This window comes from Anopheles cruzii, chromosome 2 (assembly GCF_943734635.1).
Source record: "Anopheles cruzii chromosome 2, idAnoCruzAS_RS32_06, whole genome shotgun sequence".
NCBI lineage: Eukaryota > Metazoa > Arthropoda > Insecta > Diptera > Culicidae > Anopheles > Anopheles cruzii.
The window spans coordinates 15,891,137-15,952,084 of NC_069144.1; the positions used below are offsets into that span (position 1 = coordinate 15,891,137).

General features: G+C 52.5%; 1 protein-coding gene across 1 annotated transcript; it reads left to right on the forward strand.

Moving 5' to 3' along the window:
• Positions 1–48,936: 48,936 nt before the first annotated feature.
• LOC128278531 (protein krueppel) lies at positions 48,937–55,564 on the forward strand. Its single transcript, XM_053017260.1, has 3 exons — positions 48,937–48,976; positions 50,960–52,774; positions 55,560–55,564. The coding sequence occupies exons 1-3, from the start codon at positions 48,937–48,939 to the stop codon at positions 55,562–55,564; spliced, it is 1,860 nt and encodes a 619-aa protein (XP_052873220.1).
• Positions 55,565–60,948: the final 5,384 nt, after the last annotated feature.

The window sequence follows — 60,948 nt, forward strand, 5'->3', positions numbered from 1 at the left end:
CCTAGCACTAGGACATCATCTTGTACGCCACCGGACCGTGTTGCTAGACAACCCCTTTTTGTATGGGCTGCCAAGAACGCGAGGGTTGCCCGTGAAAGAAGATGGCCAGCGGACGATAGCCCGAGCACGAGGGAGGGTGCGTTTCGAAAGAGTTTGTCCAACTTCCATCATCAACAACAACAACAACGGCAGCACAAAAATCTGCGACCAAATGTTGCCCTGTACGGGCGAAGGTACAGTTGCGTACATTCGGAACTCGCCAGTCACTGACTCACACACACGCAAGCGGCCAGATTGGGTGGCTTTCAGATCGGACCAAAACTAACGGCCCTACCACACACACATACACACACACGGGTTATCCTTTTGCGATGCTGCATGCTGTTTTTAATCAGTTTCCGCACAGTCAGCCGTCGGCCGTGGTGAGGCGGCCATTAAAGCCGGTGATTAACACGCTGCTGGCGGCGGCCCGCTGACTCCTGCTTCCCCCCCAACCCCTTTCGCCTCCGAAGAAGCGGCGCAGAAATCAATTTCTTCGTCCAAAATCCATTTCCTTGTCCGTTGATTAGCTCATCTCGCTCGCTAGTGCTCGCTTGGAGAGAGAGAGAGCCACCGCCACCGGGGGTTGGTTCCGCGCGGGGGTGACCGCAATGGCGCTTCAGGTGGGCTCGCGCTCCGTTTGATGATAATAAATGGCGCATTCTTAAACGGCACGGAAGATGCCGCACGAGTACGCACGCATTAATCATTTAATTATGAACTTCAGCCGCGGTGGCCACGTCGGGTCCTTTTGTGTGTCCCCACAAACCCCCCTTTTATCGCTCGCGCCTCCCGCCCGCACTTAAATGCTATTTCTCCAGCACTTAGCGGCACCGGGGGAACCCGGAAGAAGCGTGCGCCGGGGGCAGGGAAAAACTTTTCCCTGCCGTGCAAATTGTGCAGCGATTTTCCACCGGCGGCGGTCTCATTTTATCTCTATCTTTTTTTTTCGCTCTGTCCTCAGGACGCTAATTCTCGCCCGTACCTGCGCGCGCCCGGCATCGGTGGGACAATCTTTGGCGGTAGAAGAAAATCAAATTTTTGATGTTTTAATTAGCGTAACTTTAATTTTCGCTTCGCCTTCGGTCGGACCCGGCGAAAGGACCAATGTCCGTGGGCGCTGTTTGCGAACCGGCCAGTTCTGCGCGGTGCGATATTATCTTGCAGCCGTCCGCCGGGCGTCCTTCGCTTCGCTTCGTCCTTTTTTTGTTGTGCGCGCGCTTGACGCTTATCGCGCTCCTTCCGGTTCGGGGCTAGAAATACGCGCGATAAGAGCATGCAGGGAGATTAGCGCTGTGAAATGCTGTGACCGAACCCGACATGAAAAGGAACACCAATTTCCACACCGGCCAGCCGTGCTGGTGGTGGGTGGGCAGAAGGACGCCTCCCACCGCTGGACTGCCCGACCGACCGGCGAAAAAGCGCTGATGATGACAGCTAAAATATTTTCAATTAATGAGCCAATGATTAATGATGGGCGCGATAATGGAGAAATGAATTTTCATTAGTTGAGTCACCGACGCCGAGGACTTCAGGATCTGCTGGAATGCGACGCTGCTGGCCACCACCTCTGGGTGACGGACGATGAATTCTAATTCGAACCGATTTCGGACCATTTAAAAAAAAGACTGGTCAATGGCCATTTCAGTCAGATTGTATTTAGTTCGGACAATTCCACATTTTCAACGTTTCAGTAAATGATGTTGACACTTCCAGCAACGGGCAGGGCTACTGCGATTGCCCGGTCCGAGTTTGACGGAATCGCGTTTCGGCACAGCACCCTTTGGTTGTCCTTTTCGAGCACACTCGTAATCAGGCTTTACACAACCACACACACCGGGGCACGTGTCGGTCGAACGATCTATAGGACGAAGATGCCCAGGGATACGGATTGCGAATGACGTCGCTTCCATTATCGGCAGGGCCACCACCATCGGCCACCGGAGCAGTCGATGGGAATTCGCCTCAGCCCACAGTCCTCGGGGTTCCTCGGGGTTATGTGTAGGACTTTGATTGATTGGCGGAAGATAAAAGGCATCATTCTTTTCAATTTTTCTTCCATCGGGAACCGGGGCTGCGTAGGTGAGCGTGCGTGTGTGTGCTCGCAAAATGGCGCAACTCTTTTCGCCACCTTTTGCGGCCCGTTCGCCCGTTTGATTTTGCCCGAGCTCGGGCCGGCCCACCGATTACTGCTCCGGCTCGTCCGTTTTCCACTTGATCGGCTTGATTCAGCACACTCGATCAAGGTACTTCTTGCCCGACGTTGACCGGAAACCTCGGAACCGGAAGACGCATTTCACCCTGCTCGGACGGAGGAGCCGGATTCGATTTTGCCCCGACCGGTCAAAGGATTCGGAAGGCTATTGGACGAATTCTCGGCCCCCCACTCCCCGAACTCGCCCGAAGCAGTCGAACTAATCTCATGTGGCCAGCAGCAGCAGCACCAGGCTTAAAGCCTGGAACGATGAATCATTTCGAACGCCAGGGATCCGAGCTCAATCGCCTTTGACAGACAGTTGGCCTTCACCCGCACGCACGCACGCACGCACCCGGTTATCGGTGATGGTGGCAGCATCACCGTTCGGTGGTTATTGCGTTTACTCTTCCATCAGTCAAAACTTTGCACATCCCACATCGCCCCGGGTGCTCTTTTATACGTCCCGAACCCATGTTTACCCATTCGGCAGCGGCAACGGCACCGTTGCGGCATAGGTCAACCAGCAGGCCTTTGGGCACAAAATTACATCCGAATCAAGCTGTAGTTTGCTCCCCTCGAACACAGAAAAGGATATTCGAAACTCATCTCACACACGGGCTAATGCATTGGCGAGGCAAAAGACAAGACAAACGGAGCTGGGCCTTGGCCCAAAAATCGCTCTAAATGGAAAATGAAGCTCGTCCATCATCGACGGACGGACGAGTTCCTGCCACCAGAGGCACCATTACGGCTGGCTGGCTGGCTGGCTGGCTGGCCAAACGGATTACGGTTGGGCCTGAAAGTGATGGTGAAATGCTTGTGCGGGAAGACCGATTATGTCACACGGGCTGCCTCGGGCTACGGGAACGGGTGGACCAGCTTTCTTCCTTTTGTCGCCAACGGTGCGGGACTTCGTCTTGACCGGTTTGCCAAGTGTGCGGCAACAATGGCGCACGGGCAGTTTTCGGGCGAATGTGTTTTGTTAGCTTTCCAACTACGCAATCGATCATTCCCGGCACTTCGGGCAAATGGGTTCCAAGTTCCACGGGCCTGCCTGCCGCTGTCACCGCAACCGAGCCGATGGCCGTGGTGTGTGTGTGGAGTTTAGCGATTCAAATTCGATCCTGGGAAACCTCTGGGGGATTGGCAGGGATCCTTACGCCCAAAAAATGGCACACATCACAACCGGTCGTGGTATTTTCCCAAAAAGGATTACCATGCTTACTCTTTGCAGCGCGAAACCCCGAAAGCTGGTTCCGAATCTGAGTCGATCGAAGGACCTCAACCAACCAATTAAACGTTCAGCCTTCGACGAGACGAAATCATGCACAAACAAATTGGAACCATCATAAGAGAACCATCACTCGAACTTCATCTTGCGCCCGGACCGAACATAGCAGGACCAGCACCGGAGGAAGAAGGAAGTGTGTGGACTCTCTCATTGTGTTCGCCGCCGACGCCGACGCCACCGCCATCGTTTGCCAAAGCTGATAAAATTGGGCTTTCGAAAGAACTGAAAAGAAGCGCCTCGGCCGGGACGAAAAGAGGGCGAATACGCCGAAGCCTTGGCCGCAAGTGTTGAACGGACTCGAACCGGGCCCCTGATGGCCTTTGATGGACATTAATGTGATGGAAAATGGGCTACGGGCTGTGCGCGGAGCCGCAGCATCGGAAAGAATAGAAATTAAATCAATCTTTTATGAAGCCCCGTGATGTGGCGCATGACGATGATTAAGCGGGTGGCCAGTTGGTTTGTAGCCGTCCTTTGGTCTCCTCTTTTTTAGCGCTCGTTCTCCCGCTTCGCCGTGAAGTCCTTTTTCTCGCTCTCTCTCTCTCTCTCTGTCTCGTCAGAATGAGTAATGATTCAGACACCAGGCACAGCCTATTGACGCCGGCGAAATGATCGAAACCGTCGTCGCCGGACGACGTCCTGTGGCGCGAGCAATTAATTTGCTAAAAAACCTATTCTCTTTCTTCCGCATGAAAGATGAAAGCATCTGGGAAGCCGGACTGGACCATGGCGGTTTCGATGTTCCGGTTCCGGGCGGGGGCGGGCCAGGGAAACGCATTTTTGGTTCGCACTACGTGCCAAATGTCGTCGGCTGGTCGGTGAAGCGTGCGGCCAGCGAGCGAGAGCTGACGATGAGTTTTTCCGCCACATTCCGTAGTGGTGTGGGCGCAGGGTGCTACCGATTCCTTTTCAGCCCGAACCCTGCTCGATGGCCGCAGCAGCTCCTTGATGGCGTTAATAAATTAAGCCAGTGGATTTGGGCTCCGAGGAAAGCAGCTTTTCCAGCCGCGGCGCACCCCGTGGTGAAAAACGATAAAATGCAACATTTCGCTTCGCTCGCTTCTCGCTCTCTCTAGCGCTCTCCAGTTCCTTGAAGGTTTTCTGTGGCCGAACTCCTGCCGCCACCTGCCGTTCCGGAGCGCCAAATGCAGCTCCGGTTTGTGTGGTTCGAATCGCGGCAATCGTTTCTTCTAAATCCCAAACCCGAAAGGCTGCAACAAGGAACTGCGTGATCTGCACAGGGACAGCGGGATCTGGTTAAGCCAGAGCCCAACCAGAGGCCTGTGCCTGGTGGTTCTCCTCCCATTTTTTTCCGCTCGCAGGGTTTTGCGATCACGATCGTAAATATGTTTTGCGTTGAAACTTTCCCAAACTTCTTCGGCCAAACGGACGGGGACGGTAATAAAAGTCGGTGTGTAAGCTAAAACAACGGGAAGTGAACCTGTGCAGCTTGCGCACGAACACTCAAACACAGACGCCAAACAAGGACGATGTGCCGCCGCGCTAATGAGCGGCACGCGGCCACACGATACCGCCACCGCCGCCGCCAAGGAGGCCGCCTTTCATCGCCAACACACGCTTCAGCAGTTTTCTCTTTTTTCACTTCACTTTCGGGGCCTGACCATCGCGGGTGGATGGATCCGTAAAAATGTCGGACCGCCGCCAACGAGAAGAAAATGCCGAAATTGAGGTTTTACAATGTTTTGTAAACATGTTCCCGAATTGCTTTATTACGGTTCCTTTCAGCGGGAACGCGGGGGACGGGAACGGGAACGTGATGGACGTGTGCCTCAGCCTCTGATCGCTCCGACGGCTGACACATGTGGATCATTTTTATTGCATTTTATGTTTAAGCTATTTTTTGGCGGTCGGTATTTTATGTATTTTTATGCGCTCGTTTCTTTCGCTTTCTCTGTGGTGCCGATGCCGATTGTGCGGGCTTCGAACGGCCACACCGACACCGGGTTTGTTTCGGGTTTTCGGGACTGTCACACGGAGCGAGAGAGAGAGCACTCTCCGGGAGAGAGTAAATCATCATAATAACGACCCGGTGCTAATTAAAAATAGCTTAGACGAAAGCCATGATGATTCAGTTATTATTCTGGGGCCGATAGTCAAAGGATGATAGCAGAGAAATGGCCACTTACCTTCAGAGACACGCTTAAACCATTTGAACCATTTTAATTTACAACCTGGTTTTGGGCTTTACCTCCCCCCCGATGGGATCAACCCGAAGCTCGAAATCACTTTCGATCGAACCTGGGGGCGGCTATAAAAACGAGAAGCCCCGAGTACGAGGCGGATGAAACCCGGAAGCCACACCCGCTTCCAAACACCCGGTTCGGGTTTGTATCGAATGTGTACCGTTAGCCGCTCCGTACCCTTTCGACGGCACCATCGCACGGAACGGAACGGTGAAACCCTTCGAAATTGATCAAATATGTTGTTTGGTATTTCATTTCAAGACCCCGAGTTTGCCCGCGAGTTCCTTTGCATCGAAGAAACGAAGCCCCGTCGGGAAAGACACGCCACGGGAACCCATAGGAAAGGGATATAGGAGCCCCCGGGAGCCTGCTCCGTTACGCGTGAGCACGTGTTAGAACGGGGTTAGCCTGGTGCCGTGGTGGCATCCGACCCGAAACACCTCAAGAAGACCCCGACCGGGGGGGAGAAAAAAAAACCCAAAAGGATAACGCGTGTCAGTCAATTTAGCTCGCTTCTTGCGCGTTCCAAACTTCGAATGATTACTTTCTTTTTCAAAGGGACTGTTGAAGGAAGAACCCAAAAAAAAAAGGGATCAAAATGGTGCAAGATAACTGTTCCCATTTCCTGCCACGGCGCGAGTTTGATCGAGTGTTGATGAAGCAGTTCGTACTTGAGAACGGGTTCTCGTTCAGTGCCTTCCTTTGCCTAAACGATGCTGGTGATGGTACCGCCTTAACCAGGTGATGTCAGTCTCCGTTATCCCCGGATCGAGAGGTTCTTTCGGAGGTTCTCCCGCTGGGCCGCGGTTTAGCCCTTTCACCCCGGTCGTTTGCCCGCGCGATCGTGTTTCGTGGTGAGCAGCGGACAACAGCAGCGGCTTCGGTGGGTTTTCGTGAAACGTTTGAAAGGATTCCCGCAGGTTTTATTGGTTTTCGTAAGAGCATTTCACCGCGTGCGTGGCCCGCGCACAGCATATGGTTTCGTTTGTTGGCGCTACGGCCTCGGCAGGGTTTTTAAATCATGTGGAGCGGGACTTCTTGTAATAATGTACCCAATTTCACTTTTTCTCCATGGTGGTGAATGTTCTCAGTTCTTTGTTATTGGAGTTCGGCTTTCAAAGGAAGTCCCGCAGGAAGCGCGTTCTTGGCGTGGCCGTGATGCTTTCATGCCTCGTGACGGAGACTCGTTTGATAAATAGGCCGCTCAAGTCGCGCTGCCTCGAGTGGAGTGATTCACTGTTGTTCACTTCATTAATTGAGTGGCCACCAGCATCCTGCAGGCACCGGCACCACCACCATCATCTTCGCGCCCGGTACTTCCGTTCCTCCGACTGTCGCGGCCGCGTGCTGCGCGTGATGAAGTAGCTCCAGCACTTGAAAGGAATACTTGGCACGAAACCGAAACAAATGAGCCCGGGCAAGATCGTGATCAAAAACCGTTACAGAACCGAAACCGACGGCGAAGGGTCCTTCGCCCTGCCCTGGCTGGACCTTCGTTGAGCGGATTATGGGCGCGTTTCTTTTCTTTTCGCTCTCGTAGCGTGGAAGAAATTGTGTAAATTTCCCGTTTCCCGTGTCCCGCGGCTAGGGGCCGGGTAGTTCCGAAGCAGGCCGCGGCGGAAAATATTAAAATGCTGCCCATACATTGAAACGGGATTTTCTACATTGACACCCATGCTTAAACCGTCACGGTGCCACGGCAACTCTATCCCCATCGCCCCTGGCTGGCAGCCCTGGCCGGTTCCGACTCCGTCCGTTTACGTTCCTTTGTGCCGTACAATTAATGCTTATCTCGCGTTTTTTTCTTCTTCAATGTTTGGTCCTCTTAAGATCATTTTCATCATTGCCCGGCTTGGCCGGCTATTCAAAAGACAGCCAGCCAGCAGCCTTTTTCACTCGCTGTGCCTCACCGTGGAAGCCCACGCGTGGCCCTGAGAACCGAAAAAGGTGCAGAAACGTCCCGCTCCGGGCTCCCGGGACCTGCCCGGGAATCATCAAAGGGAAACCGAGGCCGAGCCGGGAAATGAAAATTAAAAATTAAATCATAATAACTGCGCGCGGGGCGAGAGATGGCATGATGGACGGGACAGAACTGAGAGAAAAGAAAATTATCTCGCTGAAAGCGCCAGAGCCAGGGCACAACCATAATGCGAACGGACTGAGCCCACGCCCCACGCGGAACCCCGGGACACAAACGGGGCCTCCCACTTCGGGAGTTCCTGGTGCAAAAGGCGGCTTTCAGCGCTTTTCCGCGGGCACACAACCGGCAGTGTAGTAATTGAGGAAGACACACAAATTCTGCGCCGCATAAGGAACTGTCGGCTTCGGGACCTCTTCAGAGAGTTTTTTAGATTTTAAGCGTTCGGTATCACAGAGAGGCTACGATGAATTTATCCGCCAAACGAGGGAAGAATGGCCGCTAACTTTACGTTTTGAGCATCTTTCACAATTAACAGGAGAACATACCCACGATGGGGCACCATTTGCTTGTCTTCATTCTGTTTAGAGCACCAATCGCCATTATCCCAATGCACCCGTATCTGTCATTCAATCTGCCTTCCTGTGAACCCCGCAGCGCCAGCCAGCGCTCCGTCTAATTTGCCATCGCCAACTTCCGGATTCCAAAAAACCCTTCCAAATTTTCAAAGCGCGCTGAAACGCGCACTCAAACAGGATACGATCGCAATTGGCGGCGATCAGTCGTAGAGCTAGCCGGGACCCGCGTGGCCCCGCAGTAGAGTGGTCTACCTGTTAAACCCATTCCTCATCCCGACATTCGATCCGCCCAAACAGGGGTCCCGAAAGGATTAGACTGGATGACAAACCAGGGAACAACCTGTGCCGTCGTCGTCGTCGTGACCACAAATGGGACGATCGATCGGCTCCGATTGGGCCGAGAAAATCTCCGAAAAATCAATTATCGCTAATCGTGTTTAAGGACCCTTCGTTTCCAGCCGGTCAAACCCTGGGCCCAAAAAAGGGTTCCTTCTTGCTGCGGGAAAAGGGTCTCGCACAGGTAGAGCAACCGATCCCGATAATCGAGCCCAGGTTCGAGCGCGTTCCGTTGCTTTGTGCCCTTTTCCGGCAATCCTTTTCCCGGTGCACTTGTCGTCGTCCTCGGTCGTGTCGACTGAGTCCGACAACAAAAAACCCGGGAAGGGACACAACCCTAACCGTAATGGAACAACACAACAGGAAGAAAGGGTTTAACGACCATGGGAATCAATCAAAACAATCGATGATCGATTTCCCGGGCGACCGAAGGAGTCGGTGCGGGCCCGTCGCTCCCTCCGCTCGTAGGCCATTAACAAAACCGTCAACCGTTAATGGGAAGGATAAACAGAAAAAGGGTTCCCGAGAGAGCGAGACGGCACCGGCAGTGGCAGGTAGACGACGACGGCCTAAAAGGGTTCGCCTTTACGGGACAATCCTTCTTCGGGGTGTGTGCGTGCCTTCCTGAACCCTGCCAATCGTCTGGTTGTGTGTGTGTGCGTCACATAAATCGATTCCATGTTGGCAAAAAACACCGTAACCCTTTTTATCGCTTCTATGTTTTTATGATTTTATGTACGCCACATAATCGAAAGGGGTTACGCGGGCCTCACCCCTTTTCGGGACTGCCTTTCTCCGGGCCACTCTCGTGCTCGCTCTCTCTCCCGTTGGAGAGAAATGGTTTATGTACTCTGTAAGAGCCGCGTCAGGTTGATGTAGAGGCCCCTTTTCGGGATGGCGTGAATGGGGTTTTATGCCACCCATAAAAGAACCCTTTCGGCTGTCGGTGCTGCGTTTGCGCAATGGCAAGCGCAGAGCGGGCGAGAGAGAGAGCAGCAGCAACGGACGGTAGTTGTGTGAGGGGACACCGAAGAAGGGTTATGTTGTTTGGTTCATAATTAAGCATGGCTGTTAAAAATGGCGTTCCCGTTAACGAGGCGTTTGAAGGACCTATTATTAGTGGTCGCAGTGCGTGGAAGTTAAACGATTTACGGTTGCGGTTATAAGTTTCGGGACGCAGGGTTTGACAAGAAAATTGTCACCTTTCGTAATTGGGGAGTGTTTCGGACTTTAAAAATATTTAACTTCCGTACGAATAGTTCCATAAATCCAACGAAAGCCTCGCCCTCGTAGCGACTCCCTAAACGTAAAGCATCCCTTAGTTTTCGCATGTATGTACAGTAACAGCCCGAAGCGGCTATTAAATTTCGGGAACATCCTGGGCCCGCCGGTCACTCGTTACGCTCGTTACGCTCCGCCAAAGATCTCCCACTGAGCAACCGAGCGAATCCGCCGATTCGCCGAATCCTTGCCATCGGGTACACCGAATTGAATCAAATTGATTTTACCATCCGCGCACATAAAATCTCCCGTTGGCCGCCGGTCTCGAAGGGTGCCCGAGCGAAATAGCGAACGAAGCCTTAAACAACAACTTGGTTGCTCGCAAGGACGAAACAACAAACGACGCCGGAATCGAGCCGAAATAGTATCGGCCGGGCGCAAAAAGGGGTTTTCCGGATCCGGATTTAGTCCCGGGGTTCACGTGAACACGCACCCAACGCACACACACACACCTACAGGCTACCGGCGGCCATAATCCGCCATCAACACAAACACGTGCCGTGCTGCGGCGGCCGGTGATCGTTACGCAAACGAAAATGGCGCGTGGAAGGGACGACTCACGAACCGGCGGCCAACTTGTTGGTGCCGGGCCACGGGGCTCACGAGTCACGAGTGTGTGTGTGTGTGTGTGTCGGTCCGACGTTGGCGTCTTTTTAGTGGGCTATAAATTTTTAATCGAATCGAAGAATTCGGTCACCCTTTTTCCGACTGCGCACAATACTAACGGGGGGGCCCGTGATTTTGCCTTTTTCTTGGGACGTTTTCGGTGGCGAGGTCCTTTTTCCGAAACGCTGTGAAAACGCTCTCCAACTGTGTTTGGTCGGCTCGGTCGGTTTAAGGCCCAGTTTTTGGTGGGATATTCTCTCTTCAAGGGGTTACAAACTGAAAAGGACGTCAAAGCGTCGCGACCTTTTGTGAAGTGTTCCACGTGGCGTGGCCTTTTGGTGGGGCATTGAATGGAGCCTTTGGCGCGCTTTGTCCGGCTCTGCTTTGGCCGGTTAAGCGGACATGTTTTTGGGCTCTAAACTTTCCGCCCTTCTAATCTCGCGCCATTCCACTCGTCCCGGGTGTTATCCTTTGTCCGGAAGTTGCGTTCCGTCACGGGCGGGGAAAAAGAGCTAAGCTCCGCGGTGGCCAAAGGAAAGTTGCGTGCGTAGGCTACCACGTGTGAGAATAAAAAATAGGATATAGGGGATCGGCAGCAGCATCCTTCCCCGTGGTGGTGCGTGGTGCTGGTGAAAGCATAAATTTATCATCCAGAATAACTCCTTTCTCGTGCCAGCTCTCCTGTTGCCCCCCGGAGAACGGTTTTCCTGAATATTTTTCTGACTTCCTCCGCCGGACGCCACCACCATTGCCCATTGAAAGAAAACTTTCCTCCCTTTTCGCAAAATTCGCACCGTGGTCTGTTGCGGTCTTGGGCATTTGCTCGGAAACTTTTACTTTCCTCAAGGATATAGTCTTATCCCACACACAGCCACACAAACACACACACACATGGTCCGAGTGAATGAAATACGAGTCGGTAGCCTTTCCCCTGGCACGAAATGCGTCGTCCAACAGCAGCAACAACAGCAACCAAACAACAAACCAACCGGACCAAACGGGACTAAAGGGTGGCGTCCGATCAAAGGGAAAATCAGGGAACGCCACAAAGCAGGCAGCCCAGCCCGGCGAGAAGAAGAAGTTTTTCTTTTCTCCTGGCCCCCCGGCGACACCGAAATCGGAAAAAGGACACCCGGGAAATAGCTCAAAACGGGCTCAACCGAACGGAGCACGCAGAAAGAAGGAAAACCTCGGTCCGATAGGGAGCGCAAGGATAAAGGATAGCGTCCGGGGCCGGTGCTCTGCGTGTGTGCGTGTGTGTGTGTATGTTTCTGGATCGTGTTTCACTTTCGCCCGGCATCGCGTCCCGCCGCGTTCGGCAAATCCATCTTTACGGTCAACTCGGCCCCTAAAACCCTTCGTCCCCGCTCTGGCCGCCAGTGGCCGCACACCGATGGGTTGAAAAATACATAAAACCCTCCCCCCCACCGGCCGGAATTGTTGTTGAATCCGCCACGGCCCCGAAAGGGGGAAAAGCCGGATCGGAACGCAACCAACCGTTCCGATTCCATTTCCAATCTGCCTCTGCCGCCTAACGCCAGATGACATAACGAGGAAAATCAAGCCCACGCAACCCCGCAGACCGCCGCCGGCCATCAAACTTTTTCCCCTTTTTTTGCACCCGATCCGTATGGTGGTGGAAAAATCAACCCCGACGGCCGACGGCCGACGACGACCCTTTTACTTTGAGCCGCACCACTCGGAGGGGTGAAACTCGGATGATGGAACTTCGAACCTTCGAAATATAATAAGGGTTAAATACGAGAAATCATATATACGCCAGTTTATGTTTTCCTTTTGTATCGCGCTCGCCCCGGGGACTGTACGCGTGCGTGGGTGTGTGGGTGGATGATGTCCAATTTTGAGGTTAAGACTACGGGGCCCCCTGTGCCAATCGAGCTCGCCAGCCGCCGCCGCCGCCGCAGCAGCCATCACCACTACCACCGGAAATCGCGAGCGAACATCGCAGCGCCATACGGAAAAATGGCCGCCGGTAGGGCAACAGAGAGAAAAGAAGCAGAATAAAAGCAACAGACGCTGGTGCGGCCAAAAAAGGATAACCGAGATGGCCCCACCGAGAGCGGGGAGCGGGTTAGGGGCCTCCAACAAGATTTACGAGTCACCACCACCACACGGAGCGGGTTGTGGAGATGGAAAATAATGTGGCCCCATTCGTGGTGGTGGTTCGGGGCCAAAGTTTTGCTTTCCGGTGGCCAAAAATTATCGTTTGATGGCGGTTAATCATTGGTGGGGGTTCGAGGAACCGGAGGGGGCCCCGAATTCGAGCGTTACGTAACGATGCGATGCAAAATGTTTTTTTATTGGGTTAATGGGTTTAGTTTCCTTTTTCTTTTTTAAATCGCCTTCGCTTCGTCGTTCGGTGATCGTGAAACGTGTTAATTACTGGACCGATACTCACCACTCGGGCAGATCATTGTGGGCGCGTGCCTTGCCTCGGATCATTTTTAATAACAACAACCGATCCCTCGAATGCCCTTCGAGGCCTTCGATTTGTCATCTTCGCTGTTGAACCCCAAATGAAGGACCCGTGCTCGGAAAACACCGTGGGCGAAAGCCAATTAATAAGCCGCCCGGCGCGGCACACGTATCGCGACCATCGTATGTAAATTAATACGTTTCCCGACATCCCGAAGGAAACAAGGCCTCTCATTAGGGGCCCAGTGCCCCTGTATGGGGGCCCTCTAGTCACCACCGCACCATACCCGGGCTACCGGTGATCGTTCCACCGTCACCGTCGTATGGACGGAATTTAAAAAGAGTCATAAAAATATCATTTACTTTATTACTACCCCCCGCCCGGGCGGGAACGGGTTCGGCTGCGCCACGGGAGCAATCAAACGTTACAAAATGGCTCCAGTCACGCCAGGCACCATCACTCACGCACACGAGACGGCCGCACGCACGCACGCACGCACACGCCGTTACGCCTTGTGCAGCGCGGCAAGAGTTAAGTCGCCGTGTTAACCCGAACGCGCACGATGGCCGGGACGGGGAAAAGGACGCCCCACGAGGGACTGACGATACATCGTTTGATTGAATATCGCGTGCCCGTTGGGCGTTTCTAGATTTTCCAAGGGGTTAGACAGTTACTTTTCAATTATTGAAATGAAAAATTATATAAACCTTTGGCCTAGGGCGTTGCGGTATCCGAGCGGCTTGGAGCAGGCTGTGGAAAACACGAGCACCAATCGGTGCGCTCGCTACCTTGGTAACGGTGACAGTCGTCCCGATCGTCACTTGTCGTTGGCAGCAGCCGCTCGGAGTTCGAAAAATTTGGAGCACCCAAAACGGGAAGCATTCTTTTTAGATTACTGAATTTTTCACGATGCATTTTCCCCTTCCAACGACCGTGAGCGTGTGTGTGTGTGTGTGTGTGTCAGTGGCCAAAAATAAAACCCGTCGGTCTCGTGCCCTCCCCCACCGCAATCGGGACGAATGAAACTTGATAAGCGATAGAAGGCCCGAAACGGAGAGTGAAATAAAAACCGGTGAAGATGCGTAAAAATACACTGTTGGGCCGCCCGTCGGGAGGCCAAGGAGCGGACCTGAAAACCTGGCACCAGGCATCGGTGACAAGTACGTATTTAATAGCTTCTGTTTTTCGGAACGCGTCTCACGTCCGAGGGGTGCCTTTTGATGATGGAATATCACTTAGAGATGCCCAAAATGCACCGCAGGCCCGACGCACTATACACGGCCCATCATTTATCCTTCTCGCTCTCTCGCTCTCTGGAGTCGCTTGGCTTCGCTTTTCCGGTACCTCATTATGATGATCATCAACAAGCGTGGGGCTACCGAGTTTTTTGTGGTCTCGAAACGCATCTCGCTCTACGGCGGGCGGTGCATGTCGTCCGTCTTGGCCCATCGCTTACGCGTGACCATGACAGTAGCACGCGACTGAGGATAAAATAGCACACCACCGAACACACACACACATTAAAAAAGTGTCAAAGTCATCGTTTTTCTTCGCTCGCTGCAAATTAATAGACACCGGGAGTGCTCCGCGCTAGGAAGGACACCCTACTACGCCCGGCCCACGGCCCCTAGCTGTCACGGGGAAGATTTATTTTAAGGCAAACCCCGCTCTCGGCCAACAACAACAACCTCTTAACTGTGCGTATGCGTGTGGACTTGTGTTTTTTCTTTTTCTTTCGGGGGCCATTTTGCTCAGTTTGTTGACTTTTGGCGGCGGCGGCGTCGTCGGCATCGGCGGCATCACTTTTCTTATCAACGCCGGCTCGTCGTCGGCGGTCGCCCGCAAGCAAGGGTTGGCAAACAAGGACCTTGGAGGGTAAATAAACTCGGCGGCGGCGGCGACGGCAAAGACGACGGGCGGCAATCCTTTCGGCCGTTATCGCTGTCCAAACAGTGCACGGGATCTCACCTGAGAACCTCCTGGACCTTGAACACCCCGGCAACATATCGTTTCCGATTCGAAGTATTCGAAGTATCGAAAATGGTTTCAACACGTGTGGCCATAAATGACTTTGCGAGGAACCGTTTTTGCTCAATGACGTTCCCGAGTTGGCTAGCATTGTTAGAATTTCCCAAAAAACGGGAAATGTCACCCATTTTTTAACCTTTCTAATAGAAACTCCTCCGGGAGGCGACGCTGTTGGTCTAAATATTTTTCACAAACAATCCGACACATCGACCCGTGTGTGCCGTTGTTGCAAAAATAAGTCATCAACTTTGGCAGAACACCCGTCACATCACGGTGTTGCCACGTCACCATGCTCCGGTCCGGTGCGCCTCTAGGCAAACCTAGGAATCAATGGAAGGTCATTATGGTCAAACATTTGAATAAGCCCAAACGAGCCCAAAACTTTGGTTCCAAAGTGTCATGCAGCGGTGTACAATGTGTTTTACATTTTACCGGCCAGCATTATGCTCGTCCCGGGGGTTTTTGTCCTTTCCGGCCAGAACCGAAACCCCACAATCTACGGACCTCTAGGGGCCGTCGGAATCAAAATATGTTAATCATCATCGGGTGGTACGCTCGTTGGCCATCGATGGGCCAGCGAGCGGGAAGGCCACCGGCGGAGAGTGTCAGGTATCATTAGAATTTTTTAATTGCATAGATTCCGCTCGCATCAGCCCCGGCAATCCGCCGCCCGGTTTTGCCAGGGGGTTTTCCTTTCCGTTTCGTTTCCTTTTTTTTGCGCTTGCTGGAAGAAATTCTCACCGAAGCTCACCGAGACGGTGGCGGCGGCCCGAAATTCCCAGTCGTTGCCCACTCAGCGAAAGATCAAATAACATTTTAATGAAAACATTCGCCCCGACATAAATTGGAAATTCAATCAATGTGTTTTTCGCACGACCTCCGCACGGCTGGGCGGAGTGTTTGCCCTCGACGACGACGGCGATGGTGGCCGTTCAAACACGCCAACCTCATTAACATTCGCCGTGAAGAGTGATCGTTCATGTTCTCGTCCCGTGTCCTTACACGGCGCTTAACGGACACCGAAAACTAGGATGCGTTGCGAGTGGCCTCCAGCACGGCTCCGCTTATCGAGCGTTTTGGGGTAATTGTCGCAAGAATGTGTGGCGCCTTCCGGGCCCATTTCGCGCAAGAAACTGAACGACAGAACTTTGTCCGGTGGACAAAAGGTAATGTTCCAACTTCTGACAAAACCCGGCTGCCGCTGAACACACTGACACTGGCGGGTCATACATATTTTAATAGCCTTTATGCTCGTTGAATTATTGATCAGACGAATTTTTAATTCACACGGTGCCGCTCCGGGTTCGGTCGTGCTTCGCGGAAATTCCCTCGGCTCGCACGCGGTCCAAATTATGCTCGGGCTGGGGCGCAGGGTTTCGGGCAGGGTGTAATGCCCTCGCGGCGTTGGACCGGAGCAAGCGTTCGAAAGGTCCCGTTCTCCCGGGCAACGCCGGCCGGCGGTAGTGTCGATGATGGTTGGTTGGCTAGCGACCGGGCCATGGCGATGATGGAGGATTTTTGCTACGGTTCGGGTAATTTCCTATTCCGGGAAGATCTGCTTTCATCTGTACGGCCGCAATCCATGCGAAATAATTTGGCCGGGCGGTGCCCAGAGAAAAAAAAACACCAGGAACGGCCCGTAATGTATTATGAGGGCACTCGCCCAGGATCGTGGATCCTGAAATAGCTCTCCATGGTACCATCACGTGGCACGTTTGGAGCGATGGCCATGCCAGAAGCGACACACCGGACCGGTCATCAAGTGAAAACTATATTTATTTTAATATTAATTATCCAAACCCAATAGAGGGGCCATCATCAAAACCTCGGGAATCAGACAAAAGCTTTCGATGGGTGGAAAATCGAAGGGCACCAGGCAGTCATTTGACATGTCACAAACGCAATTTAGATGATGGCAACCAATAAAGTTTGCACAAAAGTCCTTCCCACACATACGGGAATTGGAGCGTTTCGGGCACATCACAAATTTTTTTTAAACTCCAGTCGCAGGAACCCTTCGAAAAATGGGCCGCCTGACCAAAATTGTGAAATATGTCCGGTGAGGTATATAACGTAAACATCATTTAAACACGTCCCATCCCGATTCCGGACCGACCGTCACACACACACACACGGGAGTAAAGATTGATCGAATTTGGTGCAAAACCTTCATCAAACCGGCCGAACGATAGTGTGTGCCACCGCTGACGATGGCATGTCCTAAACAAAGTCCAAAGTCCGAGGGTCAACTTGCCAGATCCGGCGCCCCAGCGGAGCGAGAAAATCGATATCAAAAATGCTTTATAAACAAAAAAAATATAAAGGAACACCCACGGCCACGGCCACCGAGTACGGTTGGGCAACCCTATCTGCGAAAGGGCGAAAGTAAATCCCCCTTTTCCGGGGCCCGACGTTGTTCGATTCCTCCTGGGACCCGCCGGTCCGCAGCATCTTAAGTCCGAACCGAACGACCGACTCGACTCGACCCGGCAGCAGCAGGAGCAGCACAGGGCTAAAAACTTTATCTTCCCTGGCCGCGTTTATATATCAACACACACACACACCCAGCCGGACCGTGTGTGTGGCCAGGAAATGTGGGGGAGTCCGCAATCTTTATGTTCTTCCTCCAGAGTGATGGCGGTTTTTGTCGGCGCTCTCGGGGCCATTGCGCCCCAAGGAGCGCAGAATTGGGGGTTGGGCAGCAGCAGCAACCCGGGGCCGGGCATCTTCCCGAGAACGTTGTGCGTTCGTCCTCGGAAGCGGAAAAAGGGCTGAAATAATAAATCTTACCCTTTTCGTTATATTGCTCCCAACGGTGGTGGGTGTATCGGAAATGGGCGTCCATCGGACACCGGCCCGGGCCACCTAAGCCTAAGCCTTGTGGTAGTGGTGTGCCGGTTTCGTTGTGTGTCGGTCCCGGGCTCGGGTAACGCAACGGGTCTCTCGATGGCACGCATTGCCAAACGAAAATCACATTAATCACATCCTGGAAAATATTATTGATTGCGAACCGTTTACGACGACGGGCTCCGGTTATGGCGCTTTTGTGGCACGGCCAAACTCCCCAACAACGGCCCAACGTGTTCCAGGGGCCGATGATTGGCAAGAACTGATCGGCAGTAAAGCCGGAAAGAATGTGCGAAGCTCAACATCCGAGGAAACCCTTTAAGGAGGTGTGTAAGAAAAGAAATGGAAAAGAAACTTGCTTTAAAAATGATCCGTTGTTTGAAAGAGTTACTAAAACAGCATCAGAAAACTGGTAAAAGAGGAAAAAAGAAAATAATACTAGGAAACTTTACAAAATTAAATGAAAATCAATTCAAACAGAAAACTAAAACATATAAAAGCGAATATGGCTGTAGTTTATGCAACAAAAATGCCAGTTACTAAAATAATTTCAGAAAGCTATTAAAAAATAGTTAAACAATGAAATGATAATAAAAAATTCCACAAAATCAAACAAAGAAATACACTACAATAATAAAAAAGCATTTAAAACTAAAACAAATAGAAGCGACTCGAAGCCAGACCCGAAAAACCAACACACCATCTAACCCGAAATGGCATTTCAAAAGTCCAATCTGCTCGGAGCTCGGACACAACACATAAAACAAACAGCCCCCAATAATCCCTCGGTCCCTTGCTGAGGCAGCGAAACGCCTAACGAAGAGGTACCGGAAATGCGAAGCCTTAAAAAAGGACCTCCCCCAAAAGGGGCCCACCGGTTCGGCCGCGGCTCCGGAACCGGGTGACCGGAGCGCTCACATTCGACTGCACCGGGAAAGTGGTCCCCATCCCGCTGGTCCTGCGCCCGGCGCCCGGTCTCAACCCGCACCGCGTCGCATCACGCCGGTCGGATGGAATAAAGAAATGGCGTATCAAAAGCGAAAGGATAACGGAAACCGAAATTCGCAACTCATTCATCACGTACGTAACCCAGCACCAGGCCGGGGTCCGGTGCGGTGTAAGTGAGCCGGCCCGCTCGGGACTGGGTGCTGGAAATGGGGTTATGTGATGGCCCCTTCCCGTGCTCTATATCTTTCGTATTTGCTTTTTGGTCGGGCACGGGCGCGGTGTTATGTGAGCACAACGGGCGGACGGACGGACGGCTGGCTGGCCGACCGGCCACGACGTAACGTGCCAGAACCCATCAGCTCACATTATGTACACGTTATCCTTTATCCTTTCACCTCGTGCCACAGCGGGGCGGCGGCGGCGGCGGCGATGTCAGTGAAAGTGAAAGTCGAAAGAACGCACTCCGCCCGGTCCTTCCCGGAGTAACGGATCGAACGGGTGAACCCTTTGCTGGTGCTCTGCTTCGTCCCGTGGCGTCCTGGGCCGGCCGTGCGTCCTTGGGCGATGTGTTCTCTGCGGCTCCGGGAAGTGAAAGTGAAATCCTTTCCTTTTACGACGGCCACGACTTTCTCCGCAGTCGGCCGTGTCCTCGGGCCTCACGTTGTCAGTGTCACCATCATTCATTCGAGCGGACAGTCCGCTCGCCGGGGGCCGTGAATCGGTGGGGGGTCGATGGAGACGCACGGTGAAGAAGATAAACGAACCTGTCGAGTGTGTCGGATCCGTTCCGTAACCAGGTCGCCCGCAGGCCGCAGCCCCGGAACCGGCGGGGGCGACCGTCTTCTGCGCACGATTCACATAAAAGCGGGAGAGCTACACACGTAAAAGAAGCGAAGTTAATGCTCTACCGTTGTTGCCGCACACACACACATGAGCGAGAGGAGTCGCGGTCGCTGGCAGCGTGAGAGCGAGAGAGAGAGAAGCAGCAACAACGACGGACGGGACCAAAAATAAACCCATACGCAAGGCGCGCGCGATACGCGAGCGTATCTTGCGTGCGTTTCCGACCATCCAATCACCATCCCCGGCCCGGACGGGCTTACCCCTTCAATTCTAACCCCTTTCGAGGGGCCCAGGGGCACCAACACACAGACACACACACAAACGATGTGACGTTGGCACCGCGCGAGAGAGCGAGAGAACGACCCTCCGGAAAGGGTGTTGCGCAGCAACGCAAGAGCAACCATTTTTTGTGTGATTTTTTGCTTGCTCCTCGTGGGTTGTCGCTTCATCGGGCCATTTTAAAACCGACGACGACGGCGAGATATTCAAATGAGAGACGGAGCGTGCGTGCGTGCGCCGTGGCAGCTCGTTTGAAGGGGTTCAGTATATTTGGATTTTTTTCTTCCCGAGCGATGGGCCAACTCTGATGAAAATGGGGCGGAGTTGAAGCAGTTTAATATCGTACGATCCAATGTGCTGCAATCTGATTGGGAAAAGGGTTAAAATGGAAGCCATTCTAGCCGGCTCACCCAAAGCCCTTCGCGGAGGGGATCAAAATGGGAATAAAAAGGGTTGAAAGAGGTTTATTGAAAGGGGTACTAAATTCGCCATTGCCATTTCGCCATTGGAGATGGCTTCATAAATCGGTTGCCACCGGTATCGCGGGAAATGGCTGACAGAGATCTGTTTCTTGCGGGGTAAATTCAGCAAACGGACCAGCGACATTTTCTGCTTTTTATTGCAGCAACTTTTGCCTTTAGGAACTCATCTGCGCGACAATTGCTGTTATCACTGATCTTCTAAATGTTATCATTTTGGCTAAATAAATGCCTGGAGCAGCAAAAATATAAAACGAAACATTGACTTTTAAATGAATAAATAAACGATGATACCTGTTCCCCTTAAAAAATAATTAATTACTTTCATAATAACTCTGAATAAAGTTCGATTTTATTCATTAAATTTTTGGTAATTTAACTCGTGTCTATAAACGTCACCTTAATCGAATGTGCTGAAACATCGCTACCTAAAGTCCATTTTCATACCTCAATTAACATTTTGATGAATCACATAACCCAGTTCACACCTACTGAGCGCACGTATCGGACCTTTGTAATCCTTTCGGCACCTTCGGGATGGTTCCAGGTAAATTCACACCTTCGCTATCGCCCATGTTTGTATGGGGCATTGTGCAAAAATTATGCCACGGCACGCACACCGACACGCAACACAACGGCCACCGAACGTCATAATCAACTTGCAGCGAAGGATCGAAGCAACCATCGCAGGCAGCCTGGAAAGGTTTGCACCGGAGTTGCGCTTTGACCCAGAAACTCACTCGCCCCGGCTGGCCACTTGCATAATCCCCGATGATTAATGGACTCCCCCGCCCGGGTGTATCCGCTTTTCCGGTCGCCGAATCTCGTAAAACGCTAATTATGATGTAAAACCTGAAGCCCGGCCTTTTATTATTAGTCCAAAATCCAAAAAACGACACGCGCACGCTTCGCTATTTTTAGCACCACGTATGACGGGTGACAGGACAGTAGGTAGCCTACTTTGAGGTGCAAAAATAGTTCGCAATGGCTTTTGTGTGTTGGACGCCGGCTCCGGCCCCGGGTCGGCCTTCCTGGATCATAATCGGATCGGTGTCAAAACGGCGTCTGTGTGTGTGTGTGTGTTAATGTCCTGAAGTCGAAGTCGTGCGGTCGCAAAATGTGGCCGGATTATTCCGCGTTCCGGCCTTGCGTCCGGGTGCTTTTCGCTTCGCGGGGAACACAATTCTTCCATCAGCCCACCGTTCGGTCCACCGTCAGCTGGCGGCCGTTAGTGTTACATGTTGCGCCGATTTTAATTGATTTTCACCACCAAACATTCAAATCTTTCCCAACCCACCGCCGGCTGTAATGGATGCTGGCCAATCAGCTGCCGGACGTAATCATGTTACACGCAGGTTATGGCCAACCCGCAGCAGCAGCAGCAGTCGCCACCGAGCCGTACCGTAAACAAACGAGATCATTATTTACGACGTGTGTAGGTACTTAATTTGATAATGCTCCCTTATGCTTCGGAGCGCGGGCGCCCACTCCGGTCGGCCAGCGATGGTGGCGATCGAAGGCAAAATATATATGCATCGCCACAAGCGCCCGTTCGTTCACAACCCAACCCCCAAACGGGCCACGTTGCTTTATGAGATTAATAAAAATGGCTATGCGGACATGTTCAACAAGCGCGACGACGACGACGACGACAACGACATGTTGTGTTTTAATTTGTGAACACATTTATTCATCACTCCCAGCGTGCGCCGGTCCAGCGCGCCCTAATCGATGGTCAGTTTCAGGATGATGAAGGCGCGATAATCGCGGCCCATTCGAAGTAATTCACCGGAACCTGGGGGTCCGGGGAAGTTCCGCCATTAATCAGACACCCTCTCTCGCCGATGACGTGCTGGTGCCGAAAGTCATATTTCTCGAGCCGGTGGCCCCCACCAGACCAGCGTTCCCCGCCATTGCCATTTCCGGTACGGCAGCCGGCGGCGCAACTCGACAGCTCCGATTGGTTGTGGTTTATTAGCAAAACCACCAGCATCTTCGGTACGGGGCACTTTCGGTCCGGACATGAGGCGATCAACAAATTGATCGAGTGGTTCGTGTCTGATGATTGAATTCAAATTTATGTAACATTCTCACGACTTTTCGACGCGGCATTCAATGGGGGCCTTTAAGTAGAAACAAGTTCACTGCCAACGCCAGTTCGAGCAGCAGCAAATGTCACCGCTGCTTTAAGAATAGCTTCACTTCTCGGCTTTCTTCAAATAAAATCAAGATAACCTGCGCTATCACACCTGCAATTATCCACCCCACAATGGGCTCGCCCTTTCATAAATAACATCCCTTTCACAGCCCATAAAGCATAACCGATTGAGTATGGAACCTGCCCGATCAAAAAGATTGCGATTGAAAAAAGGGCGTCCGGAAGGGGCGTTTGGAGTCAATAAAAATGATTTAGATCGCGGTTAATCGCAAGGATACAAAAACCGAAATGAAACGGACCAACCCCGAGCTCTAATGTCGAGCCCCGAGCACGGGTACCGGCGATCCAAGAAGCCGATCACTGAAGGCGTAACCTGTGGCCAAGGCGTCTTTTCGATTCCCAATCCCAAGCAAAAAATCGATTCCCAATCGGGAGCCCACCTTAAGGCCATATTTATCGCCACGAATAGAAGGGCTTCCTTGGCCCGACAAAGGATGAAGGAAGAAAAAATCGGCAAACGGCAAACAGGTTACCGCTTTGAGAGCAGCTTGATTTTCCCCCTTTTTTGTCGAATCGATGGCGTGAAGCAACAACTCCTTAAGGTGTCGCAAGCCTTTGAGCAAAGGCGATTGGGATTTTTTTAGTCGTCCTCAGGATCCGCTCCATAAGCACGGAGAAGGTCCCGACGGTTGTTCGAAGATAAAAAAGTAAGGGATTGCCAGGATGGTTGCCACCACCACCGTCAGAGAGACCACAATGACGCGGCAAGGATGGACTTAGAGTCATCAGTTTTGTGCGGGCGCACAATCCTTCGGGGGCCTTTTCCGAATGGACGGGAAACGATAAAAAATTGTCAATCCTTCTGTTCGGTCGGATCGGGTGTATGGTCCAAAATAAAAACGCGTCAGTACGATCAGGAATTGCGTTACGTTTCGCCGTAACATCGCAATACAAATACACAATCGCAGCACACAATCGAGAAAAGGTTAGGCGAAGGACAATAATCCTTTTGGCAACAAACGACGATCCTTTCCTGTCCCACAACACGCACCGACCGACCGACGGACAGACAGCCCGACGGATAATGGGTGCTGTCTAGGCACCTTACCGAGGACGACATTGCGACTCGGACCGAAAACTGGTTGGAACTTGATTTATTTACTCTGTTCACACGCATCCTTTCCCGGGCGGCCGGTGCCTACCTGTGGCCTAAGGATCGATCGATCTGTGGCGAGTCGAGGTTACCCCGTTTCGGGTGGTGGCCTTTCGCAACCGTCGGGCTCGGGACAACGGACCGATTGTACAACCAACACACCGGTGCTGGCCGGTTTCTGCCGATTCGTGTTCTTTTGGCTCCGGGCTCGGCTAAAAATTGGTCCGCCAGACCAGACACAGGGAAAAGGGAAACGATTTTTCGAACCATCCGCCAAACAATTTATCTTATTGCCCTTTAACTGGAACAGAAAGGGCAACCCTTGCGGGTTGCGGGCTTTCGTACATTCCATCGCATTCCCGTCGGGGCGATAAATACCTTTTGGCTGGCGAGAAAATTGTACAACTCATTCGCGTTACCTGCCTGTCCGATTGCTCGGAATGTCGCAGATTGTTGGGAAGGTGCTATGTTCGATCGCAGGACGATTGGTGCCGAACCGTGTGAAAAAATGCAATTGGCCACCAAAGGGAAATACACTCCCAAATGGTGACTTTCTCGATGTGTAAGCGAGTGCATTGTAAGAGTGTCACAACAACGGTTGTATATTTTAAATTTTTCTCTCTCTCTCTCTTTATGTTTCGTTTTCGAATATTTTTATAATACAACGGATACAACGTTCGGTTTTGTGTTGCTTCGAAGGGTGAATCCTATACCACAAATCGATCTGCGCCGATCTGCAATTGAAAAACGCGCGAAGGATTGCCATGTTCACGTCGCGTTTTGGCAGTTCCGGACCCGCCCAGGTCCTTTAGTGGCGTGCAAGCATTCCATCATCACGCACTCGCTCACACACGGAATGGAATTCGATCTTTTATGGGCTTCCGTTTCGCTGGCTGTGCAGCGCACGTTTGCATAGAGCGCACCGGATCACCGGAAGGGTCGGTCTTCGGTTTCAGCAACGGCCACGGCCGTTGCGGTTTCACTTTCTGTGTTCGTCCTGCGCCCAGTAGCCGCCGTAATGGCCGGAGGACGCCCTGGCAGCAAATGTTGCAACCGTTGAGTCCCCCGAGCGGCCGGTTTCCGGTTTCCGCCGAAGAGGGCCGAAGAACGAACGCTTCCTGTCCAACCCTCTGGCGCGAGCGCAAGAGCGAAAAAAGTGTCCAAGAAGTGTAATGCACTTCGGTGCAGAGCACACACAGCACGACACGACCGGTTCGGTGCATTATTGGGTGCATTCCACCGATTGGCCGATTGCGCTGCGCTGCATTCCGTACTTTTGCTTTCATTTGTAGCCCTCGCACCCCAGTTACCGGTGAGTCATTCAACGGATGGCGCACGTCAGTGGCTTCCACATTTTTTAAAAGGTTTCTTTATCAACGGTTACTTCCTTCTGGCGCAGTTGGTATAAATGGCGATAAAACTAAAAGGTTCAAGGCTATCTGCCAAACTAAAACACCATTAACGTTTGCCTATCGGCAAGAGAAGTTCGTGTAATATGAATAACAACGCAACAATTTATCTAAAGCCATGGCATGGAAAGCAACAGCAAACGGTGAAATATGAATAAAAGAAAATTAAATTGAAGGTTCGGTTCGCAAAGTTTAATTGTTTCACACAGAGATAAGAAAGAATTAACAGATCGTGAGAAAGGGTTTGCGCCCATTTTATCTCACTCCCAATCTCGCACTAAACGGATTCGGGCTCGGGCCGTCGTAGGCGAGTGAAAGGAAGGAATCGGATCCTACCCACACACTCATTTAGATATAATTATCGTTTAAATTGCACCGTATTCTTTTCCCATGTGGCCGCTCCCGGGGAAGCTTCCCGGAAAAATGGCAGCCACTGGAAATGCGAGGCCATTCATAAAAACCGAATACGCCTACAATACGCGGCGGCGGGAATGCGACCGCCGAGGCCGATCGATCGAATTCATTCATTCCACTAACCAGCGCCGCTGCCCGCCCGGGACCGCAAAAACCGGGCTGTAATCGAACACGCAAAATAAAACCACACGTAACACGAGCCGGCGAGTCCGGTTCCCGGCGACCCGGGGAAAAGTGTCCTCTTTGCTGGCTGGCTGGCAACGATCGCCGGTATCCGTTTCGATCCACCGCTGCTCCGGTCTCTTTTTATGGCGTTTGTCCATTTGTTGATTTTTTCGACGATCAAACATCGGGTGGCCCTCGAGAGAGAGAGAGAGAGAGCGAGAGAAGGGAAAGATTAGTTCAAATATCCTTCCACCCGATCCGGAGGAAGGAGTCGCTCTTTGGTCGATATTCCATTTAAATCAAACCTCAACGCCTGGCCGCCTGTAGTTTCACTTTTATTTCAAGCGCAAACTTTTCAACAACAGGAAACGGACCACAAACAGGACCCACACCCGGGGGCACGGCGGTTGGCCACCTGGGAGCAGCGCGGGGTTTGCCGGTGGCGCAGAGAACGAAAAGTTGGCATTCAGTTTCACTTTCGTCAAGAAAGTTCAGTTCCACGCCCCGCTTATTATTGGAGGTCCCTGGGCCTTCTTCCGGGGTTCGAGGGCGCGTCTCACCGTGTTTTTTTTTTTCATTGCTGACGTCGCAGCACCACACCACAAAATCAATGCGCCCAAAATGCGGGCCGCGCTCGGAACCACGGAACCAGCTTCCCAAACATTTTTCACATCGACGAACTATGTTTTTTTCCCCGTTTGCTGCCAGTAACTCCACGGTTCACTTTCGCTTTTGCTGCGCGCCATAAGAAGTGGCGGCGTCCACTGAACCGAAGGGCGGCATCATTTTTCAATTCGTGGATTCGTTCTGGTCCGATCGAAACCTCTCAGCAATAACCGCGCACCGTTGTTGGCGTCTCTGGACAATGGCTTTCTCGCACTCTCGGCCCGCAAAAGGAGATGAGATGAATAATTGTGTGAAAATCGTTCGGCTCGGCTCGGTTGGCGCTTTCCCGCAAGACGGTAGCGCGGAAGGAATCGCTCGTGAAAGGGCTCCCGCGGAGTTGTGGAAGGTTATTTTTGTATCGGTCCCTGTAAACGCCGCCCAGCAAGGATTCGGAGGCTGACCAGCAAAAACAGGCATCATTCTGGTGAAACTGTGGGCTCACGCAAGGCCGCAAGGATGGCCCATATCAAGGCTCCCACGTAACCCAATTCTGGTGTAGGCCGTAATCGGTTTTGAATAACCGCTTATGCCCTGGCGCAACTGGCGCGTCTTGGGCCGTGTGTGAGGTATGAAAAGTTCCAGGAATCGGTCCGGTCCATAATGAGTTTTGCGTCGAGGCGCTACCTGTGCCCGGAGATAACCCCCGAGACACAAAAGGATAGCGTCGGCCAGCAAGGATGCACTAATGATGCGCGCTGCCGATAATTAATCGAGGCTCGGGAAAATGTTCCGCATTTTTTAGAAGACGACCCCCCGAAGCTAAAAAACGCGAAGATTAAGTACGGGGCGAGCCCAGAAACCGTGTCGGACCGGATCGACACCTTCCTGCGTGATCCCTGCGCAACGAAGCCGCTGACCGACCGACCGGCAACGGCGACGGAGACGGCTTTTCCCTTTGAGGCTCTTCCGAAACCTGTCAATCATAGCGAATAGCGTCGGCCGGCGCACATCCGCCGCACACCTAATCTCACCTCAGAAATTCGTTAACCCGTAACCGAACGGAATCCGGGGCGGAGAGAAAAAAATTGCAACAACTGGCTTGGGTCCAAGGAGTTGTTGCATGATCTGCCGCTCTGTCTCTCTTGAAACACTCGAACACGCTCACTGTTCGGCAATAGGAAGTCAGCCGGCCAGCCAAGTCGGGTTGGTCCACTTTGTCCATAAACCTTTCGAACGTCCGCCGGGGCTAGCAGGTACCGGGACACAAGCTGGACACAAGTTGCATGAGAACCTCGAAGCCTATGGGAACGGACGCAATGCGATCCGACGCAAAGCCTTTCTGCAGATGCCAGTCGTCCCGGACGCGCCCGAGAAGTGTTTCCGCATGGCTGAAGTGTTTATTATTTTAAATGCATCCATTCACCGCACCCAGGAGGATCCAACGGAACGGTTTTCGGTGAAATTCGAGCTCCGTTCGAACTTGCCCAGAACGGCCCATCGCGAACTCCGATGCACTCCGGTGGACCGATGTTTGTCCAAACATCCCGTCCCGAATCCAGGGGCCCCGGGGACCAGATCCGGGGACACTTGTCGCACTGTTTGCGGCCGTTCGCCACCGAAAAACACGATCGAGTGGTGCTCGAGATTTAACGAGTTTAGCACAAACTGTAAACCTTGGGTTCGAGCGCCCCGAAACTTCCGGTTACTATCGGTTTCCGATGGTTGTGACATTAAGTTATCGATTTCACTCAAAATGTTTTCAAACCTCGATCCAAGTAACCCACCACCGGGGCGAGGAGTTGGGAAACAGATTAGGTATCGATATATGCAAATGGGATCAGTGCAGAGGAAAGTGGTAAGACTTTCTAATGAACGCTGTGCCTAGGAGTGCTGATGATCCTGAGAAAACGTAATATTTTCGTTGATCGTCGAAGCTCTGAAATTCAATATTGAGTTGAACCTTCGAAATTTTAAGTGTTCAAGATCTAGTTACCGAGGGAATTCCGAGATTCAAAACCAGTTGCTGTTTCCATAGCATCACACATCAAGGACGATCTAGTAACCGTTGCAGACAGTAACTACTGCAACACCCAGTGGAAATCTCAAAACCTGAATGGTTAGTTTGGCATGGATTTCAATTAGAATTTAGCACAAGAAACCTTCCATTGTCCTTGGCTCAACACTTTTATGTCTGTAGGAGAAAGTGTCTCTGGTATCGCATGTCCTACTTTCACAGCAGGTCTCCCGGGTCGGGTCGCTTGGTAAGAAGCAAGATTTGCAATCGTTACCATGGCCCATCTCCTCTAGGTCTCTATGACGTCCTTCACGCTCGTGTTGCTTCACTTTGCACGGTTATCTAAATCTTTTGCCCAATTCCAGAAGGTTACCGAGCCGGTACCGATCATTTTGCGACACATCTGACACAACTCCGAACTTCACCTCAGCCGGTCGGGTATTCAGCTGGTGGTTGCCGACCGATTGCATCTGCATCTTGCGCACCGGTGGTGGTTTCAATTTTCTGCCGAACACGAAACGAATCTTCAATAACCAGAACACACCACGGAAGACGGAACGCATTACCTGCCTGGTTCGTTTGCTTTGGGCATTCATCACAAACCGGGTGGTTTTGTGCATAAGAATGAGTTTTTTTTTGCCTCAATCTCTCAAGTAAATTGAAAAGTGAAATTACTCCTTCGGACGGTTCCGAATCTTAACCGATCTTGAGCCCGACCGAACCGGGTGATGCGAAAGGGCACCACCGAGAATCGGATACTCTTTTGCTCTGCAGGTCTTGCAGCCGGATGAACCCGGCCGGTTGCGCAGATTCTTAAGAGTCCACCTTGGGTCCCGGGGATTGGAAGCGATTAAGTTCGCACCTGCTGACGAGCCGGGCGGCAAAAATCTGCACAAACCCAGGAAGAAAGGAACCCAGGAACTGCCGACAGCCGAGGAAGTAAGCTGAAGCCCACAGTTCCCGACGAAGACGGAGATTTTCGGAGATTCTCTCTGCTGTTGGCACGGGCCCGGGCGGCGTTGAGACAATTAGGTCTTAGAGAGGACGGCCCTGTGCGTATGCTGATGCCGCCTTCTGCGACGCATTCTTTACAGAACCCGAGGTCCGGCCCGGCTTCATTACGTGCTCCTTTCAGAGTGCTCCTGAAAGGTTTGTCTTAAGAAGATTAACCAAAACGATGCGATGTGCGTCTCCGACAAGGAGTCTTCCCGCTTTCAATCGCTTCTCGGAATCCGCTTCTCGGCCACGGCAAAAGGCCGCACCACCCAGCAGTTCCGTAGCTTATGGAGTCATGTTTGCGAAAGAAATTAGTTTTCCAGCACCATCTGCAGCGGAAGGCTCCAGCGGACCAGGACGAAAGAGGGCGAGTTCTTGGAACGCTCACCGGCTCACCAATCGCTGCACGATTGAGTTTCCACAATTTGGACGTCCTTCGAGGTGGTCACAATTAAAATTTAGACTTTTGGACCGAATTGAGCAGCCGATCGTTGAGAGACGAGCGTCGCCGTGACTGCGTCTTCAAGTGCGTCTCAAGCCGCTCGATCGTGCCACCGCGGTGGCTGCGCCCGCCAGCACTTGAGTAACGTCTTCATGACTGCCAAAAAGGCACCGATCCTTCACCGGCCGCCGGACCGATCCGGATATCTTCTTGGAAAACTTTTCCCTTTTCTGCGATCGGGCGAAGCAAAAAAAATAAAACAGGGAAACGAAAGAAAAGATCAAATCATCACGAGCCCGCACGAAACTCGAGCCGCAGGACTTGCGCAGGACGCCAGCCAGCAGCCAGCAGCATCCCGAGTTCCCTTAGTTCGATTGTCCATTTCGTCCTAATTTCTTCCTCGCTAACGCGCCGGGTGAACCGAAAATTGCATCCACAAGTGCAATCGTGTCGTGCGTTGGACTTGTCCGAGCGACCGTAGGAAGGTCCTTTTGTTTTCCGTTGCACTTCGCCCATTGTCCTTCGGATGAGAGGGAAGAAAACGGGGAAATTTTTTTGTTCGCTCCGTTTTCTTTACATCGGCCATCATTATGGTTCGTCTCTCGTTTCTCTCATGGTGTTTCCTTGCATGGGCTCTGTGTTGGTGGAAAGGGACCTCAGCACTTTATTGCGTTCCTGGCCAGGCCAGGCCAGGCCGGGTCCGGGGGTTTCGATCTTCTTTCGCCACAGGTTTCGGGTTGCGTTTCTAATCTGTAATTCTTGCTCAGAAGGAAGAGACAGAGAGAGAACGAATGGTACGCAAAAAATTGGTTGCATCCTTTCGCATTGCATCGCCAACCCGAACGACAGCAAACGGTTACGAGAGGTCTCTTCAAGGGATTTTGTCCAGCTTGGAATGATTTATATTTCGCCTTACATGGTTGGTCCCGGATCTCGTTCGGACCTCCTTCGGACCTCCACTTTCTCCACAGCCTCTACCCTTTGCGTCAGTACCGTCATGTCATGGCCCAGATTGCCAACCGGCGAGTTTCCCACACTGGGCACGCATCTCGGGAAGGATAATCGGATGGACAAAGGATGCACCGGGAGGCCCGGGTTACAGCTTCCCGATGGGAACCGATCGCAATGCGCTCTCTCGGCTACTTAATGAGCTACTCCAGTGCGAAAGAGTTATTAATCACTGGCGAAGGCACTGGCAAAAGACGAAGGTCGCCTTTGGGCGTAGCAAATCCTTTTCTGCAATCAGATCAATTTGCCATCATCCTTTGGAATTTCTGCAATCCGTTTGTTGAAGGCTTTTGTATTAGAAAACTGCTATGGTGACGGTGTATTGGCTTCGCAAAATGATGCGCTAAGCGTGTGTTAGTGACACGGAAAGACTGCTCATGAAAAGAGGACATGGTTGATGGTGATCCAGTGCCGACACCGTGACCAACGCATCGGCGTCGAATAATGCAATATAGATTCCCCTTTTTCGGCTACCCATCGACACAGATCCCCGGGCTCGGACCTTTGGACTGACCAGCGTGTAGCACTTTAAACCATCACCCTTCCCGATTGGCGATGTCCATTGTTGATGACTGCTTTTAACAATCCGGCGGCCCTGCTGTTGTCGTTACTTTTCACGATTATAGCACTGAGCCTCTCGGGCCCGGAGCCAGCATTCGTCGTGTACCGTCGTCGGGTTTATGGTGCCATTTGTGATGTGCGCTACGCTAACCCCACGAAAGCGAAAAAAAAAAACCAACCTACCAACACTAGCCCAGCCCAGGTCCATTCGGCCCCGCGGCTGGCCGGCTGGTCGGTCGGTCGGTCGGGAGAAAGAAAGTGAAAACTTCAAAATATTGCACCCTTGCGTATGTGTTGCGCCCTCGTCCATTTCCCAAAAAGGGGCGCGATGGCTTGCGCCAGCACTGTGTGTGCGTCAGGATATGGTGGTGTCCCGGACTGCTTCTTCTGCCGCTGCTGCTGCTTCGGCGGCGGCGGCGGCCATCGGTTGCTGCCATTTGGCCATTCGGACACGGGACAGTGGCCGGCGCATACTGCACGCAGTTTGCGTGCACCTCCCAAGGGCCAACTACCCTTGTTCAACATATGTTTCGACCCCGTTTTCTGCGCGCGCTTTTTATCTCCCTTCCTTTTGCTTCCAATTATCCTTTCCATCGCGCCCGCACGACGACAACGACGACGGCGGCTGGGTTCCAGAACTGGAAATTCGAAAACTTGTAACTAAATGGGCAAACGATGGCTCTAGCAAAGGGCTGAAGGGGTCCGAGAAAAAGGGCCCACAAAAGGATGCAGCAAGATAGAGCTCGTGTGGCTCCGTGGAGGAAGAAACCGTAAGAAAAAAAGGGACACCGTTCGCTTCTCTGACGTTCCAAGGACGTTCCGTTGCGTTGTCCGAACCGAACTGACCACCGAAGTCAGCCACCGGTCGACCAACCGGGGCAGGAAGGCACCAACGGTCAAGGGTTCTACCGGCCTGGATCGGTTCTCCGAAATTAGGATCGAAGCTAATTTATTGTTGCCGAAAACCGCCGGCCAGGGTCCTCGGTCCCGGGGCCGAAAGGGTCGCAGATTCCGACCCAGCGATAACGCAATCTCCGCCGCCGACGCAGACGCGTCACGTTCGTTCCGCCCTGGGCCGGGGTCACGGCACCGAAAGGCGAACACCTTGCGTCTGGCGGACACTGGACATGTGGCCAGTTTGTGACCAGAAATTAGGTGGTGCAACCGGAGCGTCCGCAATCTCCGGACTGATTGCGTCAACGCGAGGTGCACGCGCACGAGCTTCGGATGTTGGGATTAATTGTAATCTTTGTTTCTTGCGCTGGGAACATCCATCTGCGGGAGGAAGCGAAACTGAAAATTGTAGGGATGTCCACGGGACGTGAATCGTTTGAATTGTGGATTTAGTTATTGACAAGAACAGTTGGAGAAAAATTCACTGCTCATGGCTTGCTGGGATGAACTTAAGATGATAACATCAACGGGAGCGATCAAGTCATCAGTGAAGCATTTCACAAGATATAAGAAAAGCTAAAAGAAAGAGCAAAACAATCAACAATCATTTCATCGATTTCCCATTAGTTAACACATTATTTTAAGTAATCATCGATAGGTAAAGAACTAAAATCGTTACACAATACAAATACAATAAAGTATTCCTGATCAAACCTGTATGTCCTCTTCCAGACCTTAGCAGCCACCCATTAGTTGTGTCATCATCTGTTGATAACCGATCCACGTAAACGGCCACCGCACGCGAAGGCTTCTTACCGTCCGCAGACCGAAAAAGGAAGCCTTTAAAATTTGCCTGACTAAGGACATTTGCCAGAACGCTTGCCGAACCAAGTCGGCACGGAACGATTTAACGAAAGCACCACGCGATCATGACGCAGCACGACAAGCCCTGGCCGGCAATCCCAACCCTGCTGCCCTAATGGGCATCCCAGCCCTGCTGCTGTGTGCAGGAGCAGCAAAAATCTCAAAACGTCAAACCACCACCACCACAAAAATTGCGCCATTTCCCGCGCCCAACATAAAAAAGAGCGAACCACCGGATTGATGAAATCATCTTCAATCACATATTTGCTTCTGGCCACTTCAATCTCGCCATTGCAAGTCGCCTGCCTCAAGGACTCCCAGGCCCAGGGGCAGGGCAGGCAAGCGGAGCAAAAAACGGCAGCCTACGACCCGGGGGGAGGAAAATCGATCCGCCACGGTAATGGTGACAATTTTTCCAACCGACACCATCCATTCCATCCATTGGCGAGGCTTTCGAGTTGATGATGGATAGAACGGCAAAAAACCAACATTCATCCCACTACCGCCACCACCACCGAGTAGACCACCACCGGCGGGCGCAAAACCCGAAGAAAAGCAGAGCGGTGGACCTCTCGGACCACGCGCTGCGTGGAAAGTGAAAACGGTGCCCGGGCTCAAAGAAAATGATTGTCATCAATTGGATGCCGTATCCTGCCGCCTCCGAAGGCAACCGAAGGCGGCTCGGCGGAGTTGGAAGGTCGCATTGGCCGGTGACCACCAAAAAAAGGAGGTAAAAAAGAAATCGACGATAGTCAAACAGCGGCAGCATAAGGATGATTTATGGCTGCGTGTGCTGCGCAGCATGTGCCACTTTGGTGACGATGTGTGGTCAGCCAGCAAATCGATCAACCGGCCGGCCCCGAGTGCTGAGTCTAATTTGTTTGTCACCAAATTGAGCCATCGACGGTCGGCGGGGCGACGACGAACGGGTGGTTTGGCTCTCTCGCAACTCGCCAGCCAGTGCTGCATTCTGAAGACAGAACTCATGAATGAGCCCGCAATTGGCCACGGTTCTTGAGCTCATTCACCGGGCCTTTTGCGGGAGCACTTGAGTAGTTTGCAAAACTTTAAACCGTTCGCCGGGTGGCCGCTCACGCTGATTAACCCATCCAATCCATCATGTGCCGCTCCGCTAAGCTCTAGCCTGTCAACCGGTTGTCCTCGCGACGATGTAAGACCGACGTGAAGTGAAAGATTGCGACCGTGGCAGCTGGAAAGGTCGGGGGAAAGGTTTAGCCTGCATAACTGTCACCGCAGCCGCCGCCGCCGCCCGGGGGTCACTTAATCAGTCGAAAGTCGGGACGGGCGCGCGATAAGAAGTCGGAGTCGGAGCTCCGGTCAGCCGGTTCGTCAGTGCGTCACTATCTGAGGCGCACTTCGATTCAATATTTGCCGGACCTTGGCCGCGTCCGGTAATGAGCGAGGCCTACGCAGGGGAAACCTGTCCTACGCCGTCGCGCCCGTTGGGAAAGGTGATTATCGTCCAATGTCAAGCCGATGGCCAACTGACCAACATAACACACGAAGCCCTTTGGCCCTTTCGGGCGGGTGGTGCACTCTGCCGGCGCCGCCAACGCCGCGAGGGGTCGTTTCCGTTGACGTAACGTGCGGTTATCAACGCCCGGTCGGCCGGCCAGCCTGGCTTGGTGGTGAGCTTTTATTGAACACTTATTGGCATGTTGTTTTGAATGTTTGATCGTTAATTGGTTGATTGGGGAGCACTGAGGTGAGCTGATTTTGCACCATCTTTAGCGCGGTGTCTATCGGAGGTCACGCTCATTCATAAACCGCACAATAATTGGCAACACTTAACCAGAGAGCTGTGGAGCACGTCCGATAAAAGCTAATGAATTCGATTACCATAAACGCAATCAATCCGTGCCAAAGGCTCCATTATTGTCACTTTTTTGGAACAAACGACAAGAGCAACAACAAGGAGAATAAAATAAATTGATCCTAAAGCAAGTCACCAAGAAGAGCCCGAGAGTGAAAAAATGGAAAGAAGGTGCCGTTGGCACCAGACACCATCTCGGTGATTTCGTACGATCGACCCACTATCGGACAACCCGTCAAAAGCTCGTCAACCCGCGGACCCCGGATCACGGATGATCCGGGCCCGAAAAAAAAGAAAAGTGTGCCCGAACTCTAAAACTCTCGCCCGGGCCGCCCGAAAGGCGAAAGTGCATTGGCCGACCTCGCTGATAAGTTGCAGCGGCAGTTGCAACACCGGACGCCATCAAAACACGCCAAAAGAGTCCGCGGGTTGCAATTAAACCCGCGCGCAACATCAACCAAATCCCAATCGTCGGCGACGACGAAGACGACGGCGACGCTCCGAAGAAGCTCCGGCACGGAGTTGGTGAGATTGCAAAACCTCCGTTTGCCGTGGCCGCACCGGGTTGCCCCTTTCGCTGGTGGCGGAATCGGCCCCGGTGCCGGAGCGATAAGGTCCGCGGGACCGCGCAGAATGCAGCAATGCATTGACCCTCTTTTTTCGAGCACTAATTTCGTCTAAATATGCGATAGGACGCCCGCTCGCTTGGCACCATCGCCTGGCGCGGCCACGGCAATACAATGTGGCCCACGTTGTTTTGGCATTCGAGCCGGTCATCTACGAAACTGGCTGCCGGCCCCTGGAGGTTAACGATTAAGATGTAATAAAAACCGGGCGGTCGAACCGTGAGGACGGCAGCAGCATAATCTCGGCCCGATCGCCGAAGCACTTGCGCAACGCATGATCTATTGCAGCATAGCGCACAAGTGGGCCATCGTGAAAGATCATGGCTAACCGGGCTAACGGGCAATGGGCAAGACACATTATTTGTGGGTATTTTATTACCCTTCCCATGGTGAGGTTTGCGGCTTTTCCACTAAGAAGGCGATTAGGATTTAAATTGGCAAAATACGAGCCGATTTGTTTGTCCCGATAGAAATGAATTTGCTGGACCCACAATGGACGAAACAAACTTCGCCGGGTCGGCTAGTTGGTAGAACCTTTCCAACAACAACGTCTAAGGAAGCCATCTCTTTTTCTAATACACCTCTCTGAAGCCGGAAACTATTGGAAGCGATTAAAAATCGATAGCTCTTCTTCGGTGGCCACCAGCCCACAATGATAGCGATTTGATGTAGCCTCGGCACACCGTGTACACTATGTACTATCGCTATAAAATATGGCCCTCCAGCTCTCCGGGAAGCCTAGCCCACCTCTTAACGGCCAGGACCCCTCCTGTGTGCCGTTGGTAGCGCTTCGGTTGTTGTAACATAACTCTCACGGACAATAAACGGGGTCCGAAAATAGAACAACCCACCACTTTCGGGCCAAATTTTCGAGGTGTCGGCTCTCCGGGAAACCCTTCAGTGGGACCCCTTTTTCCAATTTCGTATTTTTTTTTCTGCCAAATAGTCGCCAATTCGGTGATTTGTCGTTAATCCCGTGGCCCAATCGGCCACGGTGTCTCTCTATCATTCCGTTGTTCTCCCGGTGCGTGTGCCACGAAGGGATTGAGTTAACAAACGGTACCTCAAAGCGGCGACAAAAAAACCCTCTCACCCGATCGTTGTTGTACCAATTTTTCCGCAAACGCAATCATTCGTCGATTGGCGGTGACTAACGGGTGGCGTGCGTGTCGGTTATTTTCGGTTTTTTTTTCAAAATTTTGGCACTTTTTTCGAAAACGAAACGGCTCTCCGAACCGACAGGGGGAAGAAGAGTTACAGTCGCCACCCTTTTCAGAAGGGTTTCGATCGCTCCGCCGCTGAAAGGGGTCCCACTTTCAAGGGGTTGTCAAACAGCACCCCTTCCATTTGGTGGCCCCTTTTTGCTGGCCCATTCTAAGCGCGGGCCCTGGAGCCCAACAAAAGGTTGGTCGGTTTTTGAAGAAGTAAAAATTTGTTAAAAATTTTCACCCCAAAAAACCAGGGTGTAGGGCCTCGGGGACACAGAAGGGATAATTAGTTCTGGCACGCGCCGGTTCGCTTGTTCAGGGGATGCTGCTGTCATGTGATCAGCAGCTTTGGCCCTCCCGAACCCGGACGAAAGCGGGTGCTGTTTCGAATTTTTGCTGCTGTATTTTTGAATTAACCGATTTTTTGAGTCTTTTTTCAATCGAGGAAACTCCGCGAGTGTAACGAATGGATTGAAAAATCGTTACGAAAATTAACGACAATAACCGGTTGGAGGAATTGTTGCCAACGGTCGTACTGTCTTTGGAAGCTTCAGCGAAATGTAGCTTGATTCATGCTTCTATCATTTTATCATGATTATTTTTGTATTCATTCAAATCCGATCGATTATGCTGTCAAGAGGAAGAAATTCCTATTTACCAGGGTCGTCTGTACAACACAGCAGGACCTCAACAGTAATCTCCCGATCCAGCTTGTTGTGGATGTTGTTTGCCGTCAGGCGTTAAGTACCGGTCAAAACTATTTTCCTCGCCAAAAAATGTGATTTATTTTAGGTCCTCGTTTTGCAACTGCAGCAGCTGCAGCCGCAGGATGTGCAACGTGCTTGGAACGTGCTACCGAAGGCTGGATTTTTTAATGCACCAAAACCAGAACCCAAAAACATCGATGTAAATCCCGGGCACAATGGCCGAGCATTAAAACATCAAGACCTTTCCTCCGCCAAGGTCAATCGAACGAACTCCTGTCCGAACGGGCCACGGGTTCGATGGTGACCCAGATTGTAATCTTTTTCCCTTGTTTTTTCCACGCTTCCGGAGTCCTTGCTTGGCTGCAACTTAAAGGTCCGTGCATCGGAGGTACCGTCGGCCACCTATTTAAAGTCCTCGCGTTACGCAAGACCACCGTTTCGTCGACCAGCTGCGCACGGGCGACCAACGGCTTCCGTATCGGGAACGGAAAGTGGACAATGATCAGGGATTAACCGTGATCAAGAGATCCTTGAAGCCGGCCACCAATCGCCAGGAGGGAGAATTGAATTTGGCGCGTTTTCCAAGACAGTTGCTAACAAGCACTCGGGCACAAACGGTCATCCCTAAACATCTTGTTGGCCGGCTTTCAAAGGACCTCGCGCGATTCGGAGATTATGATTTTTTAATTTTCCGCCCCAGATTGTGGCGCGTTCTCACGTTCGGCGCTGCAGGAGGCCACACGGATCTGGGCCTGTCAACGGTTTTGATTAGGGAAATCGTCAGACGTCAACCGGCCCGGCGAGCGCTAAATTGGTGCGAGTGCGAAACGATGTAAAATGATACTCCGCGAACGCGGTGAAAGCTGCCGGTGGCCAGGACGATGACGTGTGAAAAAGGTTTGCGTAGGTCCTGGGAACGGTCGTTCGGATGCCATCGGACTTGAACGGGTTTTAAATTAAACATCCTTTCTTATCAGCTACGAAACGGTACGGATTCGGATGTCCAATTTTAAATCCGCAACATTGAATTGTTTATTATTTAAATTATTCAAATGTTTAACTTAGAAAAGGCATAAAGTAACGTAACAAATTATTGAATACGAAAGCCAAAATTTGATACTAAACTCAATAAACTGAACGAGAACGATTTCACGATCGAAGAATCGTGTTAAAGTTCGCAGTTTAATAATTTGATTCAGTTTCTATGGACCAGATTCCAGACTTCCTAAAAAGGGTCGTCGCCTTTTCCGGATCCGTTACAAGAAACACCTAAAGTTATCCTTACCAAGGACCAACGGCCAGTGCGCGTTATCCAGTTAAAGATGTAACAAGGACGGCTTTGCGACATGCGATAACCGTGTAAATGACAGTTTGAAATTAATCCACGCAGAGTGAAGGAAAAGGCCCCAAAGCAAAAAAATAATATTGCCATAAATTCGCGCTGACCCACGAAAAAAGGGCCTAATTCACCAGTAGCCAGGCCAGGAGGACTCGTTTTTGCGTTGGCGACAGGCGACACGGAGTTCGGGTGGCAAAAAAAAAGCCCCCCGCTTTCGGGAGTCAAGGTGACGGGTTCGGTGCCGGTTCCAAGCAACTTCCATTTCCGGTTACTTTTCCGTTCGCCTTTGTCCTGTCGCCTCCGGTAGGCTTTCCGGTGGCTTTTTTGCGGGCGGATCGGATGGGTTGGGTTCGTGGAACGCCGTCGTCCGGGGACGCCGTCTTCCGAGTCGGGGCAAAAAGGTTTTCACTTTCACCCGAAAGCAAAATATCGAAATCAATTGAGCAAAATGTCAACAACACTTTCACGTCTCGCTCGTCCCGGGGACGCCTTTTACGGGCACACCGCGGCGACCCTTGACCGACGCACATCGACATTTTTGTGTCACCAAGAGCCCAGGATCCTTCGGCCATCGAGTTTTCGGATCGTTTTTTGTGACATTTTTGAAATAATATTATCATTTACTTCCTGCCATTGTGGATCGCTTGCTCTGCTCCGAAGTCCGATTGCGAGTCCGTGGCCCGGGCACGGGAACCGGTACAGATGATTTAACCTTTTCTGCGCCCTGACCTTGCCCTGGCCCACCGCCCGTGTCCCTGGGCCATTGTCGTTAGCTAAAGTCCGGTCAGCAGCTCTTGCGTCCGCTTCGGACGGAAAATCCGGGTTCGGGTTTTGTGTCAGCAAAACTTCTTGTTCTTCGCTTATGGGAAGCAACCATATCCGATTCCGGCCAACGGGTCGGCCGGCCGGTTTCAATCGGTTCCGTTTAACTTTCTTCCGCTTCTTCTTCGGCAAAGAATGGTCCCGAAAACTGGAAATCAATCAACACACGGTCAACCAGCTCCAGGACCAGCAGGACCTTCTCTTCCGGACGTTTGCCCTTAATCCACACAATGCCGCTCGGTGCCTTGGTCGAGGATTTCAGTCGGGAGTTAAAAACGGCACCGGACCGGAATGCTTACCTCTGCCCAAAAGGATTCCCGAGGAGCCACGCCGCATACGCAAGCCAGTCCGGTCCGGTGTGGCCTGGTTTGCGTGGACGCGCTGACGCAGGGATGTAATAAACGTGGTTCCATGGATCAGCTAAGGAAGACAAACTTTTCTCGCGACTCTGCTGGAGCGCTCCATCCAGTCCCGTTTCCGAGCCGGAAGCCGGGAAGTAATTTAAGTTGGCACCTACACACACACACACCAGCAGTCGGCTGCCAGTGGCAGTTGGCATTCCTGGACCCCATCAGGGCGTCCGGCTTTCTTTGGCCGACACACAGGAAGCGCGGTGAGATGTTGGCGAGTTATGAAAGGCGATTTATTATGTGGGCTTCTTGGTTTGTTTCGCACTCCTTGCCCGGGAACGAGATGTCACATGCAGCACGGGGCCCGCCAGATAAGATGGCCCAGCCCGGTGCCAGTGTGGATCCGCGTGAATCATGGCAATAGAAGGACACGTCACCCACCAGCATTCGGTGTCCAATATGTTTGTAATCATTTTGTGAAACTTGCTCAGTAAACCTCGCAGAGAGCACATAGAGCGTAGAAGAGCAGAAGAAGAGGGCAAATAATACACTGGCCGGGCCGAAGCCCAAGCCTAGCCCGTAATTAACTCGCCGGCCGAACTGGTGGCCACCCTTTGGTGCCATCGTAATCGTCCGCGAGAGTCGACCTTTAAATTATCATTACCAAGACACTGGGGCCTTGATAAGCCGCCGGGGCCCGGCTCTAGCGCTCTGCTCTTTGCCCTTTCGCCGAAAGTGGACTGCAAGTCGCTAGGCAAACACGGACCACAAACAACCACCATTCTGATGCTGCCACAGAACATAAGTTTGCGGCCGGACTCTTGGGCCGCATCCTGCAGCGCAGCGGAACGCCGCACCATTATCAACTGGTTACGCGGGGTTTCTGTGTGGTGCAACTTCTGCCAGCGCCAGCCGAGCCCTATCAGCGGCGGAGTTTGACTCCAAACAGCGAGTGCATTTCGGGCCGCGAAATTCCTCCTCCAAGACGCCACGACGCACGTTATCATCATTAGTGAGTGAACCGGGTGGGGTTCTTCGGGTGGCGCTCGGTCGCTGCCGCGCCGCGGTTCTGCTGTCCCTGTGCTGTGTTATGTAAATGCATTCCGCGCCCGTTTTAATCGGGCATCGGGGCTAGCGTTTAGTGGCCAGCGGACAAAGACGCCCAGCCCAGGCCCCCGGGGGCACCTGTGGTTGGGTGCTGATTAAGACCCGTCATCCCGTCGACAACAACAACAACGATTCCACCACCACTTCTAATGCCCTTCACTTGAGCTTCAAACTTGACATTGAACTCGCGCGCGGTGCGCAAGAAGTTCACTCAACCGCAAAACGAAGCGTTCGTGCGTGCGTGCATGCGTCGCCATGTCTTCACCACTCGCTCCCGTGACGTCACAGTAGTCGAACATCTGCCAAATCGATCGCACCACCGCTGATGGCTCGTGTTGTTCGATGCGGCCCTCTCTTCGGTGGCCCAGTCACCGAAAGCATCATTAGTTGTCGATTCTTCCGCATCCTGGCATCCTGGCTTGATCCTGTCCTCGGAGCTGGCTGGCTGAGCACCGTTACCGTACGGTTGGTGCATTTTGAAGTTTGGATTTTTTTCTTTCTATTTTCAAAAAAAAAGAGGCATCATCCCTCCATCTCGCACCCAATGTGCATACGGGCCCGACGGCCCGAGGGATGCAGCTCTCGAGGGAGCCGTCGGGCAGGGACTGGAGAGAGAAAGAGAGAGAGAGCGAAACTAAGGGAACGGAGATGCCACAATTCGGTGGCAAAGACCGAAAAAACTGGTGCATAGCGTTCGGAAGGCCGGTTCGGGCAGCAAATGCTCGAGGCGAACAGAAAAATGTCAGGTCATCGAAACTATGCTGACATGATTTGTAAAATACGCACCACATAACTCCACGCAACATAGTGCCCGAGTTCGGCACGAGATTTCGGACTCACCTTCAGCGATAACTTAAAAGAATTATTACTTGACCATAATGAAAGCGGACAGAACCGTATTAAGGACCAATGTAAAGTTTTGCACTCGAGATGATGCACTGTCTGAACTGAGCTGTTTTGATACACATTTGGGCACACCATTCTTGGCATCTAGCAGCCTATGACTAAAATATGCTCAGCGACCAATGAGTATACCAATGACAGGTAGTACAGTGTCGAACGTTTAATTGCAAATGCACACTTGATGCTGGTTTGTAACCGTTAACAAGGAATTAAACATTTTCCGCTTCGATGGAGAGGGCATTTATTGTGCGGACTTATTGATACACACTGTGGCCAAAAAATACCGGAAATTCGCTTCCATCTCGAAAAATAAAGTTTTATTCTTTTAAATCTATAACGTTACCTTTAAACGAATCCCTACTCTATGCAATAAATCTATGTCACCCATGTTTGCATTTTTGAAACGTCCCGGAATGTTCTTTTCAAGAATATCGACTCCTATCTCAACTATTGATTCTACGGAGCGGCTTCTCGAGCTGAGCGAAGTCACATGGTGCAAAGTCAAGCGAATACGCTGGTTGTGGATCGATCTAGGTCGAGTCACGATAAATTGGTGCAAAAACATCACGAGGAAGTTGAGCCAAGAATAGTCTCTCCACAAAGCTGATCTTTTTTGTGGACGCACAGCATTACGCAAACCACACCTAACGCCCAAATAGTACTCTTTGCTGACAGCTATGCCGTTCTGAAGGAATTCATGATGCATCAAAACACGATAATCGAAGGCAACTGGCTCCCGTTATTTTTTACCTCAATAATATTTTCTGAAATGCATCTTTCTTCAATAATGTTAAATTTGTTTTATTTAGCTTCTTAGTTCTTCTTTAGCATTATGCTTGCAATAAACCTCCGTTCATGAATGTTAGATTACTGTTTCTCTTTTAATGTTTGGCTTAATGTTAAGTTCTTCGCCTCAAAAACTACAATATTTTAATTTATGTTGGAAAAGCTGCAATGGTGAGCCACAAACTTAAAACTGTGCCAAAAAGCACTCGGATGGCACAAAAGGCACTCACCGGCCAACATAAGTTTCGGCGGCGGCATGTAAAAAGTGCACCTCAAATTACTCTTTGTTTATGAGTTAGCAAAACTGCACCACACGTCGCTTCAGACCCCGCACGATGCATTCCTTCCCTCCAGTTGCCCGGGGGTTGTGTCTCCCTGTTTCCCAATCCCTCTGCGCTCCGATTTCATAGGACTGTTATTTTCCTGTTTTTTATTGTGATACTTCGAGTGATTTTTTCGTCGATTTTCAGGCGGTCCCTGGATTCCCGGTGGATTGATCCCACCTGCTCCCTGGGCTCCCTGTTTCGGGCTACGCTTTCCACCGGCTTTCCTTCACGCTTACGCACGCGCGCCGTCACACCGTGTTGCGTGTGTGTATCACCGCGGCGCACATCGGCTTCGATATCAAGCGACGCGCATCCTTCGCCGCAGATCTCGAGGGACGAACCCACCCGACAGGATCCCCGAAGAGGATGGGCCCGGGACACATGTGCACCCAGTCAATCAATTGATGCGCGCCCGTGTGTGTCTGTGTGTCATTCGAAGAAGATCCCTTTCCCTGCTTGTCTTCCTTCTTCGTGTGTCTGTCCCTGGATCCCTAGTGGAACCCGAGACAAGGTAGCCCTTAAATTGAATCCAACCAACCAAAAAAAAGGTGATCGCTCCCGGCACGAGGATAAAAAACACCTCGCGACGAGAGAGATGAAGAAAAAAACCAAGGGGACGACTGTCTTCGAGCGGAGATCGGGCGAAGAGAGGGCATCCAAACGTCTTTAGCGTGTGCGCGCGGTGATCACGTGCGCGTGCTCATCCCGCGACCCCGCGTCTTCCGCAAGCCAGCCACAATGTTGGGGTTCGCTCTTCGCCTCGAGCAGTTAGTGTCTTGTTGTTGTTTTTTCTTCCCTTAGATCTTCGGCCTTCTTCCTAAGCCACCGCGAACCAGCCTGTCTTCCCATTACGCCGCGTTTCCACGGCTTTCTCCCCATGGCGCGCGCGCGAGCGACTGAGCACGTGTAAGATTAGAGGCCCTTCGTTAGCTCTTCTTCGGGTCCTGACTTTTTTTATGGCGCGAGTCCACGGGCGCGCACGCGATGATCGCCGGCGAAGAAGATCAATGGCCACGCGGCCGAGTCACGGCCGCGGTGGCGATTTAATTCGATGAATGAAGATGCCGAATGCGCAGGGGGCCACGTGACAAATGACGATCAATAGTTTGACACTTTCTGCGCCGCGCACCGGGCATCCGCACCGAACACATGTTGTCTTTTGTTTCTTGTTTTTGGAAAATACACAATTTGGAACAAGCAATTTTTTTATTTCCTACTACGGTGGTCCGGGTCCCCTCGACCAGTATTTAGGATTAATGAGTCAGCGTATTCCAGACAATCCTTTCAACGTGCTCGAGATACCATTGTTCGCAGCGTTGGGTCCTAGGCGCCTCTTTTCCTGGGCGTCATGGTGATGGGTCCAGCTGAAAAACAAAGCACACACACCACGCCGATGGCCATCCGCTGATGCAACGTGGCGGATATCCTGGGGTTGCAGCTGCAAAACCACCGCCCTGAGCTGACCAAGCTCTCGGGATGCGCCTTGGACTCGAACGGAACGGAACAAACAAACCTGTCCAGGATGCCCAAGACGTGTGGACGACCGTTTCTTTGGCTGGCCGTCGGTGGGTATTTGTTTAAATTACCGCACACCGTTACGCACTTCGTTCACGCTTTCCGGACATGTTTGCTCGCCGTCGGCTCGTCGGCCAGTCCTCGGGGGCGTGTGGGGATATTCCCCGGAGGTACGCTCACACACACTCGCTCGCAGCTCGCTCGAGTCATAAAGACGTCCTTTCGTGGCCGGTGTGGTGTTATGGTTTATTGTTTGTTGACCCTTGGCCGCATTGTTTCCAAATCTTAATCCTAATTGTGGGCCCTTTGTGGGTCCGAGGCCGCCACTGCCTCTCTCTCTCTCTCTCCGGTTCGCAATCACGTTCTAATTTTTTTTCCGAGCCTAGCCTATAAAATGGCGACCATGGCCGTGGTGAATCCGGGGCCACTTTGCATTACCCGTCCGACCGTGGTGTTTGTTTTTATCTGGTATTATTGGCCAGTACCTCCCTCCGGTATCCTCCTTCACAGGCTGGGCCCGCAGGGTACACGGCCGCTCACACCGACACACACATGCTCGGTAAGGGGTTGCCGACCGGGTAGCGCGGCGAGTGGTGTCGTAATTCACGCTCCGTGAGCCGCTCTCATTTGCCTACACCTTTATTAGCAGCACTCTCTCGCTCCCTACCCACCGATACCGGCCCACCGGTCTCCGTTCAGTAAAGGATCATAAAAAGATGGTGAACCCGGCCCCGGGGTTTGTTAGGCAAATCGGCCGCCGCCGCCGACGGGACGGGGTGCGTCATAAAAAAGTCCCATTTCCATTGTGCCATTAAAAATCAAACGTCAAATTTGCAAACGTCAAAAAAGCATTAGAGCACCGGGCACGGAACGCCGTTCGGGTCCCGAACCCGAACCTGTCTGCCCTCGGGTGCGCGTGTGTGTGTTCCGATCTCAAACAATTATTTCGTAGCATCATAAAAAGAGATGACCGCCACCGATGGGCGATTTCGTTTCTTTGGCTCCTAATTGCCGGCCGCGGTCCGGCTCTACATCACTCGCCGGAGAGTGGCCCGTTCCATGCCGGAACCAATTATATGCTGCACGATAAGCCTCACACACGTACCACCCACAAAGGGGCACACCTCAAGGACCTTGGCATGCGGAGCGATAAAAATACTATTTACCGCGTGGCCCGGCCTTGGCTGAATTTGCGGTGAATAAAACTAATGTCTGAATCGAGTCCCGTAATGCGAGCCTTCAAAAATTGCTGACCTAACGTTATGCCCATTCTCGGCTCAGCCCAGGCGGCGGAAAACGCAGGCAAAAAAGCGACTCTCTATGGAAGCTAAAAGTGAAATTTATGAACCGATCGGACACCGGACCGGCATCGGGTTTACGATCGTTTCGTTTAATGTTTCGGAGCATTACCTCAGCAAAGTCTCTCGCAAAGGGCCTACCTTCGGCCAGGAGCAGTACCTAGCCGTGGGGGTATCCTTTCACCTGGTCGGCGGGCGGAAAACAAGGGGCGTTCGTCGGTCAACTCCTTCGCGACAAGGGGCCGGGTCTAAGCCGGGCCGCCGGGCTGTATGTTTTGAAAACATAATTACGAACTTCGCAAACAAGATCCGCAAAGTCCGGGGTCGTAAAATTAAATTAGACCGAAGACAAACCAACGCAGCGGATAGCAAAAGGGTCATTGCGGCGGCGGGTACGGTACGGCAGACTGGGCAGACAGACAGAGTGCCGGGTAGTTGATCGCACGGTATCCTGCCCCGGCAAGGCTCGTTTAAAACGCTGCCGCCACCGCCGCCGGGCGATTATGTTTGTTTTGCCAAAACAAAACACCCTTTCGTTCGGGCGAAGGACATCGGCATCGTGTCCACTGGCCGGCCGACCGGTGGTGGTCAGCCACAGCGGGTGGCCAACCACAGCAGCCGCAAAGGGTTAACGGGCGCGCACCGCTTAAGGCCGGACGATTATCCGTCGTGCCCCGGGCAATCGACGGTAGCAATCGGATTCGGCAACACGAGTCCGCTTTTAAAGGCCCGGAGCCAGGGGCTCGGGACCCGGGGGTACACCCAGCCGGAGTGGACCGGTTCGGGGCCGTAAGTGCGCCGTAATCGCGCCCAAAGGGATCGGGTGTTTAATTACAAAACTTTGGGCCCCCGGACCGGGCCTCTGAACCGGTTCCCCCCGGGGGAGTGGAGTTGAAGACCTTCGGAGCGAGCTTTTCCCATTATTACAAGGTGGCCGCTTCGGGCGGGTGATGGACTTTATACGCGTTGCGTGTTGCGGTCCCGGAATTGAATCCCCGGCACCCGGAAGGCATCGCGACCGGGGCCTAGAAAATCCCGATCCGTTCGAGTGATGCTTATCGAGCGAAACCCGTCGTGGATGTTACGTTCAGGGGGACAAGTGTGAAGTGGAAATTTTTCCACTCCCCGACGACCGGTGACTTATGCGATGGGCACTATCATCCCCAAAAATCAATTCCCGCTGGTTCGAAGGTGCTTTAAAGTTGCTCGTCAAATCGGAGCCATCAAGTGCCTCAATCGTCCCGGAAGCACACACGTCAAGCGTTCAAATTGCGAGGCCCACCACCCGAGCGGCAGGTATTGGCGCGTGGGTCCTGGCCGGATGTTCCGGCAGGATGCTGCGCAAGGAATCGCCATTCCGGGTCCGGGACAATTAAAAATTTGAATACCGATCGGACCGAACGTTCGGGCCACTTTTGATCTCCCGTTTCGACTATCTGCAGGCTTCCGGTCGGCATCGGACAGAAAAGGACGATGTTCGGCTAAAGTTCGGTGGGGAAGTGCTAAAGTGTGCGTATTCACGCACTTCTCGGGCGCCGAAGCGAGACAACCCGTGCAACCAGCGCTTGCGGACTCTTTCTGTCGTCCTTGCAAAGGCTCTACACGCAAAACTGTACTGCGTGTCTCACGGGTTGTGTGTGTGTGAGTGCAGGGGAAAGAATGATCGCACCCGGAAAAGGACGATCGCACGCACCTCGAAGGATATCTTTCGCACTGTCGCTCGCTCTCTCTTACGAACGAAACACGTCGCAAGTATGTTGTGCTAGGTCATCGGAAAGATTGTCACGTAAATCGTCATTTAAAAACGCCGTGTGCTCAGCAAACAAAAAAAAACACTAATTTGTGCACTTCTTTTAATCTCGTGTGAGAAGGAAAAAAAGGGAATTTCATTCGACTGCGAAGTTCCCTTTTTTCTTACACTCGCGCACGGCACGCTGAGTTGGAGTGAGTGAGAAAGGCGGTGCCAGAACGGGATGAAGAGTGCCAGAGTAGGGGAAGACTCGAAACTCGATTCCGCCGGTGAGAGACTCGCGTCGCTTCGCTCACTCACGCGTCTCTCAGTGAGCGGCCAGCCGAGATAGCGTATCGGCCGTCGTGAGCCCGAGTGAGCCGGCAAGCGTGAGCAAGGAGGACGCAGCGAACGGGAAAAGTGCGGTTCGGATCGGATGGACTCCGGAGAAGAGAACCAGTTTCGTCCCGTCGGCGGTGAGCGAAAGTAAAATTAAAATTTTGGCCGTCGGTGTTCGGTGCTTTTAAATTTTCTGTTTGATTTCTGACGTTTTCGCTCACTCCACACGCCGCCGCCGCGCACAGTAGGCTTTGTTGCTCCTCACCAACACACGCACGCACAGCCGGAGGGGGTGCGAAGAGTGGAGGGGTGGATGAGGTCCTGGTTTTTTTGGCAGTCCGCGCGCGCTTCCTGGCACCGATTACGTCGGCGGACGGATCATTCGCGTGCCGCCACTCGCTGCCGACGGTTGTCCGAGATTTTCCCGAGCGCATCCGCGTGAACCCAGGACACCGGTGCGTGCGTGTAATTATCTTCTCGTCGATCACATTCCGGCAGGGAAGCCACGATCCAGCAGTGGTGGTGCCTCCAGAATCACCAGCAGTCAGTCACGATTAGGCCACCATCCGGAGCGGATGCCATCGTCGAGTGCTTGCGTTAAGGACCCCTAAGATATCCTTTCGGACGACACCGATTGCGAGAAAGGCGCCACCGCCCTGCTTGTGTGTATTGTGTACTGTGAATTCGCCCTCGTGACTCGTGATCGTGAGCCCTTTATTTTCGCGGGGTGCGTGCGAGGTGTGCATTATTAATGTGCCCGAGTTGCCCGAGAACTAGTGACAGTCGTCTTCGTGCTCTAGATTCCTGAATGCAGAATCCTTTTCGTCGACGAAAGTGCAACTACCAAAACTGCTGAGGACTTTCCTTCAACGCGCCCGCTCTCTCTCTCGATTGCGCTGGGGCACGTGGCCGTGCTGTGCCCGGAACCGGAAACACCAACGGAAGGTGTTGTGCGTGGTGTGGTGTGTTGCCCCCAGCATAGCTGGTGTGTGTGTGTCTGTGTCACGGTGTGAACGCGCAATTTACGAAAATCGCCGGCAAGTGGCCAAGTGATGGCTTTGTCGCTGCTACAGGACGCTCAAACAGCAAGAGGTAAGCGAAAGAATCACTAATTAAATGAACAGAGCTCCGCTCTCCCCCCCCTTCTGGATCGGCCACGGTGTGGTCCACTCCCCGGTAGTGTTTGTGGATGGGTTTAATTGATTTAATTTGTAGAAACCCACGGCTTTTCGTCGAGACGCCTCTTCCTTCTTCTCTTCTTCCTCCTGATTCGACATTCATATCAAGACACTTGTTTTCGGTACCAAATTTGTTCACCATTTTTGGGTGGCCCATTTCTCACTCGTTTCGCGAAACACAATAGGAGACCACCACCACCAACGCTCTCTCTAGCCGCCGTGGGTTGCTTTGTTTGGAGGACCCTTCGTCGAAACTCGCTTACCTTTCTGCGTCTCGACCGACTACCTCACTAACCGGAAATATTCCTGGAATGGATTCGAAAGGCCCCAGTGCGCTATAAAGCGGATGCCTTCCGAATTAATCGTGTATTTCGAGTGAAATCGCGTCTCGCGCGCGCGTCGTCACACGGCTGGACACGAGGAGGGACCCCACAAGGAACGCATTAGTTCGCCGAAAAGACCAAGATCCCTCCGTACTGGAACTGCAAGTCGGAGGAAGAGCTTCCAGTTCCAGTTCCTGGAACCCAATTATATAACACGACGCGCGTTACCCGAGCACAGCTACTGCAACTTTGTTTCGCTCCATACAATTTGACCCCCACAATGGAATTCTTCAAAATAGTAGTCGTCCCCTTGGTTTGCTCTCGAGGTACGCAATAAAAATCCTTTACTCTGGCTTGCCGACGGCACGGCAATTGGCGTTTGTTTGTTGGCCACCGTCTTCTGTACTACTTTCTACCCGTTCACACCACACCACGCCAGGATCATAATCAACCCTCTGGTGTGTGTGCAAACAGTGAGAAAATAATAAACCATCGCGCACACTACCAGCAGAAAGTAAACAAAACATAATTCCACTTCCTGTGTGTGCGCGCGTGTGTTGTTTGCTTGTGCGCCGCACCGACACGGACAAATGAGAACACTCCTCTCGACTCGATTCAACCTCTGTGTCCAAATCCCCACCGGTCCCGAAAGAAAAGGGTTTGTTGCGAAAAGAAGTCCATCATCACCGGCGGCGGGCTGTGGTGTAATCATAACACACGCTAAAGCAGGAAGGAGCAGAAAAACACAAACATATAAATAAAGGATTAGCGGGGAGCGAAGGGAGTAGTGTGGCTTTGGCGGCGGTGGTAAATAATAGAGAACCACGCGCGCTTTTTTTTCCCGCGCGATGACGGTGGCGGGCGCCAATCTTTGGCGAGAGACACGCAAACACACACCACAAAAGGCGAGTGCGCCCGTGAGAGCGAAAGGATACGCGTCGTAAGCAGGCGGCGGCGGCTCATGTGTGAAAACCCCACCACCAACAGCGCGAGCCACGTGTGCGGTGTGCCGTTGCCAGAGCAACAGTCGTCGCCGGCGCCGTGTGTGGTGAGTTACATACGTGCGGTGGTGTGTTCGGTGTGGTGAATAAAAACGTCGGTCGTCTCGCCGGTCCGCACCGCGCGCAAGGACGCGAGTCGTTCTCGTTTACTCCTGGCCACCCGAGACGAGGAGCGGCTGGTGGAGCGGTGGGGCTTTGTTTTGCTTCTCTTCTCTCGCGAGTGAGCGCGCGCCACACATGACGATTCCGACAGAAGAAAGAACACGCGGGACAAAACGATGAAGCACCCTTTCGTGTGTGTAGAGCATCCTTTCGGTTGCCGGGTGTGTGTGTGTGTGCGCGTGCTCTCCAAGACCACAACACACACAGCGCGCACCGGATGCCGGCAAATTTCGCTTGGCGCGGCGCCGGATGTTTGTAGTATTTCGCGCGCGGCAGGACTCTTTGTATTGTGATGAATGGGGATTCTTCGGGTCTTTCGGGTGTGTGTGTGTGTGTGTGCGTTCTGGTTGTTAAATCAATTTACTAATTTTTTCATGCGTCCTTCTGTTTGCTCTCTCCCTCCCTCCCTAGGATTAGCAGCCGTCCGTACATTGCAAGGGATGAACCGTGACGAAGAACGGAGCCTGTCCGTATCGCCTCCGCTGACCGGTCAGCGTGCACAACAGCACCACCACCTCCTTCACCACCACCAGCACCATCTAGGGATGGGTCACCTTCAGCACCACCAGCACCACCACCACAGCCCGTCGTCGGCGTCGCCGGCTTCGCTGTACGGAGGCTTCCATCCGGCCGCGGCGTCCGCCATGGGAATGCTCGCCCCGCAGCTGTTGGCCGCCAACCAGACGGCGGCCGCCGCCCTGATGGCCGCCGGGCTACCGATGTCGCTACGGGCCTCGCTGGCGTCCGGGCTGTTCCCGCCTCACGCCGCCCTGTTCGGGGCGTGGGCCCCTCCGACGCCGACCAGCAACAACAGCAGCCCGCCGCCACCGCAGAGCCCGATCTCGCCCGCCCTCAGCCACAAGAGCTCCAAGTCGCTCAAGCTCCAGGCCGCCAACAACAACAACAACAACAGTAGTAGCAACAACAACAATCACATCGTTTCGACCACCTCCGAGATTCTGCCGCAGACGAAGAAGCAGACCAAGCGGAAACATCAGTCGTCCGCGCGGAAGGACCTCCAGGCGCAGCAACAGCAACAGCAGCACCTTCTGATGCGATCACCGACCCACCACCACGGGCACCACCATCACCTGCACCACTCGGCGGTCACATCTCCGGTAGACATTCCGAGCAGCCACGATATGGTGAGTCCGGGCCCGATCTCACCTCCGACGTCCGGCTCGTCGCCCCAGTCGAACGGGAGCAGCGTGGAGCTGCCGACGGCGGCCGCTACGATCACCACCACCACCGCCGCCCCGTCGACGCCCTCCTCATCGGCGGCCGGGGCCACCGGAGTGCGTGATCCGTCCCGTGACAAGGTGTTCACCTGCAAGACCTGCAATCGGTCGTTCGGCTACAAGCACGTCCTGCAGAACCACGAGCGGACGCACACGGGCGAGAAGCCGTTCAAGTGTCCGGAGTGCAACAAGCGGTTCACGCGGGATCATCACCTCAAGACGCACATGCGACTGCACACGGGTGAAAAGCCGTACTCCTGTACGCACTGCGACCGGCAGTTCGTGCAAGTGGCCAACCTGCGGCGGCACCTCCGCGTGCACACCGGCGAGAAGCCGTACGAGTGCGAGATGTGCGAGCAAAAGTTCAGCGACTCGAACCAGCTGAAGGCGCACATGCTGAGCCACAGCGGCCAGAAGCCGTTCCACTGTGATAGGTGCAACTCGAGCTACCGCCGGCGGCACCACCTGCTGCACCACAAGTGTGGCATCACCAGCCCGCCGACGCCGGCCATCAGCCCGGCCATGAGTGGCCTGTCGGCGGACAACCACCACCCGCACCTGAACCGGTTCACCTGCGGCGGTTCCGAGTCGAGCGACATCTCGATGGAGCTGGCCAAGACGGCCCTCGGCGGTGGCATCGGCCCCGGTTCCCTACTGCTGCACGAAAAGTACCCGGGTCTGACGCTTCCCCTTAACTTTGGCCCGATGCCGGATCCCCTCGGGAGTCCCACTGCCGACGGCGCTTCCGAGCACGACGACGGTGGCTCGCTGGCAGCGGCCAGCAGCAGCGCGATCGATCTGCGGGCCGCCAGCAGTCGGTCGCGGACACCGCAGCAGATTGCGCGCGTCAAGTCGGAGCTGCCGGAGCAGACGGAACCGGAGGACCTCAGCATGCACTCGCCCCGCTCGCCCGTCTCGATGGAGGAGCTGGACGAGCTGGATGATGCGGCCACGCTCTACCTGAAGCAGCAGCTCCGCCAGCAGCTGCGCCACCACCAGCAGCAGCACCACCATCACCATGGTATGGAGTCGTAAATCGCTGGCCGCGGCCGTAGCCACCGCCGCACACATTTGTTTTAGTCGTTGTTGAAACCCAAACCAAACACCTCAAGATGCCAAGTCCCCCGGGGGGAACGAGTGCGGGAGATGAGGGACGCGCCAGTGGCCATCTCTCTGCTCTTTAAATGCGCCGTCGTCATCATCGTCCTCCGTGTTCTCTCCTCTAGATGTTTGTTACGATGAGCTTCCCGCGCGGTACACTGAATTATAGGGACACGCACACACAAAACAGGAACCGAAGAAAAACCAATGGAAAACAATATGTATTTATGTATATAGTTAACCCGTCCCCGGGATGTAGGGAGAAGTTGGTACGACACGACGACACTCGATGAGAAAGAAATCTCTCTGTGTTACGCGTCCCCTTAATGTGTGTCCCTTTTCTAATCTTTCTCTCTATCCTTCTCTTGATATCCATCCACTCACCTCAGGCACAGAAAAATAGCCTTCTACGCTGTACAAAGTATAATAACTCTTTATAAAAAGAAACAAGTGTCCACACACAGGGAAAGGCTGCGAAAAAATCACTCATATTCAGGGAAAGTAGTAACAACACAACACGCAACTATATCGCGCCTCTCTAGTTTAAGGAACGCACCAGACTCTCCTCTAGCCCCAGCCAGCCAGCCAGCCAGCCAGCCGTGGCACGGCGCGTCCTCCTATATTTACTGTTGTTGTTGTGCTGTTGTGTGGTGCCGCCTGTTGCCGCTTTCGTGTTTTAGTTTGCAATTAATTTCGTTGGTTGGCAGTGGCGGCTGTGTGTGTCTGGTCCGCACGGGCGAGATGTTGACCGCACGGCCGCCCCGCGCCACCATTGGTATACAAGTTCCTCCTTCAATAGCGAAAACACGAAGAAGCATAAAGTTATCGGTAAAAGCGACAAGTGCAAATCGCGTGTGCAAATCGAGTACCACAAACAAACAGACTTTTAGCCAAAAGCAAAAGCGCCACCAGGGAGAGAAAACCCCCGGGGAGAGGAGCCTTCTCAATCTCAGAGTAATTAGGAAAACCCTCACATCCGAGTTTAAATAACTTGAAGAATATTTTGGCCCCCACGGAAAAGGATGCAGGAAGATCACGCGGGCTGTCGATCGCGGGCGTGTGTCCTGTGCCGTTGTCGTCGTGTTAGGAGTTAGGAGAGGGATTCAAGACGATTCTATTCCGTGGCTGTTTTAGCGCTCTTCCTATTTGTTGTTTCCTTTTTACCTCTCTTTTTATATTTTCCACTTATGTTTTCTTAGGAACACACTATCTTAAAGGAAAAGAGAACCGCCTTTTAAGGCCGCCGCGCGAAATCTGGCCGTAGGAAAAGAAGTGTACAGAACTGAACTGAAAGGAAAACTGAAATCAAATGAATTGCCCGGGTAGAGCAGGGCGAGGAGTCACGGGCTGGGCTGTCCCACCCAAAAGAAAAGCAGCAAAAATCAAAATTCGTTTTTTAGTTTAAGTTGGTTCTAGGAGTTTTTTTTATTATTCGTGGTTGGTATTAACACGTGTTAAGTTCCGGAGATACACAGAAACAAAATTGGTGCGCGGTTTTGATTTATATTATCATTATAAGGACATCGTGTCGCTATTAATTATTATTTTTTCTTTCGAAAATAAAACATATTTAAAGCATAGGTACCGCGAATCTATGCGCAAAATTGAGACAAAAATCGGCGCGTTTATAATTTCTCTCTCTGGTATGTTGTTTTTCGGTTGGTTTATTTGGGCGGTTCGATTTTTAGGTTTTTATTGCTTGTGCTGCTGCAGGTTTATTATTTTCTCCACTAAATATAAAAGAAGGGACGTCGTTCTCCGCGCTCTCCGGATGAAGAAAGGATATGCCCAGTCATTTGAGATCGGTCCAGCGGGGGGATGCAACAGTTTGACCGGAACTTGAGCTGGAGCTCTTTCAAGAATGTGTTAACATCACTCCAGCACGGTCGTGGGGGGATGAAGTTTCTCCGTTTATTCGCTTCGATTCTATTCAGAACTGTCGGGACGCTGCCGGGGAACCGCTTCCACTTTTCACAAGATGATGCTTCATCGATAGAGAATGTGTGGCTGCCTTCCGGCTGAGTTTCCACATACCGAGTGATCATCGACCCCATAAATCCCTACACTCTCTTTCTTGGACATGCTTTACATATGTGAGCCCCGCTTAAAAAGGATTCCTTATCACAATACCTCTAACCACCCCTTGTTGCCAAATATAATGCCTTCGAGAGTCGTCCATCGGTCAACGCGCTCTCTGATAGTGAAGTGATAAATTCATCCTTTCCGGCTGTCTGATTTTTTTCTTCTTTCTGTTTGGACCAGTTAAATCCCAAATGCCCATCGAGCAGTGATTTTCATTCAATAAAATAACAATTTGCCACGGATCTCGGTCCGGGCCCGGCGAGTTCGCTGGCCTCTGCACACACGCACGGGATTTTTTTCATCCCCGTGCGAGAAAAGGGTTGCTGGCACACACGGACGGACGGGTTGGGCTTCGGGAGGCCCGAAAAATACGACTCCTTCGTAGAACCCTTTTTTATGCCAACAACACGCACAGTTCATCCTGTGTCTAGGACGGCCGGTCGGCGGGCACGCGGTCAGCAGACCGGGGGGAGACGTTGATGATTTCTTGATAAGGGTGTGAATTAGGGTTACGACGGAGGTCGGTCAACGGGTCAGCGAGAGTGTGGTCTATATTTTCTCTCACGTAATTTACACCCTTTGGCCGACAGATTGATCCCACACTACCCCACCAGCCTCGGGCCAGGAATGTTCACGAACGAATGCAATTAGGAGCAGAGCCCGTGACAGGACTCAGAAAGCTTAGTGGGAAGAATATTTCCTTTACTTTTTTCACCTTCTCAGCCGAACGTCTGCTGAAAATGAGGAATTTTCGAGGCACCTCGAAACCGGCGTCGGGTGGTTCGGTCCACGACGAGGCCGTATCTCGATAAAGGGCTCTACAGTGTTGAAGAATTTGTGCTTCTCCTTGTGATTTCCCATTTTTGCACATTCTTTCTATTGAACTTGAAGTTGAAAGATGCCATGGCACAAACAAAAAGCATTAGTAGAAGGTTGGCCTGTGGATGGCTGCATCCTTAATTTTGTCCTCCGTTTCAGGGACACACACCCCGAAACGCAAAATCTGTACCAACCCGAAATCTTCCCCTCTGCAACGCGGCCAGGCTATTGACCAACCGGATAAAGTAACAGAGCGAAAAAACAAATTCGGAACCAATTCTCTTTCGGCGGTGTGCGGTCCTTGCCAATTTTTGGGCAAAAATCGACGATCGTCCGTGTTGGTCAAGGCCCCGAGAACTTTCCGATTTGTGCATATTTCTGTGTGTGCTGCTCCAATTGTGGCCATAAATATCGACAAAATAAACCATAAACCAGTCCATCCCCGGGCCCAGGACGCACTCTCTCTCTCGCTCCTTCGCTCTGTATATCGGGTCCGGCATACACGGAGCTGAGAAGGGCTAACGAAAAGGCGGCAATATTTTACAACCCATTTGCTGTTGAGGAGGACCTTTCCCGGTACTCGTCCTTGAAGGAGAGCCGGACCAGAATTCGGTGCAAATAATTTGCCGTCTTTAAACTGGACCAACTGCTTGTTGTGTCACCAGCCAGGGTCCAGGGGTAGGCACACAGGTACACAAACCCAACCATGTCCATGTGGCCATGATGCTGCTCTTCGAACTCTTACTTTTCTTTCGGGCCACGCCACGACGACAGGACACGCCAACGGCAGGGCAGGGCGCATCTACTGCAACTCTGACGGGTTGTGTACGGTGCAAAACCCGGTTTTTATGTAAATACAGTCGCCCCAATGTATGTTAGTCCGTGCGTGTAAACGTGTAGGTTTAGTGTGTACAACTTTTAGTCGAATTGTATAAGCCTCGAGATGTCGGGCGCGCTATAAATATTGAATATTCTTGAACTACAGTATCATTGTTAACGTTCGTGCAGAAACGCAGAGCGCGTTTCCTGTTCTCTAGTGTACATCCCGCGATTTAGAGATCGCCAGAAGAGAAAGGAGATGGAGATGAAGTACCACCTGCCAAACACTTGGCGCACTACAAAGCCAATACCACCCTCCGTAACTCATGAAGACGAGTGTTTTATAGGCTAGAGCAGTGAGCGCACGAGAGAGGACAACTGTGCAATTTTAATCCGTTTATTTAGCCAAGACTAAAATCAAAAAGGAAACGCCTCCCCGCATTAGTTCAAGTCTCAGTTCCTAGTGTTCTTAGTTCAAACGAAGTTGTATAGGAACTGCCCTGAGTTTTGGGAGCACGAAAAATGAGGGCGTATTACATAGGCTAGTCAACTAGTCGTCAGTTTTCCGATATGCGTGTATAACTTGTGTACGAGAGCGTGTAAGTGTTGATAGCGAAACAAGAAGGAAAACCCGGAACCGGAAGTTCCGACAACCTAACAAACGAGAAACCAAATATGAACTCAAACCATAGTACAAATTTTTTGCTCCTAGAGTCTCAAGACAAATCCTGATATAAAACTGACACACACTGGCTGCGCGAGTGTGTGTGTGTGTCGAAGCCAATTACCTTTGCGAACGAACTTTGCGGCCAGCACGAGAAACTACTTCAAACTACCTCAGGAAAAGGCGATGCCAGCGAAGGAGAAATGAATTTACCTACCCCAGCAAACAAATGTACCAACACACACAAACACACCCACTAATGGAATGGAATGTTAAACAAGAAATCATAAATAAAGTAATGAAACCTAATTGAATTCTTTGACTGTGCAGCGAAATAAGATTATTCCACAAACTGCATCTTGCGCGCGGTGGAAAGAAAAGTCAACAAACCTGAGCCTGGGACCTTTATTTGAGCGACAACAGGACAGGACTCGGAAACAACCATCAATTAGAGCGTGTACACCGGGTGGTAAATGCAAATGAATGGCAGCGGCAAACGGTCCCGGATGGTGAAAGTGTATTAAATTGGCACAACAACCGGCGTAGCAGCTCTTGGGACTTGGGAGAGACCGGGCAGCAACAATCGAATGACGTATGGTTATGCACACACCAAAACCGGGGCCCTGTGGTGTTTACCTGTGCCGAGTCGCTCAAGGACCAAACGGACCAAAGGGACTCGGGGAAAATAATAAAAAGTGCATTCGCAAGGAAGCGCTAGAAATGACTTTCGCTCGCTCGACGATTGTTTCTTTCCCCTTCTCGTTTGGTGGTGGTGTTGGTTGCGCAACACGAGCAGCAACCGTGGTATGCTAAGTACAAACGTTGAAAGGATAAAGGGCCCGGGAAGCCAGCGAACCGGGCGAAAGAACAAAAGTGAAACCCTATGACGACACACGGCGCCGAGCGAGTCCTGGGCGAGTGAGCGAGCGAACGGATAATGATTAAATGAGAAGGATTAGCAGGCGCTGAGAGTGTGAGAGAGAGAGGGTGAGAGTGAGCGAGAGAGAGACCGAGGCCGACGGGAATCGCGCGAAAAATGCGCGCACATGGCGCGTAGGAAGCAAAAGTGGCAGCCATTTAATTTTAATGACTGCTGCACGCACACCAACGCAGGACACCCCACCCCACTGGACGCCCGCTTCAAAAAGGGCTCCCTCTCTCGCTTGCTCGCTCACTCGCTCTCTGTCGGTGTTCGTTATCCTTTCGCGCCATCCCCTTTGTTTTGTGCGTTCACCACGAACGGAAAGGACTCTTCATTAGTGGGGGGCCCCCAGCGTGGCACCCACACGCACACACACAGCCACGAGGACGAGAAAACAAAACACGCAACCATGGCGCCCTTTGTTGGTGTGTGGCACGCCACTTGGTGAGAGTGAGTGAGTGCGCGAGCGAATGAGACGGAGCCGTTAATGAGATTAATGTTAAGGGGTTTCACCGAAGTCGGCGCGCGTCTCGCCGATCCTTGGCTGCTCGGCTGCTTTCTCGTTCTCGCTCGTACGGTGTGCGTGGCTTGTGTTCGATTATCCTGTCTGCCGCCACCGCCGTCGCGTGTTTCGTTTTTTGTTGTCCCCCTTGTCGCTTCGCGCGCATCCTTTTTTGCATCGTAAAACCCCCGGCCGCCCCCTCCCCGGGTCAGTGTACATAACACTGCCGGTGGTGGCCGCGGCGGGGTAGCACAGCACGACACGCACACCGTGATGGAATTTGCGGGCCCCCCCAACCAAACGCTAAGTGAAAGTGAGCGTGAGCGGAAGTGAAGGAATTAAAATTGGGTAAAACTTTGTGCCCGTCCGCCAGTCCGTCCGTCCATCCGTCCGTCCGCCAGGGAGTGTCCGGTCACCGGAACCTTGCTTCGGGTGGTTGTGTGTGTGTGCCGTGTCCTTTTTTCAATTTTAAACTTCTCTTCGCTGCTGCTGCGTGAGTGCTTCGTCTCATTCTGGCGCCTGTGAGTCGCGAGTTTCGCGAGTCTTTCGGCTAATGAAAAGTAAATACACCCCTTTCGCGCACACACACAAACTTTCGCTCTCTCTCACACACACTCACACCGTTCGGGGGGGTTTTTATGGTGGAGCTTTCCAACGCCTCCTGCGCTCCGATTGTAGACATTGCTCAATTTCGAGAGTATTACGCGTAATAAAAAAGTCCGTGCCCTGAGTCCGCTTTCTCCGTTCGCATTAAAGCGGAAGTGGGCCCAACCTGGGCCAGGGGCCAGCGTAATGAGGAGGCAGCGCAATACACGCACAAAGCGGGAACCCTTGGAACTCCCTACACACCTCGATGGCGATGGCGTTACTACTACTCGTGCAATTACCACACTTTCGCTACTTTCGCTGCCTCGCCGTTGCTTCGGGATGTAAATGAGATGAAAACTCTTTTCCTTTCCACCCAGCGCGCCCAGCACACCAGGAGGAGAAGGTAGAGGTCCGCCGTCGGAGGGGCCGCGTCGTCCATCTTGCTTGCTTCTTCGCGTGGCTCCTCTCGGCAGCGGGCGAGCGATTTTCTTTTGATTTTCTAACCCGGGATGCTGTCGTCCCGGGGTGGCGCGGGAGAAAATCGAGAGACGGTGGGATGAGTTTTTGTGCCGAGCGCCGACGTCTTAAGTCGTCCATCTTTTCGTTCCGCGGCACCCACGGCACGGGTATTAGGAAGCTTGGTTTTCCATTCCCCTTTTCGCTCACTCTTTTTTGATGTTGTTCCACCCGCTCAACACCCCCTCCGACGGCCACGTCCCGTCTCATTATGCCTGCGGAGGAAGTTTGGCGCGTCGGCGTCGGTGTCCCGGTTAAAAACCCAAACCCCCGGGCTTTACCCGGCCCGGAGTGTCATTGAAACCCCTGGGTGAAGATTGGTTGGGGTGTATTCAAATTTTTGCCGTGGATTTTGGGCTCCTTGCTCACCCCGGATCCGGCCGTTCCCCCCTTTCGGTACGGTGGAGAACCTTTCCAACGACGCTAAACCGTTGCATTTCCCGGCTCGGCCGACCGGGTGGAGCTGGCGCTCACAAGGGAATCACTAGAAATTACACTCATTAAAACGGTGAACCAGGAAACGGTGGAAGTGTGCGGTGAAGCCCGCTCTAATGCGGCTTTAACTCGCTCGCTTCGGCTGCTTGTTTTGCGTGGTACGCAATTTACATTGCCACGTCGACGTTGAAAGAGTTCAGTCGCGGACATCCTCGGTCCTGGATCGATCGTCCTGGAAACACCGTGCGTCGCGCGGCCGTCTTCGGCACTTCGGGTACTCCGCGGTAGGGTGAATTGATGAACACATTGCCGGGCTACGGATTAATGAAAGGGACAAAAAACGTTGTTGTTTAAAATGTATTGGTTTCTTTCTGGAGTTCACCATAAAAATGGCGGCCGGAAAGAAATGTGTTTTAAATTAGACGGGCCGCAAATTTAAAGCTTCCTCAACGGCGGTTGAACCTGACAGAGCGACCGACCAGGCCGTTAGGCTCGCAACATGTCCGCCGAAGGGCGCCACAAAATCTAATCACGCATTCACGTGGAAGCATTAAAAATTTAAATTAAAGAAGTGTGCGAAGCGTTTTGCATTGCCGTCCCGGCCGGGCTCGTCCTGGTGCGCACGGCGCTGATGGCACTAAAAACTTCCCCAATTTACCGACAATGGCTGCGGATGGTGATGTGCCCGGTGATGATGATGGTGACACGATGATG

Bases quoted from the DNA above. Each gene is read 5' to 3' on its own strand.
- LOC128278531 (XM_053017260.1), top strand. From the start codon at position 48,937: ATGGCTTTGTCGCTGCTACAGGACGCTCAAACAGCAAGAG. The intron at 48,977-50,959 runs GTAAGCGAAAGA...CTCCCTCCCTAG, and splicing joins GGACGCTCAAACAGCAAGAG to GATTAGCAGCCGTCCGTACA.